A 72,089-nucleotide genomic window follows, 5' to 3' on the forward strand; every position below is an offset into this window, starting at 1 on the left:
ATCTGATGAGCAGTATATCCGACTGACAGTGGGTCTGGAATTCTAAAAGCCAGCTTCAGAACAAGCTAAAGTAGCGCAGGAATTGTAGTGAATGGGGGAAACAGCGGGTTTCAACAATCTCTCCTGTGAGCGCTAATCGTGGTCAAGCCATTTCCTTTATCATTAGCTGATCAGAAACAGTGATGGTAAAAAATAAGGCAGAATGCAGACTGTTATAAAACCAGCACATGTCAGAAGTCAAGCCACCTTGATCTTGGTGTTTCACCCTTCACAGGATGAAGAGGGCATCTTTTTAATGGGTGCTGCCATGGACTGACTGAGAAATTTGTAACATCCATTTTGCAGATTATTATTTGGAGGTTTTCCACAAGGCCCTCTTTGTGGAAGGATCACAATTAGTGATCAAGAAAGACTGTGATTCACTTCACCCTCGGTCCCATAGCCACCTGATTCAACTCAGAGGAGGAAGGTAAGGGTTCATTGGATGGAATCTTTGCAATTGTCTTGAAACTTCCAACTTCTGATCTATTCCCTCTACTGTCCAAGCATGATTGACAGCACCTTCCCCGCCCCACTTACATCAAATGAAGATCCTCATCTCTTCTCCCTTTCCTCTCTCCCTCACTCTGACCTTTCCCCTCTCTTATTGTTTAAGCTGGCATGTTCTACATATCTGTTTCTGCACCACACATCCCTTCGTGGCTGTTGTTTCCCTGGGTATATTTTATACTCTTTGGCATCTGACTATTTGTTGTTATGATGCTGGAAAGGGGGAGGAATTCTCAGGGAAACAATGAACTGGGGATGTCATACTCACTAGTCTTCCCCAATCTCTGTCTCCTCTCAACTGACAGGTGTGTTTGAGAGAAGTGGAAGAAGAGTAATTGGCATTCCACACAGGATCCATCATGTCTGAGTCCAATACACAGACCAGCCTTTATCCAACAACAGATTATGTGGAGGATTTCCAGATAGATTATTTCACTTCACTAATCATTGACAGTATCACTGTGTTCATTGGCGATGTGTAGGGGGTGCAAACTCACTGCCTGAGTTTGGTGGTGCATCCCCTGCAAAAAGGCGCTGCCAACACTGCGGGCAGTTGCCACTCACCACCCCCCCCCCCCCAACAACACCACCAGCAGCATCTGCGAGTGGTCCCCAGTTGCCACTGGCCTGTGAGTGGTCCCCAATCACAACCCCCAGGGCACTGCAGGGGAGGGGAGAGTCATGCACTCTTGGAGAGGCTTGGGTCCTGTGATGCACCCACCTTTGGGTTGTAACGGCCACATATAACAATGTATGGTGCGGGCTGGGCTAAACTGTTATATGTGGCCATTGCACCAGTCCTGGGGTGTATCTCTGCCCTCCCCATGCACAGTTATATGTGGCCGATACACCCCACAGATAGGGTCCCGCAGCAGGAGTGAGGTGGTAAGAGGCACCAGCAGGGCTGGAGGGCAGTGGCTTGGCTGTAAAGCATGATCATGTTTTCTGTGTGATTGTTGTATATTGTGCCTCCTGTAGGACTGGAGAGGACCATTTCCCATCCCTCCTCACACCATTACCTTAAGATTCCTCAACAGAACCTGTAAAATCAGTTGACTGACTCTGGCCTAATCCTGGAGTGCCAACCCTATTTACATTTTCATTGACATCCTGCCAATTCTTTAATTTCTTGGAGTCTCAGAATAGCAGAGACTCCCCATGCCTGAAGAAGGGTTACTGCACCTGAAAGCTGGCCAAGAACTTTTTTTCCTGTTTACTCAGTTGGTTTAATAAAAGATACCACATCTATTCAAAGAACCTTGCCTACTTATGTCCTTAGACCAACACGGCTACAACCAAAAACCCAGACCCCCTTTGAATTGCTTTGTCTGCATTAACAGTGCTTCAATGAAGCTGCTTTTTGGCTGGGGCCCTGGATGAGGGCATCAGCAGGGCTGGAGGGCAGAGGCTGACGGTTGGGAGTGAGAGGCATCCCAAAGCATGACAAGTCAATGACCATGCTCTTTTTGATCAATCAATTTTATTTTAGTTTACTTTTTTATCTTCTACAACCTCATCACTGACTTGTCCCTAAAGAGAAGTGGTTATGGTGAGGGAATCTCCCTAACCTCTTCCACTGTATAAACAGATATGAAGAACACATTTTGTTTCTCAGCAATCTCCCAGTCATCCTGTAGTGCCCTTTTACACTCTGATCATCCAAAGGTCCAACTGACTTCACAGGAGGTCTTTGCCTTCTAGTATACTTCAAAAAAATCTTGTTAGCTCTTGTGTCTTTCTAAATCACTCCTCAAATTCATTCTTTACTTGCCTTACCACAGTGTTACATTTGATTTGTTTATAGTTTATACTCCAGCAAATGTAATGCCAGAAGACATAACTGTTCCTATGCTCCACAACTTTCCAAAATCATGGATTTACTTATGGCCAGATACTATTCTACTTCATGGTAAGGAGAGGTAGGGCCCATCCAATACTTGCATACACTATTTTCCAGGCACTCCATCCTGGTGGCATAGGCTTTATTAATGCTTTTATCTTTTTCTTCTACCCCATACTTTCTACCCAATTTTGGATTCACCCATTTTAATTTAATATTTTAAAGTGATTTTTTCAAGTGTTCATAAAAGTGTTTCACAAAAATTCAAAACATCACCAAAGCTTGTTTTTGTTAAGAAATATGTCATTTCTGACATAATTTGGTTAATTTTTTGACAGATAACATTTCCATATGAGAAATGGGCATAAGCTTAACCAAAAATCATAATAATAGCACAGAGAGGTTCATAACAATGCCCCACAAGCTTTTATATAATTTTAAAAAGTTACATTCAGGGTTCAGAGCACACACAGAAGGTTCTCTGCCAGCTTCCAACAGTTTTTGCAAAATTGAGGTTTGAACAATCTTAAACCCGGGATTATAAAAAACCCTTTGGGCAGCCTTAGAATCTGCATAGTCTTCATAGTGGCAGAAAGCTCTAGATACCATAGAATGGCCCCTGTGATGTTCTTCATTTGCTACCAAATACAATTTGTTCTCCATTGTCATTGCATTGTGGTTTTGTAAGAGGTTTGATAGTTTTACCACCAGTAGGCTTTGAAGCAGGAAACTCTGAAATGGAATGAGGCACTTCATGCCTACTGGAGGCCATGTCCCAGCTTGCTGGCAGGCACAAGCAGATGCCTCTGCATCAGTTTCCTTCAAATCATGGTTTCAAATCCTCTTTCACAACACAAAGACAAGATAATTATTATTTTTAAATGTTGACTGACAAAGGTGTAAGAGCATGACTGAGAATTGGGACCCCTTTGGGACTTTTCTGTCCATAACTCAGTGATGACTAGAAGTGATTTGAAAGGAGGCAGTTCAGGTGCATGTCTCCTATCACAATGCTCTAAAACACTCCAGTTTCACTGGCAAGAAAACACACATGCAATAATTTCAAACCATTTAGAATACAAGTCTTTCTTCATACCTTCGAGAACATTCCAGGAATATTAATCATGGCAACTTCTGCAGTGGCATACAGTGCTCCCTTCCCTACACTATTGCTCCACTATAATACCCCACCTAATCAAGAGAACAGTAGGGACACAATGTATAAGTCAAACCTCTTGTACACCCTCATAGGTGTTCAAGTGTAGAAGGATTTCTTTTCACTTCTCTAAGAAAAAGAAAGCCAAAAAGAAAGAGAGAGGAAAGTCCTTTGTAAACAGTATAAATTCTTCTCTATTTCTTCTCTATAACTTCTTTACAAAAGTTAAAATGGAATTTAAAGACAAGCAATGGTACAAACTGGCAAACAGTAGAAAGTACATCACATCCAGCATGCTGTCAGTTGGTGAGGGCTAAATGCTAGTGTGACCTGGTCTTATTTAAAAAAAAAAAAAAACGTTTTCCTCTCGATCATTTTCCTGAAGGCATATTTCACATCTGTGTTCCTCACACTGTAGATCACAGGGTTCAGCATGGGAATGATGGATGTATAGAAGACAGAGGACACTTTATCAGTATCTAAGGAGTAGCTGGAAGGAGGCCTGAAATACATGAATATAATTGTGCCATGTAATATGGCAATTGAGGTTAGATGGGATGCACAGGTGTTGAAGGCTTTGTACCTGCCTTCAGTGGATGGGATCCTCAGCACAGCTATGATGATGAAAACATAGTTGATGATGAGGATGAGCAGGATGGAGATTTCAAACACAGTCCCAAAAGTGAAAAGTAGCAGCTCATTGATGAGGGTGTCAGTACAGGACAGCAGGAGAAGGGCAGGGAGGTCACAGAAGTAATGGTTGATGACATTCGGACCACAGAAGGACAGTTTGAGCAAGCCACTGGTGTGAACCAAGGAATTCACAAAGCCCCAAATATATACTCCCACCATCAGTGAAGAGCACAGCTTCTTGGTCATGACAACTGTGTAAAGCAAAGGGTTACTAATTGCCATGTAACGATCATAGGCCATCACACCCAGCAGAAAGTACTCTCCGGACACAAACATAGTGAAGAAAAAAAACTGAGCAATGCAGGCCCCATATGAAATGGATATCTTCTCCATCAAGTCTCCCAGGATCTTTGGAGAAGTCACTGAAGAATAGCAGAAGTCTATGAAAGCCAAGTGGCTGAGGAAGAAGTACATGGGGGTGTGGAGGCAGGATTCAGTCTTGATTAACATGATCAGTCCAAGGTTCCCGAACACAGTGACAGCATAAATCACCAGGAACAACACAAAGAGGGCACACTGAAGGTCTGGAACATCCGTAAATCCCACAAAAAAGAATTCAGTCACTGTGCTTTGATTTTTGCCAAGCATATTATATGCTGCAATAATATTGATAAACTGGTTATCCATGGAATTAGCTCTGATGCAGTACGTTTATCCAGAGCTCTACAAAATATTTAGGTCAACAGAAATACAAAGTATACATAGTTTCCTTCATGCATTAAATCTCTCTGAAGGCCATGTTTGATGGACCCCAGATAAACCTATGAATTAGAAGACTGAAATCATAGAAGGTACAGGGAAAAGTCTTTCAGGAAAAATTGCAATGGCCTGGAAAATTAAATTCAAAATTGAGGACTGAACCTGGTATAGCTCAGCTTAAGTTATAGTGAAATAATACTAAAGGAATCTGTAGCCTAAAACAAAGAAAGTTTAATTAGAAGATTAAAACAAAACAGGGAGGAGGAAGTGAGCAGTACTGAACTGCCAGCTTGCTTTGCCTGAGCTGAAGGGTTGGGTGTGGAACAGAGCCCCCTCAGCTTGCAGGACTGGCCCAGATCCCCCCCCCTGTACTCCAACTAGGGCAACCTTGAGGTGGGAGGTGGTCTTGTATCACCCCTGCTGCCCCAAATCCAGCCAGGCAGCAAACCCCAGCCAGCACCTCAGTGCAGCTCCCTCTCTCCACCTCTCCCTTCCTCCACTGACATACCCATAGCTGGGGGTGGGTAATGGATATAGAGAGAGAGGCCATTTGAAGCTGATGGAGTGTCCTGCCTCCTGGCCAGGAGGTCTTGTGCAGGCAGGATCGATTCCGTTGAACCTCTATTGGGCTGGGGTGGGGGGCACACTAACTCATGGCACTTTATGTAAAGTACCATGATTCAGAGTGCAAAGCTAAATGTCTGTCTGCACCCTGTGTGTCTGCTACCCTTGTCAGTTTCTCTCACCAGCACCCACCTGCTGTTTTTCACTATGCTGTTCCTGACCTCCTGTGAACCAACACCTGAGGAAAAGTCTCTTGCATTCAGAATATTGTTGAATTTTATCCAAACTACATAGGCGATCCAATAAAAGTTATCACCCTAAAAAATCCTAGTATGTAGGCAACTGAATTTATTAGAGCAAGTGGAGAAAACACAAAGAGCAAGAAAGACTGACTCTGAACTGTCAAAGGTCCCAGACAGTATGGGGCTTTTGAGATCAAAATCCACAGTGTCACTTGCACCAAAAGGAAACTGGAACCTTCTCAGACTTACATTTGCATTGTAGACATCTGTCCTTCTTCAGTCCAAAGAATCATGCTTTGATCAATTGGGTTTATAGTCACCTTGGAAACTCCTCAGGAGCCCTGTGTCTTTAAGATAACCCGGAGGAGATCATTAATTTTTTCTTCAGGTCTCCTGGGTACTTGGGATGATAACACAAACCCAGGTGTTTATTTTAAAGCTAAGAAAATGAGGGTGGAGGGAGTGTGGGGATGATTCCTTAAGTGGTACATCCCCTTCAAGTTGCAATTTGAAAGAGGAAAGATGTTCTTTCTAAGGAAAACTTTTTTTTTTTTCTTTTGTGCATTTGGAGGCAAGTCAATGCCTTTATGCTAAATAAGCATAAAATCTAGTTAAACAATGCATGTTTGTTTTAAATGTGGAGAGAATAACCCTTAGTGTAACTCAGTCATTCAAGCCATGTGTCCCCTGTTCATCTGTATGTTGCAATGCTATTGGTTGAAATTAGTTGGTGGAATAATGAAGGAAACTGGGCACATATGCAAGATCTCCACCAAGACCCTCCAGCTGTCACTGGTCTTTTTAGCAACTATTTCCATGTCCTGAAAGAAAAAAGTCCTCCAGTGGACTCACTGGCCTAAGCATCCCTGCCAAATAAGCCAGTGTCCTATAACAGCTCTTGGGATGGCATTAGTAGGAGGTATCACTGGTGTGATATCTAAGTCCCTCATTGCCAACCAAGCTATACATGTAGAAATTATCCCCACTCCTCCCAGACCCACACCACTTCCCACTGCCCTACCATGTTATTTGGAGTGAAGAAAAGGTCTCAGGATCTACAGTGTTCATATCACCTTTTCAAATGATGCAGTGTTTAAAATCCAGAATCCTTAGCCTGCTTAGCTGAGCACATATCAAAATTTGAAAGTTTTGTGATTAGAATAGATAGCAGAGGTAGCCAAAACAAAGATAAAACTAATTTGAAACTAAAACTAAATGGTACTCCCAGCAATGTTAAAAATGCTCAAAGCTCTCACTTTACCCAGAAAAGTCTTAGAGTCTCTTAGTGTACTTAACCAATTTTCATAGGAGGGAATGAAAGAGTTACATCTAGCCTGAGATTTTTAACTGAATTAGGAATTTGGAGGGCATATCTAGTCTTGATAAAAACAGACAAACACACCATGACAGAAAAAAAGGCTGATAAAGGAGGGGAAACAAAAGTTTACAAGTCTGGCAGTGACTGTTTAGGCACAATAGTATGCTCTATCATCTGGCAGGTTGTAGCAAGAACTATTACAAAGGCTTCCTTCCCTGCTCCTGGAAATCATGTGTTTGCTGTCCACAGATCCTTCTCTTTTCTTGGTCTTTCCCAGGCTAGGCACAGCTGGACAGACCAAGTGCCCTCCTTGATCCAGCACTTTGCAATATAGTTGGCTCCATGTTTACCTAGGAAATAGAAATACAGGCAGTCCTTGACTTAAAAAAAAATTGAGTTACAACCAACAGCTCTTACAACGTTTACAAATTGGCACCCTGTTTCAACTTTCTGATGTCAGTTTCAACTTCACGGTGCTTGATCTAACACCACACCACACTAGAGATCAAGTTTGCTGCATCGCTAATTTCCCTGGAGAATGCCTGTCCAAACTTCCTAGGACACTTTCTTTAAGAAAGCGGACAAGACTCCAGAAAATCCTGCAGCCAAGACTCCTGAGAAGACTCCAGCCAAGAACCCTTCAAAAAGTCCAGCAAAGTCACCTCAAATAAGTCGATCCAAATCAACGTGATTGCTATTTACAATATAAATATATTAATGGAGCTATATTACTCATCTATAATTGATTGAATACAAAATTCTGTGTTATTTTTGGTGAAAACAGGGTATCAGACCTTGGTCAGGAACTAATCCCCCATTTATAACATTGTTCCTATAGAAAAATTGGTTCTGAGTTACAACATTTCAATTTAAGACATGGTTTTCAGGAACCAATTGTGTCGTAAGTCCAAGGACTGCCTGTACGCGCATATGGAATAGAGCTAAATTAGCAGAGGATTGGAGGGAAGAAACCACAGGACAGTATTTCAGAGTAATGAGTCTTGGAATCTTCTTGACTAAACAATCATGGTCATTTTTCCTTTGTAGACTTAGTTTCAAGGGACTCCAGGTTCCTTCAATGCCAAGGTCCCTCAGGCAGCTCCAGCTGATAGACCTTCTTAAAAGACCTGGCAGCGTGCCCAGTACTTGCCTCTCCATTATTACTGGGAAAGAAGGGTTAAACAATCTTTGACTCCTCATTTTATGATTTTGGCATTTGGCCAGAAGGTTGAGGAAATCTAGCCACTCTGATATAAAATTAAAATGTATTTAAATTATTTTTTTTATTTTAAATAAATACATCAATGGGACATCAGGAAAACCAAAATGAGACTATCTGAGAAGAAACAGACACCAGAAGAATGATCTTCTAAAGTGTCAACCTCTTTTAAATGCTCAAAGGCAATATTTTGCCCTATTATCTGTACATATCCAGAACAGAAATTAAATATTATAAAGTGTATGCACATTATCAGTATGCATATGTGCTGTGCATAATAAAAAGTATGCACACTTGTTCTTATCTTTCAAAGATAAGAAGAAAATATAGAAACAGTTTGACAGAAGTCTGAATTCCTAGATTGTGGAGTGGTGTTCAAAGAGGTCTGATGGGCAGAGACGAAGTTTAGAGATAAAGTCTGTTAAATAAAGCTGAGAAAGAGCATCTTCACATATATCTTTGCTAACATAGAGAGAATGGCTTTAAATTGGTTCTGTGAAGGACAGCAACAAAAACTAATTGCAAAGTAAAGATAAGTGACTCAGTGAAAGACCAAGAAAGAAGAGGTCACATGGAGAATCTTAATAATGTGAGAAAGGATTAATAGCATTAATCCCTAGATTGCCATGCAGAGAAGAGGGTGTCTGGTTTTCCCTATGCTTCTGAGCATGCTGATTGACATATGGGGCTATAAAGGATTTTTCCCTTCTTGTTGCTACGGGTGTCAGAAGCACTGGGTGTGCAGTGATCTTACTGGGACTAAAAAACCCCAGGATTTCTAGTTTGAGGGTCTTACTTCTCTGCTCAGGGTGAAAATAATTGCTATATCTGAGATCAGGAAGGAATTTTACTTCATGGTACAATTGGCATGGATGGTGGGAGCTTCTGACTTTCTCTACAGCAGGGAGCGTGGTCCTCTTCCTTCAATCACTTTAGTGTGTTTTAAAAAACTAGTTCCCATCATTACAGCAGCAGGAAATTGAAATTGCCATTGTCTCCCTGCTTTACTTGTGGCAGCCTAGGATGTATTTTATATTATCAGACATTGTGTTCTGTGGCTGTGCAAGAGGGCTGTTTATTCAGTTTTAAAACAAGATTAGATAAAACTGTGTATAGGATGGCTTAGAAAGAGATGATCCTGTCTGGAGAAGGGGGTTGGACTCAACAACCTCCTAAGGTCCCTTTCTGCCCTACCTTTTCTGTTTCTAGAATGCATTCTAGAGCTTAAATGCAGAAGGGTTTATGTGATAGAGGGACCAGGGGGGAGGGGGGAAACCCTAGTAATACACAGTTTAATCTCTCTTTCAGCATCCACTCTTTGCCGCTGTGTGACACAGCTATTTATTATGTTCCTGGGGAAATGTGGGCCTAGGTCCACCAAGTGAACCTGTAAGGCTCCCTTAAAAAGGGAAGCCACCGAGGATGTAATAACAGATTTCTTAGGACAAATAAAAAGAAAAGTAGAAGGTGGTTGAGGACATAGCCCAATGACAAGCAACCCAGAAAGAGACACAGCAGAGCACACAAGCTAGCACCCATTACCCCTGAATTAGTTGAGTGAGTCTTGGATGCTAGTCACCAAAACTCCACTGGAGACATGAGCAGAGTGGGGAGAGGAGAACAGCCCCACATTCAACTGGGTTCCTCTTGCCCAGAGCTTCCTTCCTGGTCAGATAGATTGCTAGTTTGGCAAGGGCCAGGAGGAGGTTGACCGGGAGGTCCTGGGACTTGGTGGGGCCACACATGGGGAATACATAAACAAAAAGTTGCAGGTAATAGTGAAGCCAGAACCTAAGTAAGAGTTTCAGGAGGAGGCAGTTAAAGGGGTGCAGTCTGGCGCAGTCCAGGTAGGCATACGCAAAGGCTTCTCTCTGCTCACATAAGAGGCAAGTGTCAGGGATATCTGTGAAGTACAGTAGGTAAATGCCCATGATGATAACTCTATGGAGAAGCTACCAGCTGAGATCCCCAGTAACCCATGGGATCCAGGTGGAATTCATTCACTGGGGACCCTCTTCCTCGCTGATAATGTGCCACCACTTGGTGTCCAGGTGGGCCATGTGAAAGGTATGGTGGAGGGTGCAGACCACAAGCATGTAGAGATGGCTAAAATGGGTGGTCTGAAACTGTTGTGGTGGAGAGCACCATGGGGAATGCCAAGGGAAGGGCCCCATGTGAGCAGAGAGAATGGTGAAGGAACCCGCTCTTCCACTGTCACTGTCCCAGATTATGGCCAGCCCCAGTGCAGTCTGGTTGGACAGGGCAGGAGTAGCTCTGAAGTTTACCCTGTCCTCATGGAAGCATCAAGTGTAAAAGGGGAAAGGGGAGGATAAACATGGGTTTGGGCACAGAGGGGAAGTATGGGGTGATTCTCTCTTGCTTTGATAACTTTTAAAGGACCCTGGAGACTTCTACAGAACAATCAGCCCAAACATAGGCAACACATAGGAGTGGGCCGGGGGGCACGTGCCTCCCCTGAGATTGGCCCTCGCCAGCCAGGGAGTGGGGCGCGCCAGTCAGTGCCCTCCTCCCCCCACCCCACCCCCCCAAAAAGCCAGCGGCGCCTCTGGTTTTGCTGGTGGCACTTCCAGGGTCAACAATTGGCTGATGGGGGACAACCCCCCCCCACCCAGTTGGCGATCAACCGCTGGTGCCCCCCCAGAGTCAGGAGGCACCAGTCACCCATGAGCCCATATCAGGGAGGGGGGAAGCAAGGGTGGGGGCTAGAGTGCAACCACCCCTAAAGCGAGGGTTGCTTCTCCTGTACTCCCTTTACCAAATCCTGATGGGATTGCTCACTTACATGTCTAAGGGAGATTAAGTTGAGAAGAAGCAGATAACAGCTACATCTACATGTCTATCTAATTAAGTGTCATCTATACACTCCTTAAGTGGCTATTGGAAATTGATTCCACTCTTTGGATGGAATTCTAAGTATTACACCTTCACAAACAATTCAGGTGCTGGCCATTGAACATACATGCTATTTCTTGGATTGACCTGCCTGTTTTCCACAGGCTCAGCAGAAGGCAGGGAATACAGTAGATTCTCTCCTGTCCCAATGTGGGTCACTCTTCCCCACCTTTGATAAGCCCTGAGAATAGCAGAGTGTGTCCCATTATCATTGAGATATTGGTAATACACACAATCAAAATGCCTTTCACATAACATTCTGGCATAAATGGGGTTAATCATACAGTGCTTCTTGCCATTTTGTGCCATTGTGTGCCTTCCCTATGTCTGGGAAGCCTTTAGTGTGGTTGATATAATTTTTTTTTTTCCATTTCCTCCCCACTCCCTCCCACAGGCTCCCTCCCTGGGGCACCAGTTCTCATACCCTCTGGTGGCAACTTCTGCATAGCTGTCTCTAAGGTATAACCTCTTTGCTCTCACCTGCTCTGGCCTGGTCTTATTAACAAACTTGGAAAGGGAGGTTGCCCAAGGGACTTAGAGTGAGCCTTAGAGTGAGCCTAGATTGTCTTCTTACCCATGGATCACTCTCAGACCTTACTGCTTTCAATCAATTCTCCTGGCTAGGTGGGCGCTCTTGCCTCGCCCATGTCCCAGAGGGCACCCATTGCCTTATGGGCTAAGCACAGCTTCAAACCACCCCTGTAGCTGTGCCCGTGACTCACAGGTGTAACAGTTAAACAGTCCAGTTGGTCCTAGGCCCCAATATAACATTCAAATTTCTCTGACATTTAAGACTTTTGTTAATCTCCCCTTCTGGGGCCAGGCTTTCTCTAGCCCTGTATCTGCCCTCCTTTGGCGGGGGGATTCTCACTGGCTTTGTCTTTGCCCTTTCTGGGCTGTGTTACCCTCGCCCTCGTCTCTCCCCCTCTGTGCTATGGGCCCCTGGTCCACATCTCTGCCCTCACTGGGCTTTGGGCCTTGTCCCTCATTGCTGCCCCCTCTGGGCTGCTGTACTACTGCTTGCCCTGCCCCCAGCAGACTCAAGCATTACATGCCTTGCTGGCACTACTAGGACCCCCTGACCTTGCCTATAGTCCCAAACCCCATCCACTGGTTAAAAGTCAAAGCCATACATAAATGCACTTAATTCCATAAGTCTACCGGCTGTCTAGTGAAATTACCATCCATACTGGGTCTAATCTCCATCTACTACATCTAATTAGTAATCAGGGGAGTGGGGGTAATTATCAACCCATGACTCTCAACAAAATTAAAGTAACTTAAAAAAAAAAAAGCCCAATTCTGATTATTATAAGCAGAGTTGGCAACACTGCTGACTCCTCAGGCTCTGGTCCTGCCTTGTATTCCATCAAAACCCTTCCTCCTTCAGGTCAGGTGACTTCCTGGGCCGTCTGCAGGTGTCTTCTGGTGATCTTTGCTTACTGGCTTTAGGTTAGCCTTTAGCAACAGACCTAGCAATGGTAGCTTTTCCTCCTCTCCCACACAAGCCTCTGTCTTATACTACTGCCAGGAATCTGTGAGTACTGTAGTAGGCTTCTTATTGCTTCCCCAGGTTACTCTAATATTTTAATGTTGCTCTGCAACTAGCACAGCAATAGACAATACCCATTTACCAGCTATGACTTCCTATTTCTTTACAGATGACCCCACTCTTGACTTCCTGATAAAAGTTTGCCCTTCTTTCCCATAAGTAACAGAAGCCATAGGCTGTCTGTTTCAGAGAGAAACAATACCCTGCTACTCCCTACAGGGACTTGTTCCAGTACCAAAATTGCCTGGTGCACCTGGTTAAGAACTGCCTGCTTAGACTCTAATTAAGTCTTGTTGCTTTGGATCCCTAGGTTGACTGCCTGCTCTGACCACAATGCTGTCTTGACCCTTCACCTGACATTCTGGAACTAGCACTGATACCTAGTTTTGACCCTGCCTTCCACTCTGGTAAACCTATGACTTAGCATGAATCACTAAGGAGGACCACTGAAGTCCAGGCCCACCCTTACAAAAGGTTATCAAAAAGCCAGTTTGGTCTCTATGCCATGAGCACCTTGTTTTTCCTCTCTGCCTTCAATTTGACCTAGGTTACCCCTTCCAGCTTTGTTCTGAAGCCTTTTAGGTCACTTGCTGGTTCTACCACCAGATACAGCATTTTCAGTCTTGGACACAATCAGCTTATTCCCCTGCCCACTTACCCCCCCCCCCCCCCCGGCACTCAAACACCACTTTATTATTTCCTCAGTCTTGACCAAGGACAGGCAGGAGGGGGGAAGGGGGGACCCAGTCACTGAATACATCCTCCAGGCTTGAAGTTCAGTGTTCACCAGAAAGGTTTTATGAGGTAGGGGAAATCTTCCAATTTTGCTCTAGAACCCTGTCTGGACAGGAGACTCAAAAGGTTTTTCTCTTCTCCCAGCTCAGAACTTTGCCAGGATGAAAGGGAAATTCCCAGCATATAAAACCCTAAAGGCCTTGAAGCAATATTCAGATCTACAAAATACACAGTAAAAAAAGGATGGTAAACAGGAGTGCACTGAGCTGGGCACACACCATGGTAGACAAGTGTTTTGGGTGATGAAGTTTGTGCTATGTGGGGCAGAGGTTGGATAGACACTTCTTGGAAATGGCCATCAGGAGATTCAGGCTGGTGCTGTATTTCAATAGAATCAGTAGGCAAAATGAATTCAGAGCATTATTAACTTTTGACATAAAACAAAAACTAATTAAGAGACTAACCATTAGGGGAAAAGAGAAGGCAGAGCTGGGAACCAAAGTGGTGGCCAAGATCAAGATTTAGACTGAGAATAGGTTTCCCCGATGTGAAAGCTGAGGGAACAAAGGATGATCTCATTCCACAGCAGTCTAACATAGCTTATGAGCCATTATGCTGCTAATGGCAACTTCAAATACATCCTCTATTTAATATTCAAAATTGTTATAGCCATCTCAATAAATGAGTTGGTCTCTCTTAGAGGCAAGGAGACAGGGGTTAGCTCTTTCATTATAAAATATCCCGCAGGATAGGCTACTAATCTCTCCCTCTCCTACTCTCTCATGACTACCTGTTGGCAGAGAGAAGACAGGCAGAGACAGACACTAATGACACTAGTATCCCCAGAACTTCAATCCCTAGTAATTCCTCACCTGCCAAGCTTCTTGGCCTGGAATAGCCAATTGCTAGTGAGTGTGAGCCAGGAATATACAGACCTCATGGAAAAACATACATTTGAAGCAATGGGCACATCTAGGAAATACTAAAGAAGGGAGCAGAGCCCCACCTCTCTCACCCTGTGGGGATGGGGGTAAAGTGTGGCCGGATCCTGAGGCAGGCAGGGAACATAGGGGGAGCTAGGCAGGGAACAGGTTCCAGGAGGATGGGATCCATTCATTGCCAGTGGTCCCTGCCTGAACTGGGCATGGAGGAGACTGCCAGGTGACTCCAGCTGCACCAGGTGCCAGCCTTGGCTAAGGGCAGAGGCTGTGGCACCCAGGCTACTCTTTCTAGTGCCTGCTCCCTGCCTGGAATGAAAAATCTGTGCACCACATCTGCTGTGCCTGGCTGATCCAGCACCCCATGCAGCTGCTCCTTGCAGCCCTTGTTTAATACAGTGCATGGGTGGCTCTGGGGTGCCCCTGACCCATGCCTACATCAGGTGGGGATGGTGGTGGCAGAGGGGATCCTGCCCAAGATTGCTGATGTCCCCAGCTGAGCTTGGTACCCTGTGAAACCATTTCCAGCACCCCATAGCTAGAGTGTCAAAGCAGCAGCTCTGGCTGGGGCTGTCCCCCCAAACCCATTTCAGTCAGTGATAGGTGCAATTGCACCAACCCCCACCCCGCTCAGATCCACGGCTTTTTGGAGCCATTTCAAAAGGGAAAAGGGGTGTTCCATGGGAACCTTGCAGCAGCTGTTACATCTTGACAGTTCTATATGGACAATAATACAAATACAGCAAAAGAGGTCCAGTTTTAACACCAATTCATGCAGGGTTCAATGAAGGAATGTGGCTATTTTTGTATCCTTGCATGCTTGCCCACATGGAACTGTTAGAATGTCACAGCCACTGCTTGATCCCAAACAGCAACTCCCCTTTTGAAATATTCCCTTTTTGAAATGGCTTCAAAAATTATTGTTGCTCATACACAGAGGGATAATGGCACTGGAGAATACTTGGAATGGGAAAAAAAATGGAGGGGGATGCAGAAAGCTAGTGGAAGCAGTCTGCTGCGAGGAAAAGGATAAAAAAAAAAAGAAGGAAAGAAATACTAGGAGAGAGCAGAATGAACAGGTGAAAGAAAATAGCGTAGGCTACCTGCCATATATGCACAGGGTGTGGCAAGGAAAAGAGATTACCACTGGGGAGGGAAGGGATGGAAGAGGGAGGGAGAGGAAAACGATATTCTTTGTGAAAGCAAGGAATCACAATCCATTCCCCTTCCCCTTCCTTCCCTCACACCCCAGCAGCTGTGAAGTTTTGGTCCAAGTAATTAGGAAAATCATGCCAGAAGAGATTTTCACTACAATCTCAATGTCTCCTATTCATAAGGTTCAATTTTCACCTTAGGTGTTTCATGTAAAAAGTATTCCACACATTCATCTCTCAGCCCCCCACTGAGTGAATCCTTCTGATCCCTGAGTACTGTCAGACCTCTGTGGCCCTGCTAGTCTCAACAAATTTAGCCAAAGATCACACATCATCTTTCATATATGGCATAGATATCAGGAGTAGGTGCACTTCTCTGAAAACATTCCTGTTGTACTTAGACGATAAACTCAGCAGGGTCAGCTGCATGAATATGATCACTCCTTTTAATGCTCAGTATTTCCCCTTTGTTTCCAATTTGTACATATATCACATGTTTACTTTTGAGATGGTGACATTCTTAAACCTGGACTGAAAAGCAAAGATATATGGATTTCTGACATGTATTTCCCAAATCCCAACATGTACCTTTCCTTCTCAGATATTTTTTATACTAAAATCATAATAAAAATGTCATCCTTACATGTTACAAGCCCATGTCCTTAAGAAGGTAACATTTATGTAACCATTACAATTGTATTGGAACTTTTTTACCCGGTGATAAGGCGGGGGGAGCATAAGTGTGTGCGTGCATGTGTCTGCGGCAGTTGTGTTTGTTTAATTTAAAAAAAAAAACTCCTTCCCCCAAAAACCACAATGACAAGAACATATTCACTGTGCAGTGTGACCACTGAAGAATTTTAGAAATCACACAGTGACAACTCAATAGGTATGGACAACTGTACACATGAAACACTAGAAATCCAACTCTCATTACAAGTGCTTCTGAATTGGAGAACATCGATATCATGTGAACATAGAAGCAGCTCCTAGTTAATGTGCTTCACAATGAGCTGGAGCCAATGTAGGGGTGGTGCACTACAGTTAGGGCTCTACCTAGCTCAGTTATGATACTCTGTTGGTGAGCCTTGTCAAAGGCTTTTTGGAAATCCAAATGTACTATAAGAAATGGATAGCCCCAATCCACTTGTTGATTGATACCCTCAAAGAACTCTAGTAGGTTGGTGAGGCATGATTTCCCTTTGAAAAAACCATGTTTACTCCTTCCCAGCAAGTCATGCTCATCCATAAAAACAATAATAAATAAAAATAACTGTTCACAACAATTTTCCTGGGACAGATGCTAGGCTCACCAGACTATATTTCCCTGCATCCCCCCTAGACCCTTTTTAAAATATGGGAGTCCCATTGGCAACCTTCCAGCCTTCTGGTACCGAGGATGTTTTTAATGATAAATTACATATTGCAGTTAGGGGGATTTCAGAGCTGGGGCCAGAAGCTACCTGCTTCTTGGGCAACAGGACATTGTTCCAGCCTGGACTCCATGATCGGAGTCCACCCTAGCAGCAGGCAACTATCAGGAGCAATCTCCCAGCACTCTCTCCAATCACGGTGCCAAGGCTAGGAGCTGCCCACACTCAGAGTGGGGGTCGGGCAGCAGGCAGTTGCCCAAGGCAGGGATGTGGGATAGAAGGCAGTTGCCCTGGAGACCCCCTCCATCTCCACTCTCTGGGGCTTCACACCAGCAGACTTCAGTAGAGTCCATCAGGCTGAAGGCTGGTCAGGATTCACAGAAGCATGTGCACATTCCAGTTCCCCAATTTAGCTCTCCTCCCACACTCCCTCCCCAGTATCTAGAAAGAGTCAGAGTCCTCAGGAAAGGGATACTTCCAGCTCCATTCATAGGGCAGAGTGACATTAACCAGGCCTTCACCCAATCCCTCTGCAATTCAGCCAATAAGCCTTTCCTTGCCATAACAAAACCCATCCAAAGAAAAAGAAGACACTTTCAACATCAAACAGTACAACAACATAGTAGTCACACCCTACTATTTAGTCCCTTACTCTACTTTTATTTACACCCCTTCCCTGCCCACCCCACATGCAAAACTGCAGTGTTGCTCAAGTCTTGCTCTTGGGTCTTAAGCAATAAAGCCCAATGCAACAGCCTGTAGAACCTATGCAACAACTTCTCAAACAATTGCAGAAGTTAATACGTTGTTTTGAAACGGAAGGTTTTACATGCTATTCCTGCTATTTATCCATGGCATCTTTGAAGTCTTAGCATACTTGAAGAAAAACAGAAAGAGAGAAATGAGGCTGAAGTTGGTTGCTTATTCCCAGTTCCTTATTCCTTTTTCCCGGTTGCCGATTCCTGGCAGCTTCCCATGCCTAGTGTACTAAGTATAAGGCTTGAATAAGGAACTGGCTTTTGGGTTTGAAATTATGATTGGAAATGCTTTTTGGGCCAGCCCACACCACACCTCTGTGCCACTGGGGGACTCTCCCAGACATCTCTGGCCAGAGACTTGCTCAGCCAAAAGCAGGGTTAGCTGTGCCACACTGCCAACTGACAGCAGCCCAGCCACTGTGCTGAGTATATGGACCCGAATAAGAAACTGGATTTGGGGCTGGGATTATAGCTAGAAATCCTTCTTGGGCCATGCCATGGCATACCTCTGTGCCACCTTGGGACTCTCCTGAACATCTCTGATCAGAGACTTGCCCAGCCCAAAGCACGGCTTGGCCATGCCAGACTGCCAGCTGACAGCCCCCATGCCCATTGTGCTAAATATATGGAACCAAATAAGGAACTGGATTTTGAGCTGGGATTACAGCTAGAAATCCTTCTTGGGTCACCCCACACCATGCCTCTGTGCCACCGATGGACCAGAGACTGATCAGAGACTTGCCCAGCCCAAAACGCGGTTTGACTGGGCCAGGCCACCAACTGTCAGCACCCCAGCCACTGAGAGATCACCTCACCAGGGTCACTTGCATGGAAATAATCCCTCCCTCTTAAATGCTTAGTATTTCTCAATTAGTTCATATGTCACTAATGTTTGCTTTATAAATGTTGGCTTTGGGCTGAAATATATGGCCATCTGACATGTATTTCCCAAATTCTCACAGACACATTACCTTCTCAGATTTTTTTTACCCTAAGATCATGATAAAAATATCACCCCTACATACTACAAACCCATGTCCTTAAAAGATTGGTATGCATGTAACCATTACCATTGCATGGGAATTTTTGTACCCAGGGATAAGGCAAAAATAAGCAGAAATGTTTGGATTCATGTGTCTGCATTTATTTTGTTTATTTAATTTAAAAACAACAAACCCTCCACCACAAAACCACAACAACAAGAACATATACATTTTTGAGTGATCACACTGCAAAATGCATAAGTATGGACAAATGTACATGTGAAACACTAGAAATCCAGCCCTTATAGAAGTGCTTCTGATCTGGAGCATATCAATATCACATAAACATAGAGGCTGCTCCTTGCTAATGTCCTTCACAATGTGCTGGACCTCATGTAATGATGGTGCACTACATTGAGGGGGGGTTAGCAGGTATTCCAATATGCATCTTCAGTTATCACTTATGATCCCCTGGAGGTGTCTTAGCAACACAACCTTATGAATAGTTGACCTCTCATGTTTCTACTAAGGCTTCCTGCCACTGCAAAGCTGTTCACTTTCATGTGGGCTGCATTTCCAGGTACAGAAGGGAAAAGACATCTACTATTTATTTTTCTGTTTCTATCTCCTTCCACTCTGTTATCCATTTTCCATCTCATGGCAGAGAGGCTGTCTTACTTGCTGTGCTTTCTTTTCTCTTCTTGAATTTCTTCCAGCTGGGCTCCATGACCCTGCACTCAAATGAGGCATGCTCAAGTTGTGCTATGTGCTCTGCACAACAGAAAGCAATATCACAGAGGGGGAAGCTAGCCTTTTCTGGGACCATTTGTAATCCATGAACTGTCACTTCTGTGCATCAACTGTTAAGTGTGAAGGGTCCTGGAGACACACAAAGATTCATCTGGTAATAGGGCTTCATTCTTAGCCAGGACACATTCATGGGAAATGCTACTGAGCTGGCCCTAACTCTTCAGAAGCAGGCCATGCACATGAGTGTATCAATGTGCTTGAGGAAGTGGGTTACAGTTGACTTTCATAAGCTTACCATCTCTGATAGCCTCTGATTCATCACCAATCCTTGTGTGTTGGGCATGGCCACAGCTTTATCAGCCATTCATAAGTTGTGTCACAACAGCCAACACATTCTGAACCTGTACTTCCTCTGCCTCTCCAACTCACAGGAAGTCACAGACATATTTCATACTATACCAAGGTTACTGATGGCACCAATATTCCCATTCTGAGCCCAGCACACCACAACTTTGGAATACATCAGCCAAAAGGTTACTTTTCCATTATGCTTCAGAGCAATGTAGACCACTGAGTGCCAGTCATGCCTGTCATCTTTTGGTGGTCATTGAAGGTCCACAACACCAACAGGCATCCTCAGGAAATCCAGCCTGGTTCCCAAGATGATGTAGGGAGCAGGGGGCAATCTGTGACTCATAAATCCCTACATCGAAACAGAAAACCAAGGAGAAGTCATTCAGCTACTAGCTGAGCAGCTGCTGAATGACTGTGCAATGTTTGCCTGGGCACCTCTTGGAACAATGGGTAGTACTGGGACTGTTTCTAGATGCTCCTGAACATTACCTGCTCTGAAAGGTCATTGTGGTCTGTATGCTCCATATCTATCAGTCCAAGGACAAGACCTTCCCGGAGGTCCGATTAGTAGAGGTTCAGTGTCTCTCCAGATAAAACCAGAAATTGAGCCTCTTGAGAATTACCCATCAGGGTGTTCTTGTGAGGAACTCCCTGGAAACTGCTTCTACTGGTGGTTTCTTGAGAGACATGAGGAAGGCACTACTAGGTGGAGCCCAACAAATGAACATTTTGTTAATTTATCTTTAAACCCAAATAGTTCTCTGTTAAACACTTTAAACAGGCAAATGTTGTGCTCTCTTCTCTTGAAACAAAACAGGATATCTTACCAAATAGGATTGAATTTCATCTGCAATTTTTTTGCCCATTCACTCAGAAGTGACAGATCCTTGTGTAGTTCATTACACTCTGTCTTGCTCTTTACCACTTTGAATATTTTTGTATGTTCCAAAAATCTGACCACCTTACTATGTATCCCCCTGTACAGATCATTTATGAATCTTTTAAAAATCACTTTTAGATTTGCCCATTTTCATTTCATATTTTACAGTGATTTCTCCAGGTGTCTTATTTGAGAAATGTAATGAGGAAGTCACAAAAATGTTTCACAAAAATTCAAAACATCACCATAGCTTGTTTTTTCTTTTAAAAAGCTTCATTTCTGACATTTTAGTTTGGTTGCTTATTGACAGATAACCTTTTCATCTGAAAAATGGGTCTAAACATTAACACAAACCATAAAAACAGCACAGAGAGGTTCAGAGAAATGCCCCCAAGGCATTTTATTTTAATGTTTTGAAATGTTTGGTTAAGATACAGAGCATACTAAGAAGATTCTGTGCCAGCTTCAAACAGTTTTGGCAATATCAAGGTTTTAACATACTTAATAGATAATTAAAAAAAAAAACCACCCTCTAGGCAACCTCAGCATCTCCAGTCTTCATACTGGCAGGAAGCTCTACATGCCATAGAATGCCTACTGTGCTGTTCTCTGTTTGATAAAAAAATACAATTTATTTTCAGCTGTCCTTACATTGTGCTTTATGGAAGGGGCTTGACAGGCTTTGAAGCAGGAAACCCTAGAATGAATTGAGGCCCTTCATGCTTACTGGAAGTAATGTCTCAGTTCTGGCAAGCCCAAGCAGGTGCCTCTGCATAAGTTACCTTCAAATCACGTTTTCAAATCATCCTTCACAAAACAATGGCTAGATGATTATGATTTTTACATGTAGTCTGAAATAAGTATATGACCATATAACTGAGACTCAGAATCTGTGAAAGAGTAAATGCAGACGCAGCAAAACGAGACGGAGAATGCTGCTTCCGGAGCCATTACCATATTAGGATGGAAGGTCCGAGAGCGGAACAAGGAGAGGAGATGGGAGCTTCAGCAAAAAGGAGAGAGGGCTAGAAAAAGAGGGAGAGTGAAGATCCCCAGGGGATAAGAAGCTTACCTCAAGACTTCTCACAACACTGGAGAGAGGGGATCTCCAAGGAAGAGGGGGGGATCTCCGAGGAGACAAACCACGAGACACATCTGCTGACCTGGAAAGTAAATAAAGAAAAGAAGAGAGTGAATTTTGACCCAACCTCTCAAGCTTGGAGACGACATCTGGTTGTCCATCAAGAGGATTCAAGACTTCAGTCACACTCAGGATAAAAGGTAGACATATATAGCAACAAAATAAAGAGAAAGTATGCAGCGGAGTTTGAAGATAAAAGCCTGCCCAAAAAGAAAAACAGAACAAGATAGAAAGAGGCTCTGTTTTCTAATACTAAATTCAGTTCAACCAAATTGATAGCGGTTACATAAGAACATTATATAGGGAGAGTTACAAAGTTGATATTGGCTAAAGAGAAAAAAAAGGAAAAGGATACAAAAGGACAGCATCTGCCTAAAAGTAAAGAAAGTTTGTACACAGTGATAAAAGATAAAAATAAAGACAAGTGTGAATCTGAATCAGACTGTGAATATATATATATCAGCCAGTGCGTGTGGATAGTCGAGAAGGTGAGCAAGGTATGAAGGTATTTCTCCATAATACCGGGACCCCTAATAGAGGCACACCAAAAAAAAAAGCCTAAAAACAAAAACCAAACAAAAAAACCCGAACTATATATAACAACCCTCCCAACTAGTGACATCATAAATTAGAACATATAATAATAACATCCAAGACGTGGCAGGTGGGAAAGTCGGGGTACCTATAGTTCGTTGGGAGATTATAAGAGGGTACAAAGAGGTATCCTAAGCGCCACCATCACAGACTCCTTCTGGACTTATTCTGTCCATACCTCAGTGGTGATTAGAGGTGATTAGGAGACAGTCCAGGTGCATGTCTCCTACCACAGCTCTAAAACTCTACAATTTCATTTCAAGAATCCTTATATGCAACAATTTGTAACCCTTTAAAATGGCTGCCAGGTCTTTTTTTCCAACTTCCAGAACATTCCAGGTAGACATAGCATGGTAACTCCTGCAGTGATATTTAGTGTTCCCTGAGGTATGCCAAGTTAGCAGTTCATATATTAAAAGTACCTTCCCTACACTATTGTTCCATTGTAATACTCCACCTAATCAAGGGTGCTATAGGGGCAGATGGCATAGGTAACCTAAGTGAAACTACTTGAGACATACACCGAGGTAATACACATGCAGAGGGGTTTCTCTTCCCTTCTCTGTGGAAAAGATAGCCAAGGAGAGAGAGACAGAGAGTGAGGAATGTTCTTTGTAAACAGTATAGATTCTTCTCCCTCCTTTTGATTTACAGAATATTTGTCCAGAGCTTTACAAGTGTTTAGGTCAACAGAAATACAAAGCATATATAGCTAACTCCATGCATTACTTCCCCCTGAAGTCCATTTTACTTTGACCCCAGTTAATCCTATAAATTGCAAGACTGATAGAAGGTAGAGGGAATACTTTTAATGGATTAATTGCAATGGCCTGGATATACTTTTTTTTTCAAAATTGGTGACTGAAACTGATACATCTCAGCCTAAATTGCAATTAAAAAATCCTGAAGGATTCTCTAGTCTTAAAAAAGAAAGGTTTACTCATAAGAAGCCTTAAAAGTCAAAGAAAAATTAAACACAATTTTTTAATGAAGTGGATTAATCATTGGAATAGATGACCAAGAGAATTAGTAGGCTTGCTATTTTGGTAGCTTATTTCCATTATATAAAATACTTGATTAAGTACAAATTACTATTTATTATTCCCAAAACCACTTGAAGGAGTCCCAACTAAGCAAGTGTTGGAATGGGAATAAATCCCTGTGTCTCCTGGTTTAAATTTAGCCAAAAACTTTGGGGCTCAGGGAAAAAGTTACACAAAAACTGGTTTAAGTGATCAGAAACTTATTTAAACCGGTAGCAGAACAGAAGCTTAGGGCACATAAACCAGTTTCAAAATGGCTGGAACTGGTTCAAGATAAACGTGGTTGAATATAGTATCAGACTTAACTGATTTGGGTTAAACTGGTTTATGAAACTTCTGCCCCAGACTCCTTCCTGGTTCAAGTTAAATCACAGTCCCCCAGCATACTTTGCAGCCTTAGGCTGGATTATGCCATCTGCTCCAGAGAGCAGGGCTGGTCCTGCCTCTCTGCTCCCTAGCTGGAGTAGTGAGGGTTGGCTGACAATGGGGTGTGAGAGGAAGAAGCCTGGCTGGGGATGCAGCCCATGTGAGGGGAGGGACTTCCCCCCTCCCCCAGAAAACCCCAGTCAGGGTCTGGAGCCAGGAAGGAGGGTTAAATACCCCTTCCCTGCTCAAAATTACTGCTGGCTGTGCCTATGGACTAGAAATCCCAGAGGTACCTGACAGAAGGAAGAGGAAGTGATAAACTACTCTGCAGAGTCCTGCTGCTGTGATTTTGGACTGCACATCCCAGAAAATTTAGGGGCAGTAGGAAGAGGAAGCTGACACACAGCCCATGCTGGCTACATGCTAGAGAGCTGTGCTCTGGTACCCCCAGGCTTCTGACTTGAGCCAGTGCAGGCATGTGGCTGCATTTGCTGAATCAAAGTCTGTTCATTTCTGTTTCAGTTTAATCTGTGCAGCTTAAACTAACCTGGAAAGACAGAATCAATTCAGCCTGGTGCTTTTTGACTGTCTGTACTTAGCCTTAAGGTTTAGAATGAACTGTAATATTGGGATGGGGGAAGTTCCCACATCTGCCTGCTGAAGGACCCTCACCCCTTCCTCTAATGCATGTTTTCCTGGCCAGTGCCAAACAGGAGACTGACTTCCATCAATGACTGGCCTGAAGCACTGTGGCAGTTCCTATGTTCCTGCACATCATGGTGCTATGTGAAACACCTTATCATTGTTTTATGACTTTTTTATTGAACCACAATTGGGATGACAGGAGTTCTCTTTCCACTTAGAGAACACTGCTGAACCAGATTTAAAAGGAATCTGTACAAAATGTACATACCTTTTAATCACAATGGAGTCACTCACTTCCTTCAAATTGTTTTCTTCATGAGAACAGTGAAATTGTTGTAACTGGAAATTCACTTCTATTTAAAGAAAAGACGTCTAAAGGAGAGAAAGAGAGAGAAGTCCATTTACATCTTTCTTTGCCTTAGAACCTCATTTGCCATCTGGACCTCAGAGCAAGTGATTATATGAACAGCAGCATTTAATTACTGGGTTGCGTAACTGGCATTTTGTTATTTGTTGGTGGCAGCATTCTGTAATGCACTGCTTTTTTAAAAGCTTTATTTTCTGTTTTCCTTAATTGGTGCCTTATATTGAACATGGTCTGGTAACTTGATAATACATTGTAGGTGCAGCTACATGTGTGCTGGATTGCACAGTTGTTACTGTGCAGTCATTTAGCACTTGCTTAAAAAAGTACTAAATGATTGTGCAGTAACTGACGTCACTGCATACTCTGGATGTCACATGAGTCTTTTCCCATGCTACAGGGACATAGCTCATTGCTACAGAGACATAGTGTCTTGTAGACATGCCCAGTGTGGTCTTTTTAGCTTCTTTTAATAAAGAACAATAACTTTAATCTTAAATTTGATACAATAACTTGTAACAGTTAATATTGTGTGACATACTTTTTCCCTTTAAGCTTTGCTCTGTTAAATGCCATATAGTCTGGTATGGTTTTACATTATGCATCATGTATTGGCATACATAATTCCTTACATGAGGCTGCTATTTTAATTATTCAAGTGATAGATATCTGACTGGCTTTGTACATAAGATGATACTGCGCAGTCATTACTCTCATTTATTTAGTACTTGTATTACCAAATATGAAAAAAAGTGCAATAAGCAGAGTTACTAAGCAGTAGCACCAGTGAAATAGTAGCACCAGCAAACATCTTTTAGGTGATGCTACTGTGCAGTAGCCTAATAATACTGCACAGTAGCATATCAGCACTGTCCATGGTATGACACACTATTGCACAGTATTTTTTTACTAGAGTACTGTCAGCATCTAGAGTAGATGCACCCAGGGAGAGCTTTCCAAAGGAATTGGGATAACTAAGGAAACACTGATTTCTTATTGGCTCCTAAATGTGTGTAAGATGAGTAAGAATTCTCAATATGAATGCATTCTACTGCTGCAGCTAAGAGAGAGCCATTCTGAGCTGTCCCCACTGCCAAATTTATCAGCATTACAGTAACAGTGCAATCCTGCATAGACCCCAGTCACACTGGGGCAACTCCCTTTGCAGGCATCCCAAATCAATGTCTAGTCCCTGCTGGAGATCTGGTTTTTGGCTGTGCAAGAGGGTTTTCCATGAACACAGTGAAGAGTCTGCAGCTTGGTGCACTCTGAGTAGGCATGCCCCGGGGCCTCCTTCTGTTCTCAAAAGGAACAGGTGTCAGGGTCATCCATAAACTGCACTAGATACATGCCCATGGTGACAGCTCTGTGGAGGAGAAATCAGCTGAGGTCCCCAGTGGCCCACAGGATCAGGTGAAATATATGTTTGTCCACCAGGAACTCTCATCCTAACCAAGCATATTCTAACACCTGGTGTCCAGGTGACATGCAAGAACAGGATGGTGGAGCTGCAGACCACAATCACATATATCTGGCAGTGGTAGGTGATCTGGAAGTGGACCAGCTTAGTGTCCCCAAGCTGGTGTGGTGGGAAATGCCATAGACCTGCTGAGGCAAGGACCCCACAGTGAGTTCAGAGGGCTGGAGGATACTGGAGAGGTCAGGGACTGCCCTCACACAAGACCTGGTCAATATAGGCCAGGACAGTGTCTAGAAGTGTGGCCTTGACCTCCTGGAGAAGGTGACAGGGCACACACAATGTGGACAGCTCTATGCGCTGGGCCAGCAAAGTGGGATCTGCTCAACCCTGCCTGGCATACTCCAGGAGGTCTCTTATGTGTGTGATTTTGGCCAGGGCCATCCTCCAGCACAACCAGGGCATCTCCATTTCCAGCACCACCAGCTGTTCATTTTTAAGCAGGAGGGAGGAGGGAGGAGGTTGGTACCCTGCAAGACCATGTTGGAGATGGAGACCACCCTCCAGGCCCTGAGGAGGTCCTGGTAGAAATTCTGGCAGCTCTTCCAGGTCCTGACTGGGGATACCTCACAGGTAGAACTGCTGCCAGTCATACTAGAACCCTCAGAGCTGGCAGAAGAAGGTCTGTCCTTAGTAACTCTATGCCACATCACTACCAGCAGCATACAGGAGTCTCTGCAGGACCTGAAGGCAGAAGGTGTGGACCGGGCTGCAGAGGCAGACCAGGCACTACCATTCCCCCACAAGGGGATTCTCAGGACCCCTGCATAAATCTAGTGCTGTCTTAGCCAAAAGAAACCCAATGCCCATTTCTGGAACTTAGCCAGGAGCTCTGGGGGCCAGGAGCTGGCCGGGAACAATGCGGTGTTGAAGCAATGCCAGAGCTTAGATACGATTAGCTGGCCGATGACCAATGCCCTCCTGGAGAGGCACTGCAGCAAACTTGCCCATGCCTGCTGCTGTTCCAAAACCCTGACCTTTAGCTGGTGCCAGTTTCCTGGAAGGGATGGGTGTCTTGAGGATAGGTGAACTCCCAAGTATAGTGAGCCCATGCCCCAGTGGATGCCCTGAAGCACAGGTAGGAGAGAGCCCATCTGCCACCCATCCCCCATCATCAGGTGACAGATCTTGACCTAGCTGACTGAGGCAAAGGAGGCGACTGAGTAGATGGACTGGCAGACCTCCACCTGTATCAGGTTGCCTGGGTCCTGGATAGTGAGGAGTACCTCATCAGCCAATGCTGACAGGACCACCCTCATGGCTGCCTCTCAGAGCACCAGTCCCACCATCTGCTTGTGCAGGAGGAACAGAAAGGGCTCAAGGATAATGGCATAGAGCTTGCCTGACAATGGTCAACCTTGATGCACTCCCTGCCCAAACAGGATGGGCTATGTCAGCACCCAGTTGAGTTTGACCACACACTCTGCAGTGATGTATAGCACCCATAGAAACTGCACAAAGTGGGGACTGAAGCCTGTGAGGTACCCAGAGTTCCGTGAAGTACCCATGTTCCACCCTGTCAAACTTCTTCAGGTCGAGGGACAGGAAAGTGAATGACAGGCCCACCTGGTGAGTGAGCTCGAGGAGGTCACACACACGATAGAGGTTGTTGAAGATGATTCTCCCTGGCACTACGTATGTCAGGTTGGGATGGACAACATTCTCCAGCATGGACTTCAGGTGCAATGAGATGACTTTCACTACCACCTTGTAGACCATGTAGTGGAGGCAGATGGGGCATGAGTTCCTCGTGTCCTGGAAGTCCCCCTTCTTGGGAATGAGGGTCAGAATTACCCTCCTACTTGAAAGGGGGAGCCCCCTGTCCACTTCAGAGTGGAACCAGACTATGGTAACCTGTGGCTGTCCCTTCCAAATGACCTGACAGGCATTGGGGTTGGTTGGACTGGGTGAAAAGAGCTCTGCATAGAAAGCCCTTTCTCACAGCTTGCCAGGATCATTGAGGGGAATGCCACTGTCTTCCAGGAGGCAGGAAATTTACTTCTTGGCACCCATCCTCTTCTTCTGGATGTAGAAGAAGTGCAAGTTGTGGTCCATCTTCTGGAGGAGCTGGATCCACAAGCAGACAAATGCACTACCTCTGCAGCAGTCAGTCAGAGCTCCTCCCACATCTCCCAATAATCTCCACAGAGGGATGGGTTGTACAGGACTGTGGCAGCACCTCTGCAGCTCCAGCACCTCCATCTTGAGCTGCTTCCTGACTGCTTCCCTCTTGTTACCTCTCAGCTCTGTGTTCTTGGGGAACCCTGGCACAGGACACAGCCTGTCTGACTCACAAAGGACTCACCCCCTCCCCACCTCTTTCTGAACAAGAACTAATTAGACAAAGGACTTACAAAAGACAATGGATATGCAGTGGGAGACACACATAAAGCCCTCCAGGAAAAGGTGATAGGAGTGAAGCAACTCCCCTGGTCTCATTTACATGGGTGTTGGGACAGGAAAGCAACCTCATTAGCATTCAGGATGGAGAACAGAAATTCCAAGGCTAGGACTGCACTGAACTCTGGGACCAGAGAAGCAGGGGAGCACTGCATGATGAGAGATGTCTGCTCCAAATTCTAATCAGCCCACATCTATACACACCCAGCTCAGCATTTCTCAGACCAGTTCTAGTAATGACTCCTTTATTGGTACCCAAAACACTGAATCTGCCTGCCTGTATTGTGAGCTCCCTCAGAGTAATGCCACCCATAGCCAGGAGCAATCAGTTCCTATTATCCAGCATATGAGCCATCATTTACCCATAAACAAACCTAATGTTTTCCTAGTTCTCTACAAAAAACCCTGCCCAAGGTCAAGTTTCTGTCCTGGTGCTTGGATCCAAAAACTTCACCAGTTTCACTTTTCTGCCTGGAATATCTTCACTGACCATGCTGAGGGCTCTGCCTGTCTGCAAGCTCCAACAAACACCTGGGAATCTCAACTGGTTCAAGTTTTGCTGGGTGGTGAGATCCCAACTCTTTCTCTTCCTCTCTCTCTCTGACTCCCGGAACCTGACTTTTGCTTCCTTACTCCAGGCACAGCTTTCTAAACCAGACTTTTGCTGATGATCTCTCTCTCTCTCTCTGACTCGAGGTACAGCTTTCTAAACCTGACTCTTGCTGATCAAACTTGAGCTAGACTTCCCCAAATACCTAATTGAAACTATGTAATATTGTAACTGTTTTATTTGTCTCTCTTGCATGGCTATTACTTCTGATATCATGATAAATTCATATACCTGGCAATAAATAACTTTTATGGTCAAGCTGGTTGCTATACTGTCTCTCTGAACCTCACTTACTCTTCCTTCCCCTTGATATCCCCATTTGCTCCACAACAGCTCTTCTTTTACCTAAACCAAAGATCCCTGTAATGCCCAAAACTACAGTGAGGTCCACTAATCAAGGGAGTTACTACTAGGACCATTGTGACAAGAGATTGAGACGTGCTGAGTTTTGAGGCGCATGAGGGTATCAGCTGAAAGTGCTGATCGGGCCCAGCCTGCTCAGATGTACTCTGTTAGCATGTATGTATGTGTGTCTAACTGCATTTATTATTGTCCTGCTGAAATAAGGGATGAACAGAGTTCAACGCACATGAGGGTGTCAGCCTGTCAATGCTGAATAACCCAGCCTGACTCAGATGCACTCTGTTAACCCATGTGCTTGTGTCTGACTGCATTTTATTGTTACCCTGATAAACTGAGTTCAAGGCATATGAGGATGTTAGCTTATCAATGCTGAATAACCTTGACTGGCTCAGGCATGCCCTGTTAATCTGTGTGTGTATGTGTCTATATGTGTTTGACTGATTCAGTGGTTGGAGGAACCCACCCCATTGAAACTGAGTCCTGCAAGATAGCTCCGCTGGGGGTGAGGACTTGCTGAAGGGAGAGATACAGCTCCATATAGAAACATAAGTGACATAAGCAGCACATTGATAGAATTACAGAGACCCCAGAAACATACCCCTAATAAATGAGCACGCTCCAAAGTGATGGACAAATCTGGTAACACTCTGCTTAGTGTGACCCAGTGTAACTGTAGCAAAATAACTGGAAACACACCTTCCCCATGTCCCGACATCTCTGAGCTGAAGAGATGGCTGGCTGTTGCTTGTGCTAGGCCAGCCAAAACTCCTGGAAGGTTGCCATGAAGTTCACATCTTCCATCAGACTGTTGTTGAAGTGCCAGTACGTTGGCCCCGGATGATCAGGCAACAGCATGACCCAAGCATAGATGAGATGGTGGTCACTGAAAGGGCTGACCTAATGCTGGAGGCATGGACTTGAGAAGTACTCAGCCCATAGATGTCAACGTGGTCCCCCTGGGAGTGATGTAGCTGATCCTTCTCCACCCTGATGAAGGTGAAGATGGTGATGTCGCCATGGTGGCAGGCACACCAGACAGCCATCAGGGAGTGGTTCCAGAGGACCCCGAAGAATGTTGGTGGTGGCTTGGCTCCACTCCTTGCTCATACAGTCCCACATCTCAAGGGTGACATTAAAGTACTACTGAGGACCAGGTATTTGTGAGGCTGGGGAGTGCCAAGATAGATGGCTGCTGGCTGGTAGAACTGGGCCATCTCCAAGTCATGCACAAGGGTGTAAATGTTAAGGAGGTTCAGGACAAGCCCCTGTGCCTGGACCCAGAGATTTTTCAGTTGGCCTACCACCTAAACAGCCTGGAGGATTTCTCACTGCAGGCATGGGGAGAATGGGGTGACCACCTCACAAAATTCCTCTGTGAGGTGGCTGAAGTACACCTTGTCACCCCACTCCAACCACCAGCTGGCTTCAGTGGCCAGTCATGTGGTTCTCCTGTAGGACGAGCACAAAGTACCATACCTCCATAAGGAAGGAGAGTACCTGGCACCAGAGAAGACCTGTCTTGCAGCTGCAGATGTTGAGGGTCAGGATGGCAAGTGACCTCAGTGTTAGGGGTGTTGGCTGGATTAGCAGGAGCCTTGTGGGTGGCAACATCAGATGCAGGGCCCTGTAGCAATCCCATCAACCTACTGTACACATAGAGGGTATTGTGGAAGCTGTGGGCCCATGTGTAGTTCCTGGCTTTGTGCTGCTTTGAACCCTTGTCTTCCCCGACCAGCACCCTCACAACATTTAGGACAAAGTGGAAGTCCCCCAAGTGGTGTGAGGTGAGCTCCACCTTGTTCTTGAAGTACTACATGCTCTCCAGGAACTGGAGCAGCTACTACCTGGATACCACCAAGGCTGAGAAATACATGGGTTCCACAGAGTGCACGGACTCCCAATCATCCTCCTCTTGGTCTTGTGTTTCAGGAGGGGTTCTCTTTGCTGCCTGGTGGTGGGGGTGGTTGTTTTCCCCTCTTCCACCCTCATGGGGGTGGAGGCCAGTGAAGCATCATCTGAAGAATCCAGTCTGCTACTTCCCCCAGATCTACCCAAGGGAGCAGTGCAGGCCCTTGGGGCAGGAGTGGGCATGACTTAGGGGATAGCAGCGTAGAATACAGTGGGATCTGTGTAGCATCCACTCCATGGTTCTTTTGGTTGTTGGGGTACACTTCTTCAACTCCATCTTTGTTGGGACCACAGAATAGGTCTCAGTTTATTTCAAGGGTGGTTTTCAGGGACACTGGATGAGATCCATCAGGTGCAGTGATGGCTTTAGTGCTATCCCTGCAGATTCAGGGAAGGGGCTCTTCCCCATTGGGGATCATTGAAGTGAGCTGCAGGGCTCCCTCCTCCCCCAGATGGCTGGAGTGGGGGGCCTATGCTGCCAAGCCCATCCACAGGATGGCCCAGGTGTGTGCCTTTTTTGTGATGCTATGGTGCAGAAGAATAAAACTATTGCACAGTATTGTCACATCATGGTTGGTGCCATGTGATGCTGTTGCTCAGTAGTGCTGGGCTACTGCACAGTCAGCATCTCATGTAGATGCAGCCAGTGTGATTTAAACATTTTGTTTTCTGTCTCCTAACACTTTTCACCACCACCCATGGCTACAACTCGCTTAACAGTCCACAGCTGGTTCCAGTGTCAGGCAGGATTTCTCACTGTCTGCAGTGAACTCCTCCTTGCCTCCAGAGGTCTCAGATTCTCTGCTAGCCCTCAGTACATTGCTTCTGCTACATTGCCCCACTCTTTTCAGCTGCTGTCTCCATGGAGCAGAATCCCTGTGTCTCCACTCTCTGGGGCTTCACACTAGCAGGCTTCAGTGGACTTCAGCAGGCTGAAGACTGGCCAGCATTCACAGAGGCATGTGCATACTCCAGTTCCCCAGCTTGGATCTCTTCAGCAGAGGAACCTCACCAGGCACTGGTAAAGCATTGGGAGTGCATGTGGGTGCACATGCACCCCCTTGGCTTGGCAGTGAACCCCCTGGAAAAAGTGCTGCCAATGCTACCAGAGGCGCCTGTGGGCAGTCAGCACCCCCCCACCCCCCCACCCCCGCCTCACTGCCAACACAGCCAGGGGAATCTGAGAGTGGTCCCTGATCACCACTAGCCACCACCAATGCTGCTAGCAGCATCTGTGGGTGGTTGACAACTACCGGTTGGCACTCACCACTCCCCTCCCAGTGCTGACAGTGCCACCTGCGGTAGCTCACGGTTCCCCCCCCATCCTCTAAGGGCATATGGTGTTCATGTCACCAGAGCAGTACAGAGCTCCCAGAAACAAGGAGCTTCCCCCACATGGCCTTACTCTGCCCTGCAGTGCTGAGTTGCACCTACTGCCCTGCAGAGACCCTGGGGGATGGTAGGAGGGTGGGGACCCCAAACCCACAGCAGGCAGGCAGCAGCAGGGGGGACCCAGGCTCCACACTCTGCTACACTGCAGCAGCTGCCATCTCCTGCAAGTAGCAGTTGGGCTCAGGCACTACTGTGGGGGGCAGGAGGCTGCAGACCTGGGAACCTAGCCTGTAGCCACGGCAGTGGGGGGGGCCCTCTGGCAGGGCTGGGGTGGGGGACAAAAGGCTGTGGGAGGGGGTCAAAGGGCACCAGCAGGGCTGGGGGAAATGGGTAGGGAGTGAGGGGTACCAGCAGGGCCACAGAGCTGTGGGTGGGGAGTGAGGGCACCAGCAGGGCTGCAGGGCTGTGGTTTGGGAGTGAGGGGGGCAGGGGAAGCTCTGATTTTCCATGATAAAAACCCCAAAATCAAATACCAAAATGTGTAGTTATTTAGAGTTTACTTTATTATCGTGATTGAGGCACTGGTAGGCTTCAAAATAGCTTTAAAATCATACCAAGAAAACATTGAGTTGAACTGATACCTATATATATAGTGACTTTTCATTTTAATCATGGATTTTGGGTTTTTAATCACATAATTGGGGAAGGGGGGGTATCAGAAAATTGGCAATTTTTTTATCAGGGAAAATCAGGATCCGTACTCATCACCTAACTTGGGATCTCACCAGGAAGCAGCGGTCTCATCTTGGTCTCCTCCATATGCCAGTACTTACTAAGCTCTCAGCTGCTTATTATCTGGGGCTCTGCAGCTTGCTAACTCTACTGGCCAGCCCTACTGTCAGTAACTGGACATAGCCCTTCTTACACAAAGCAAAGGGAAAGGAATCATATCTTCAAAGGAAAGGAAGGTCTCTTCAAAGACCCTCTGGAGTGCAAGCTTGACAGAGCCCCTGAGACACTGCTTCCTGTAGTTCCCAACTAGGAAGTAAATCATGAGATTAATACTGCTGTTAACAAAGGCCATCATGGGGCATACATGACATCAGCAGATGCATGACAAATAGAACCAAGGACATGATACTTCCCCTCTATGCGGCATTGGTCAGACCACAGTTGGAGGACTGCATCCAGTTTTGGGCGCCATACTTCAAGAAGGATGTTGATAGACTCAGGAGGGTCCAGAGGGCCACTCGTATGGTTAGGGGCTTACAGAACAAACCCTATGAGGAGAGACTGGGAGACCTGGACCTCTTCAGCCTCCACAGCAGAAGGCTGAGAGGTGATCTTGTGGCTGCCTACAAATTCATTAGGAGGCTGCAGCAAGGGATTGGAGATGCTCTGATCACCAAGGCGCCTCTTGGGGTAACAAGGAACAATGGTCACAAACTGACAGAGAGCAGATTTCGGCTAGATATCAGGAAAAACTTCTTTGCAGTAAGGGTGGCCAAAATTTGGAACAGGCTTCTAAGGGAGGTGCTCTCCCCTACCTTGGGGGTCTTTAAGAGAAGGCAGGACAGACATCTGGCTGGTGTCATCTATCCCCAGAACTCCTTCCTGCCTAGGCAGGGGGTCAGACTTGATGATCTGTTGAGGTCCCTTCCAACCCTAGCATCCATGAATAGACAGAGGCCTTAAATGTATCATGGGAAGATGTGATTTATTTATGTTAGTAATTCTGTTATGTTTCATCTGAAACACAGGGGAAGGTTACAAACTCAAGTTTGCATGAATGACAGTCCAGAGATAAATGCAATAAGGTGATAGTAATTTATGTATGAGGCAAGAATGCTAACTGGCTCAACCAGGGGAGAAGCATGTAGGCAAAACTAAACTTACTTTTGAATTATTTATATATAAAAACAAAATTAAAAGTCAGGCCTTTCTGCCTTCCATCTCTAATTTCCTATGATCCTATAACTCGGATCAAGGGGCTCTGTGATCAAGGGAAACCTGTGTCTCCAGGGCAGCCTTTCCCAGAATGAGTCGTGCTGAGACTGAAGCAGTTGTCTCCACTGCCTCAGGCCTGGGGCACTCATTTCCCTCAAGAGGATCTGTCTTCTCTTCAAAGACCCTCTGGAGTGCAAGCTGGACAGAGCCCCTGAGCCACTGCTTCCTGTAGTTCCCAACTAGGAAGTAAATCACGAGACTAATACTGCTATTGACAGAGGCCAGCATGAGACATACACACCATTCAAAAAACCCTGCAAAAGAAGTAAAGTTTAAAAAACTGAACATGTACTGGGCACTTATAGGAATAACCAAGTCAAAGAAGAAAAGGATACTAAGCAAGATAGCAATGTAGAACCTTTGTGGCTGACGTCTCTGTGATCTGTAATGGACCTTGATGAGCAAGGTCAGATTGGAAATAATGATAGTGGGAAAATACCAAAATTCACAATGCAGAAATTTATGACCATGTAATAACACATACCACTATATGTAGAAGGAAAGCAGTAAGAAAAAGTTAGTCCTGTCAGGAGGACAGACAGCCCAGAGCAGGGCATACATCAAGGCAGACAAATATGTTGGCCGGTGAAGTTGATACCAGATGGGCCAGAGGACAGACAAACACCTTTCATCACTGACAGCTGTCAGAAGATACAGGCTGGTGCTGTATGTCAATATAACAAGTGCCTCAAATATATGCAGATGCATTGGAAAATCTGTAATAAAACAGTTGTACATTTCCAGAATTAACAGAATGAGCAAAACAGGCAGAGAAGGAACACACAGTCAGCAATGGCCAGGTTCAGGATATAGATGGTGAAAGTGCTCTTCTTGATATGAAAGCCAAGGACCCATGTAACAATTCCATTCTCCACAAGTCCAAACAAGCTGATTAGGAGAGTGATACAGATAATCATAAGTTCATTAAGACACTCCATAAGACATCCAGAGCTGGGCTCTGTGATTCTGAATCCTTCAATGGGACATAATGCCATATCCTTCTTTCACTTTCTCATTCAGACCTGTCAAAAGAGAGGAGACAAGGGGAATTAATGGCACCTGACTGCAAACTTATTATTATTATCCCAAACTTTTCCCTCCCCAGTTATTTCAGCTTCATGGTTTGGAGCAGGCAGATCCTAGTGAGTAAGAATGAAGAATGAGTCTGGCAGTTACTTGGGACAGAGAAAGCTATAGAAAAAGGCAGAAAGGTTGTGGGACCAGCCTGATGCAAAAAAAAAAAAAAAAGTATTCTGAGCAAGCCAAAGAAGGGATAAAACAAATTAGGATGTACTATCCATCATGTATGGACAGGGAGTGGGAAGAGGAAAAGATTATTTATTGAAGCTGGAAGGGAAAGGGAAAGGGAAGGGAGGGGAGAGGGAGAAAAACATAAATGATGGCTCCGTGCATAGCGATAAGGAAGAACTACATTCCATCCAGCAAATTACAGAAAAGTAGGGCTGGAAGAGACCTTCAGAAGGTCAATTAGTCCAACCCAGTTCCAGACACAGGATCATCATTGTACATACCATCCTATGCAAAACCACTGTCTAATCACTTAGCAAAACTACACAATCAACCTTGACAGAACACAAAACATAACACCCTAACCTGCCCCAGTTAAATCCCAGAGACTACAGTGGCTAATGTCCTGCTGCTGTGAGGTAGATAAAATATGCTAAAGAGATCCAAGGAAGAGAACCATGCCCCTGCCTACAAAAGAAGGGAAGAATCCCTACAGTCCATAGCATTCTGAACATGATATAAAATTCCTTCCTGACCCTAACTATTGCAATCAGTCTGACCTAAGTGGAGCAGAAAGAGCTTCTAGCCAGAAACTTCTTGGTTTAAACACTGGCACACCATAGTCAATATCCCCAGCCTTGGCTGCAGCCAAACCCAAAGCTTCAGAGAAAGGTGACTCGCTGTCCCCAATCTCCTTCCCCTGGCATGTATAACAACAGAAAGGAAGAAACTTTCTTCCTGTCCCCATGTGGCATCCAATGAAACCCAGTAACATAGGAAATGGTAATCATAGAGCCTAAGGCAGGGGTGGGCAAAATATGTCCCATGGGCCAGATTTGGCCCACCAGGCCATCTATATGGCCTGTGCAGCCCCTAAAAATTTTAGAAAATTATTATTTATCTTCCCCTGGCTCCTGTCATAGATGACAGGAGTCAGGGGCAGTAGGACCCAGGGGGAGCCACAGCAAGCTTCTGCAACATCAGGGCTCACCCACCCCTGCCTCTTGCCATCCAGAAGTTCCTGCCTAGCAGAGTCTTCTGGCACAGGACCATGGGGCTGCTCGGGCCTGCGCTGATGTGGAAAATTCAGGTAAGGAGGGGGAGGGGAGGACCGTGGCAATCGCCCCAGACCTGCCAAGTTCCATGGTCCAACCATGCAGCTGGGAGCCACATGGTGCAGGGCGACAGGCAAGTGGGCAGCAAAGTGGGAAAAGTGGTGGCAGGGGGCAAGGGGAGTGGAAGCGAGTGGCTTTCGAGAGTGTGGGGCCAGTCTGTGGGGCTCTGTGTCCCAGGGCCCAGAGTCAGGAGGGGGCTGGAAGAGGCCCATGGAGCTGGGCTGGGCTGCCAGCAGAGAGAGAGGGGAGATGGTCAGTGGCTTTGAGCCAGCTGCTATATGCCTTGGCCTCTCATGCAAGATAAAGTGGCCCTTGTGGCACCCCTCAGGGCTACCACTGTGGTTGTAGCAGCTGCAGAGCTTGGTGGCAGCAGCAGAGGAAGAGGAGGATGAGGCAGGCTCGGCTGCTGCTGCCTTCTCCTTGTTGCCACGCTCACAGCACTGCTCCCAGCTCCTCTCACAGAAACATCCACTTCCACCACAGTGTTCCAACTGCATCCAGCAGCCATGCTCCATCTCCCCATGCAGCTGCTGCTGCCAGCCCCTCTTCTGCAGCCACTGCAGCCACCTTTGATGTTATTCTGACTGCCACAGACACCTTGGCCTGCTGCAGGGATGACACCGAGCACAAGTGGTGCTCAGCCGGGACAGCAGGGCCTTGGCAGCAAAGGCAAGCCAGAGGCATTGAGGCCCTTTTAGCACCCCTCAGGGCCACTAGCATGGTTGTGGAAGTTGCAGTGGAGGTGGAGGACAAGGTGGAATCGGCCACTGCTGCCTTTTCCTTGTCACTGTGCTTGTGGTGCTGCACTCTGGAACCCTGTGCAGCTGCTACTATCAGAGCAGGCAGCTGCCACTAGGCAACAATTCTGGACTGCTGCTGCACCCCTGCCTCCATGGCCAAGCACCCCTTGCACTCAGTGCCATATCGGCATCAGGCCAAGGTGGCCACAACAGTATGTACGGCAACAGTGGCGGCAGCTGCAGAAGTGGGTGCAGGGCCAGCAGTGGCAGCTGCACAGGGAGGCAGAGCACAGCAGCTGAGTGTGGTGGGAGCACCGTGGTGGCAGCAATTGCTCCCAGAAGCAGCCCAGCAAGCTTCATCACAAGCACAGTGACAAGGAAGGTGGCAGTGGCCAAGCCCTCCTCGTCCTCCTTCTCCACCATGGCCAATGCCGCTAAGCCCCACAGCCACCACAACCTGGAATTCTTGAGGCAGCTCTCAGAGGCTGTACAGTTTAGAGACATGGCTGTCATGGGGAACCTAAACTATCCTTGCATCTGCTGGGAGAAGCAGTCAGCCAAATCCAACCATTCACATAGGTTCATAACCTGCGTGCAGGACCTTCACCTAACACAGGAGGTATACGGTCCTACTAGGGGGAATGCTTTATTGGGCTTGGTGATGTCTACAGGGAATGACCTGGTAAGGGAGCTACAGATTCATGGTCACCTTGGGGACAGTGACCACCAATCAACTGAATTCACCATATGGCATAGGGTGAGTAAGATAACTAGTAGGTTGGAAGTGCTTGACTTTAGGAAGACTGGCTTCAGTGTGCTTAGGAGTCTAGTCAATGAGGCACTGCAGGATAAGAGTATTGGTGAGATAGGAGTCCAGGAAGGGTGGTCGTTTCTAAAGGAAGCGATCCTTCGGGTGCAGAGGGAGATGATCCCAGTACGAGGAAAAGGGGGAAGGGAGACAAAAATCTTCCTTGGCTAAACAGGGAAATCTAGGGGAGCCTAAGGGCAAAAAAGAAGGCATCTGGGGGATGGAAGCAGGGGGAAGCTACCAAGGAGGAGTATACCTACTTGGCCCGCACTTAGGTTCATAGGTTCACAGACGCAGGGTCGGAAGGGACCTGAGCAGATCATCAAGTCTGACCCCCTGCCCTGGACAGGAATGAATACTGGGCTTATATGACCCCTGGTAAGTTTAAACTCATATGACCCCAGCTAGGTAATTATCAAGCCTCCTTTTAAAGACCCTTAAGGTAGGAGCCAGCACCACTTCCCTTGGAAGTTGGTTCCAGATCCTGACTACCCTAACTGTGAAGTAGTGCCTCCTGATGTCTAGCCTGAACCTACTCTAAATCAACTTGTGGCCATTATTCCTTGTTATTCCGGAGATGTCCCAGTCCCTGCTCAGGAAACTGGAGGCAAAGAATTTGTTAAAATGGTCTGCTTTTTCATCTGGTAATACCACCAGATTGCCAAGCGTATCCTGCAGGGGCCCCACACTGCCTGGTGCCTTCTTTTTACTTCCTTTCTAACTTGCAGGGAGGCAACCTGAAGGATCATATTTGTGGAAATCCAGCAGGAAAAAAAATGCAGCAGGGCAACCTGCATGAATTCATAGCAGGTAAATCATACCTGACCAAGCTGGTTTCATTTTATGACAGGGTCACAAAATGCTTAGACGCAGGAATAGAGGTGGATGTCATTTTCTTGGATTTTAGCAAGGCCTTCAATACAGTATCTCATCCCATTCTCATAAATAAATTAAGAAGCTGTGACAGATGTTTACATGGTCCGGTGGGTGGCAAAGTGGCTTAGCGGTCACACCCAGAGAGTGGTAGTGGATGGGTCGGTATCGACCTGGAAGGATGTAGGGAGTGGGGTACCACAGGGTTCAGTCCTTGGGCCTGTACTCTTTAATATCTTCATTAGTGACTTGGATGTGGGTGTCAAGTGTACTCTGTCCAAGTTTGTGGATGATACTAAGTTGTAGGGTGAAGTGCACACTCTGGAGGGTAAGGAATAATTGCAGGCAGACCTGGACAGGTTAGAAAAGTGGTCAGTACACAATATGATGCAGTACAACAAGGACAAATGCAGAGTGCTGCACCTAGGGTGCAAAAATATCCAGCACACCTACTGGCTGGGAAGTGACCCTCTCAGCAGTATAGAAGCAGAAAGGGATCTTGGAGTCATAGTGGATTCTAAGACGAACATGAGTCATCAGTGTAATGAAATCATCAGCAAAGCTAACCAGACGTCATTATGCATCAGCAGATGCATGACAGATACACCCAAGGAGGTGATACGTCCCCTCTATGCAGCATTGGTCAGACTGCAGTTGGAGTACTGTGTCTAGTTTTGGGCACCGTACAACAGCAGCAGCAGTGATTGGCCATGCCCCTTCCTGTCGCAGGTTGCTGCTGCTGTGGCTGGTTGCTGCAGGCTCGATCTGAAGAGCTTCTGGGGAGAAAATGGCCAAGCCCTTTCCTGCCTCTGGCTACTATTAACTGCCGGCTTGGTCTCAGAGCTTTTGGAGTAAGTTGGTCACACCCCTTTCTGCCTTGGGCTGCTGCTGCACCACCTGACACCACACCTGAATTGGATCACTTCCTAATTGACTGAATGTTCCTACCCTCCCCCACAGCTACCTCACTGCATCTGATCCTGATTTGTCTTCCTGCCTGCTGCTCTACTGCTGAGTGACTGCCTGGAGGCCTGAGAGGCTTCTGGACAGATCTTCCACGCATAAAGCCCCTCCAATGCTCCAGCCATCTTTTACACCTGCCTCAGCAGCCTTCCCTGTGTGTTGTTGGTTTTGGGGTTTTTTTGGTTTTTTCCCTTGTGTGGTAAGTCCTGTGGTCCACTCTCCCTGATCTGGTTGGGTGGCTGAGTAAGCCAGCTTGAGTTTTCCCCAGCCCTTGTGTGTGTATTCCACCTCCACACCAAACATTCTCAAAGCATAGGCCTCCTGGCTTTTTTCCTGTGGGGCTGTGGCTCAGTGAGCTTCAGCCCCCTTCCTCCCTATGACCCTTCTGCCCCACAAGCCCAGCCTGCCCCTACTAGATTCACCATCCCCATGGGATATTTTGTTTTTCTGTATTGTCTTCCCTGCCCTCATGTGAAACAATGGCAAGAAAGGAAACTTCTGGTGGGACAGATGCTCCCACAGAGCTTCCTGCAGCCCCCACTGTGGGGGTGGATCCCAGCCAAGTCCCCAAGGAGATGCATGCCCTTGCAGCTTCTACCCCAGAGGCAGAGCCAACCAACTTCCTCTGAGGGTGCAGAAGCCAGCAACCTCCACTGCAGAGGCAGATGGGACTCTGGTTGGGAGCCAACAGGGCCAACTCCCCTCCCCCCGGAGGGGTTCCCAAGCCCCCTCTCCCATCATCAGGGACAAAGGGCAAGGGCAGTGAGAAGGGCCTCTCTTCAGCCTCCTCCACAGCTGGGGGTGGGAAGGGCAAGGGCCCTGCCCCCAAGCCAAGACCACCAGCGCCTGAGGGGACCAGGTGCACTACACCAGCAGCACACCCACTCAGCCTGATCCTGGCCCTAGCTCTAGCCCCACCAATGTGGCCCACTGCAGGGGGAACTGCAGCTATGCACAGACCGCTGTGGGGAGACACAAACCTGGGGGGCCTGGAACCTCCACCACCAGCACTTCCATTTTGGGCAGCAGAGCCCCCTTTCCGGCACTCACCCTCAGGCATGGGGTGAAGTGCCAACTGCCCAAGTGGGAGAAGCTGCACTTTGAGACCTGGGTACGTGCCCTGGCTTGGGTATTGAGGGCCCCCAAGATTGTGGTGGCCTCCTGCTTTCATGGTAAGAAGGTCTTTTTCCTAGCCTCAGAGGCCACTGCACAAAAAGCAATGGAGAGGGGGCTCATGGTAGTGGGCAAGTATGTCCCCCTTGAGCCTCTAGAAGAGCTGGGGACCAGGGTGGTCCTCAGCTCCATCTATCCCTATATCCCTTATTGGGTTCTGCTCCCCCAGCTCCAAACCCTGAGAAGTGTTATCTCCCAGGTGGTGGCCATCTTGGTGGGGTGCTGAGACCCTGGCCTCTGCCGCATGCACTCTTTCTGTCACCAGGTCATGATTCAGCTGGCGGTGGAAGCATGTCTGGAGACTGAGGGGTACCTGGTAATTCCTTATCAGGGGGCCCTGGTGAGGATTTTCTATACACTGGGGGACCTGTGGTGGTTCCAGTGCCATGCCCCAGGTCACTTGCATCATGGGAAGAAGCGGCCCAGCCTCAAGGGGCCTCCCCAGCTCTGTCTGACACCCCACCCCGGGGAAAGATCAAATGGGTGATCCCCATGGAGGAGGTTTAGGGGCTGCTGGATAGTCCCAGGCAGGAGCCAATGGGGGAAGCCCTTCATTATGCTGACCAAGGTCTACCCCCTGAAACCACAGGCACCTAGGCTGAGACCTGCCCAAAGGAAGGCCTGGTGGCAGAGCCTCTTCCCTCTGATCTAGAGGATACAGAGGCCCTGGGGTTCATCCCAATGAGTCCTGAGGGAGGAGGTTCCCTTTCCCAGGACCCTGAGGCAGATGCCAATGCCACCCTGATGCCTGGTGGGTCTCTTACCTCCCCCTCCAAGGAAAACCTCACCTCCAGCCTGCCCCATAGTCCTGCACCAGAGGGCGTCACGGTGGGGTCCCCTAATCAATGGGCCGATCTCGTCGGGGACCCTGCACAGACTCCCCCAGGGCTTCAGCTCTGTCCCACCATTTTGTGAAGGAGCACCACCCGACCCTTACCCCCACCTCTCTCCTAGGGGTCTGCAGAGCTCTCCCAATCCCAACCAAAGTTTGGGGTCTTAGCAGACCAGGGGGTTCAGATGGTGTCAAAGGAGCCCTCTAAGCTCCAGGACCATGAGGAGGATGCCTGAGAACCAGCAGGCTCCATAGAGCCTGCAGACCTCTCAGTCCCAGCAGTCCCCAGGGATGAGCTACTTGCATTTCTTGACCGTAACTACACACACCACTCTACCAATAAGGTACAGCTAGCCTTGGACCACTAGGGAGATTTTGTCAGCATCCTCGCCACTGTGGATTTTGTCAGCATCCTCACCACTGTGAGGGCACTGGCAGAAGAAGGCAAGGGGCCCAAAAGCTGCAATGCCCAGATCTATAGGTGGGCTTGCAGTTTCATAGATGCCCTCTATACATATGGGAAGGTGCTAAACAAACTGGTGGGCCACACACAAGGTGTTGAGATGCACGAGACCCCCACTGAACCGTCTACTACCCCCCCCCCAAACCATGTGATCACAACCCTCAATGTCCATGGCTGCAGGAAGGGTCTCCAGAGGTGCCGGGTGCTTTCCTTTCTTCAGAAGGGAGGGTACCCCATGGTATTCTTGCAGGAGACCTTGACACCTCCAGCCAATGAACCAAATTGGTTGCTGGAGTGAGGAGGCAGTGTCTTTTTTAGTCACCTTTCAGCCACCTCATGTGGGGTGGCCACCCTGTTCTCCCCAGGCCTTCAGCCGGAGGTTGAGGTGGTGCCAGGCCGCCTGCTGCACCTTTGGGTCCAGGTGTGGGGGCTAGTCCTGAACCTTCTGAATGTGTATTCCAACTCCAGGTCCTTCACAGGGGCAGATTTCTTCTGCCAGGCGGCCGCATACATCAGCACCCTCAACCCTCGCAAGTGCCTGGTCCTTGGTGGACTTTAACATCACCCTAGTTGTGCAAGACTTGTCAGGCAATGAGTGGAACCAGGCTGCCGCTGGTGTCCTTGGGGAGATCCTGATGGACTACTCCCTGGTGGATGTCTGGCATACCTGTCACCCCACTGAACCCCGTGCCTTCATGTATCTATCTGAGGGTGGGAGAGGTGCAGGTATGCCACTCCCAGTTTGACCAGGTTTATATCTTTTCACTGCACTTTGCCCTGGCCCACTCCTCTGCCATCTGGCTGACCCCTTTCAGCGATCACCACCTTGTCTGGGCCTAGGCCATGCTGGGGCCTGGGTGTCTGGGGTCATCCTACTGTCATTTCAATGCCAGCCTTCTGGAGGATGTGGGCTTCAGGGAGGCTTTCTGGGAGTTCTGGCCTGGCAGGAGCAATGGGCAGCTTTCCCCTCAGCTCGGACTTGGTAGGGGATGGTGTGCATCCGGCTTTTTTGCCACAGCTACACTCGGGCACACCCAGCAGAGGGAGGCGGTCCAGGAGCAGCTCAAGCGGGAAGTGCTAGAGCTGGAGAGGCATCTGGCCAATGACCCAACCAACATGTCCCTCTGTGGAAAGTGTTGGAAGAGGCACGAAGAGCTTCATGTTCTGGATGACCACCAAGCCCACGGTGCGTTTGTCCGCTCACATGTCCAGCTCCTTCGGGAGTTGGACCATGACTCCTGTTTCTTCTATGCCCTGGAGAAGAGGCAGGGGGCCAAGAAGTGCATCACCTGCCTTCTGGCGGGTGACGGCACCCACCTCACATATCCAGGTGAGATGCACCAGCACGCCTTCTATGAAGAACTCTTCTCCTTGGATCTGACCAATGGAGAGGCCTGTCAGACCCTATGGGAGGGACTCCCTCAGGTCAGCATGGGTAACTAGGACCAGCTGGATGCTCCTCTCACTCTGGCTGATTTTTCATCCGCCCTCCAACTGATGCCCAGCACCTTCTTGCCAGGCATTGATGGGCTGACCTCGGAGTTCTACGGGACTTTCTGGGACATCCTCAGCCCGGATCTTGCTGCAGTCCAAGCCAAATCCAAGGAAAGTGGGGAGCTCCCCCTGTTGTGCCATGCTGACCCTCCTGCCAAAGGCAGGAGATCCCTGTGACCTAAGGAATTGGCATCCCGTGTCCCTCCTCTGCATGGACTACAGGGTTGTAGCAAGGGCCATCTCGCTGCACCTGCAGTCCGTGCATATGGACATGATCCACCCCTACTAGACATACATGGTTCCTGGATGTTTCATTTTCAACAACCCGTACCTAGTTCAGGACCTCCTAGAGCTAGTGCACCAGGAAGGCCTGTCTTTCACCCTCCTATCCTTGGACCAGGAGAAGGCGTTTGACAGTGTGGATCATGGGTACCTCACAGGCATGCTTTGGGCCTTTGGCTTTGGGCCTCACTTTGTACGGGCTCTCCAGGTGCTGTAAGTCTCTGCAGAATAGTTGGTCAAGCTCAACTGGACCCTGACAGGAGAGGGGTGCATCGAGGCTGCCGTCTGTAGGGCTATCTGTATGCCTTGGCCCTGGAGCCCTTACTTGTTCTCCTGTGGAAGCGAGTGTCAGGGTTGATGTTCCAGGAGCCGATGGTGCAGCTGGTCCTGTCAGCATATCCTGATGATGTATTCCTCATGGTCCAGGACTTAGGTGACCTGGCACAGGTGGAGACCTGCCAGGCATTGTACTCAGCGGTATCTTCTGCCTGAGTTGACTAGGTCAAGAGCTTTGGCTTGATGGTGGGTGATAGGTGGCAGGTGGGACCACAGGATCCACTGGAGTGTGGGCTCACTGCTGTACTTGGGGGTGTACCTGTCCCCCACAGACCCCTCCCCACCAGAGAACTGGTGCCAGCTGGAGGCAAGAGTGATGGAGTGGCTCCAGGCATGGGCAGGGCTCCTGAGATGGATCTCCCTGCATGGGAGAGTGCTGATGCTGAACCAGTTGGTCCTGTCCATACTCTGGTGCTGCTCACACCCTTCCTGTGCCACCTCAGGTCCTGGCAGGACTCCAGAGAGTGGCGCTGGAGTTTTTCTGGCTGGGACAGCACTGGGTAGCTGCAGAGGTCCTGAGGCTCCCCTTGTGGGAGGGCAGCCAGGGCCTGGTTTGCCTGCACAGTCAGGGCCTGGTTTGCCTACGCAGCCAGGTCTTGGCATTCCACCTTCAGGCCCTGCAGCAACTGCTGTATGGTGTCAGTGGCCAAGCAGCATGGGGCCACCTGTGGCGCGCTTTCCTCCACCACTTCCAGGGGCTCCACTATGACTGGCAGCTAATCAGCCTGCAGGGCTTCTCCCTGCAGGACCTGCAAGGGCTGCCAGATGTCTACCAGGACTTCTTATAGGCCTGGAGGCTGGTCTCTGCCTCCTCCTCTGGAATGCCCAGCTGGAGGTACTGATGGCAGAGGCACCCTGGTTGCAACAGAGGTTGATCCTGGCAGGTGTCACCCATATGGAAGACCTTCTGGATTATGATAGGCAGGAGTGGGCAGACCCTGCAGTGCTGGCCTGGCATATGGGTCTACTCACAACACGTGCAGCTTGCCTTCTAGTCCAGGAGGTGAAATCTGCCCTACCTCCTAATGCCCTTGCCTTTCTTGTCTAGGTCCTGCATGGCAGCAGCAGTCCCCGCCCCCCCACCCATGTCCTCCAGCCCACCAGAGTTTGTCATGGGGCCAGCACCTCACCCAGCTTCACAGCACTCCCCATTCCACCACCTGAGCTGGCTGGAGGACACCAGACCAGTCTGCTTTTCCACCATCTATTGCCACCGCCTCTAGATGCTTGAGCGCCGCACTGTCCATTATGCTGCCTTTGCATCCCATCCAGACACCAAGATGTGGAACCTACTCAGCAAGGGCATGGCTGGGGCACCCCAGTGGCTGAGTCTGTACTCCACCTTTATCGCACGAGCCACTAGGGACCTCAGCTGGTGGCCCTCCATGGAGTCGTCGCCATGGGCATGTATCCAGGTACTGAATAATTCTTTTATTTTATTGTTTCTGACAGTTCTCCTGGAATAGATACTAGGCTCAACAGCCTGTTTTTCTGTGCATCCCCTCTAGAACTTCTTTAAAATATGGGAGTCACATCAGCAACCACCAGACTTGTGGTACTGGGGCTGTTTTTAGTGGGATGTTGCACGCTACAGTTCAGAATTCAGCAATTTCTGTTCTCAGCTCCATCAAGACCTGCTGGTGAACGCCATTAGGTCCTATTGATGTGCTACTGTTTAATTTACCAATTTCCTCTATGGCATCATCTACTGAAACCTCAGTTTGGGTCAGATGCACTGACTTGTTCCTAGAGAGAAGTGAATCTGGTGAGGGAATCTCCCTAAAATCTTCCACAGTCAGAACAGATGTAAAGAATTAATTTAGTTCCATGGCAATGTTCCAGTCAACCTGTAGCATACCTTTTACACCCTGGTCATTCAGAAGCCCAGCTGACTCCCTGGCAGGTCTTTCATTTCTAATATACTTTAAAAAAAAGATTTCTTGTTACCTCTTGTGTCTCTCAGTTTCTCCTCAAATTCCTTCTTAACTTGTCTTACTATGTATGGTTTTACTTTCGTTTTGCCAGAGCTTATGTTCTGGCAAATCAAATGCCAGAAGGCAGGTTATGGTCAGCACTATAGCACTGATCACTTCCCACACTCCAGTTATCAAAATCATGGACCAAGTTGTGGTCAGATCCTATTCCACTGCATAGTGAGGAGGAGGACCCATCCTACACTTGCATGTGCTGTTTTTGAGGCACTCCATCTGGTGGCATAAGATTTATTAGTGCTTTTATCTTTTTCTTCCGTCCTATACATCTTACCCAATTTTGAATTCATCCATTTTATTTTAATATTTTTATAGTGATTTCTCCAAGTGTCTCATTTGGGCAAATGTAACAAGGAAGTCACAAAAATGTTTCACAAAAAATCAAAACATACACACAGCTTATTTTCCTTAAAAAGCTATCATTTCTGGCATTTTAGTTTGGTTATTTTTTGACAGATAACCTTTCCATCTGAGAAATGGGTATAAGCTGTAACATAAACCATAAAATACAACACAGGTTTAGAGAAAGTCTATAATGAGATAACTGGATCTGTGGATGCAGGGAAATCAGTGGACATAATATACCCTGATTTTAGCAAGGCTTTTGATAACATCTCGCACAGAATTCTTGCAAGCAACCTGAGGGAGTAGGGGTTGGATGAATGGACTGTAAGGTGGATAGAAAGCTGGCTGGATTGTCAGGCTCAATGGGTAGTAATCTATGACTCAGTGTCCAGGTCGCAGCCCGTATGAAGTGGAGTGCCCCGGGGGTCGGTCCTGGACTCAGTTTTGTTCAATATCTTCGTTAACAATCTGGAAGATGGGATGAAGTGCACCCTCAGCAAGTTCACAGATGACAAAAGATTGGGGGTATAGTAGATACACTGGAAGGTAGGGATACAATTCAGAGTGACCTAGACAAATTGGAGGATTGGGTCAAAAGAAATCTCATGAGGTTCAACAAGGACAAGGTCAAAATCCTGCACTTAGTACAGAACAATCCCACACACCCCTACAGCCTGGGGTCTGACGGGCTGGGAAATAGCTCTGCAGAAAAGGACTTTGGGGTTACAGTGGACAATAAGCTGAATATGAGCCAGTAGTGTGCCCTTGTGGCCAAGGAGGCTAACAACATACTGGGTTGCATTGGTAGGAGTGTTGCCAGTGATCAAGGGAAGTAATTATTCAGCTCTATTCTAAACTGGTGAGACCACATCTGGAGTACTGTGTCCAGTTTTGGGCCCCCCACTATAGAAAGGATGTGGACAAGTTGGAAAGAATGCAGTGGAGGGAAATGGAAATGGTTCAAGGGCTGGGGCACATGAGTTATATGGAGAGGCTGAAGGAACTGGCCTTATTTAGTCTGCTGAAGAGAAAACAGAGAGAGGATTTCATAACAGCCTTTAACTACCTGAAGGGTGGTTCCAAAGAGCATAAAGCTAGATTGTTCTTAATGGTGACAAATGACAGAACAAGGAGCAATGGTCTCAAGTTGCAGCAAGGGAGGTTTTGTTTCGATATTAGGAAAAATTTTCTGATTAGGAGGGTGGTGAAGCACTGGAGCAAGTTACCTAGAGAGGTGATGGAATCCCCATCATTGAAGGTTTTTAAGACCTGGCTAGACAAAGCTTTGGCTGAAATGATCCAGTTGGGGCTGGTCCTGCTTTGAGCAGGGAGTTAGACTAAATGACTTCTTGATGTCCCTTCCAACCCTAATTTTCTATGATTCTAAAAAATCTCTAGGCAACCTCAGGATCACTGGCAGGAAGCTAAGTACTGCAAAATGGCTCCTGTGCTGTTCTGCATATGATATTAAATACAATTTATTTTCCATTCTCCTTACATTCTGGTTTATATAAGGGCCTTGATAGTCTCACCCCGGTAGGCTTTGAAGCAGGAATGTATTGAGGTACTATATGACCACTGGAAGCAATGTTTCAGTTTGCTGGCAAGCCCAAGCAGATGCCTCTGCATGAGTTACCTTCAAATAATGTTTTCAAATCCTCCTTCACAACACAAGGGCAAGATAATAATTATTTTTATATGTAGGCTGACAAAGGTATAAGATCACATGGCTGAAAGTTGGGACACCTTCTGGACTTCTTTGTCCATACCTCAGTGGTGACTAGAGGTGATTTGAATGTAGACAGTCCAGGTGCATGTCTCCCAACACAGTGCTCTAAAACTCTCCAGTTTGGTTGGCATGAAGCCTCATATGTGATCATTTGGAACCCTTAGAATCACTGTCAAGGCTTTCTTCCAACCCTCTGGAGCATACCAGGCATGTTCAGCATGGCAGCTCCTGCAACAGTATCCAGTGCTCCTTGAATCATGCCAAATTAGCAGTCTTTGTGTCAGGGCACCTTTCCTACATTATTGCTCTACAATAATACCCAACCTAATCAAGAGAGCTGTAGGGGCACAATGCAAAAGGTAACTTGCAGGTGAAACCACTTGAAACATACACAGAGATATTCTCATGCAGAGGATTTTTTCTTCACTTCCCTATGGTAAAGATAGCCCAGAAGAGAGAGTGAAGAAAGTCCTTCATAAAAATGTAGTCTTCTCTGTCCCTTTGATTCACATCTTCATCAGTCACTCTAAATGCTCCTTCTTTCATTGTAGGAATGTCAGAAATCCAGCTCCACATTTCAGCTGAGGATTTCTGCAGGACAAGAGACCATAATTTCCTTACAAACGTTAAAAAGGGACTTTAGGACAGGCAATGGTTCAAACTGGCAAACAGAGTAGAAAGCACACATCACATTCAGCATGCTGTCACTTGTTGAAGAATAACTGCTAGTGTGACCTGGTCTTAGTAAAAAAGAAATTTCTTCTCCATCACTTTAGAAATGGCGTATTTCACATCCTTGTTCCTCAGACTGTAGATCACAGGGTTCAGCATGGGGATGATGGATGTATAGAAGACAGAAGAAATTTTATCTGTATCTAAGGAATAACTGGAAGTAGGTCTGAAATACATGAATATAATTGTGCCATGTAATAGGGCAATGGAGGTTAGATGGGAAGCACAGGTGCTGAAGGCTTTGCGTCTGCCCTCAGTGGATGGGATCCTCAGCACGGCTACAAGGATGAAAACATAGTTGATGATGAGGATGAGCAGGATGGAGATTTCAAACACGGTCCCCACAGTGAAAAGTAGCATCTCACTGATAAAGGTGTCAGTACAGGACAGAAGGAGAAGTGCAGGGAGGTCACAGAAGTAATGGTTGATAAGATTTGGACCACAGAAGGACAATCTGAGCAAGCCGCCTGTCTGAACCAAGGAATTCACAATGCCCCAAATATATACTCCCACCATCAGTGAAGAGGACAGCCTTTTGGTCATGACAACCGTATAAAGCAAAGGGTTACTAATTGCAATGTAACGATCATAGGCCATCACAACCAGAAGAAGGAACTCTCCTGCTAAAAACATGGTGAAGAAAAAATACTGAGCAATGCAGGCCCCATATGGAATGGATGTCTTCTCCACCAAGTCTCCCAGGATCTTTGGAGCAGTCACTGAAGAATAGCAGAAGTCCATGAAAGCCAAGTGGCTGAGGAAGAAGTACATGGGAGTGTGGAGGCAAGATTCAGTCCTGATCAATATGATCAGCCCGAGGTTCCCCATTGCAGTGACCACATAAATCACCAGGAACACCAGGAAGAGGACATACTGAAGGTCTGGAACATCAGTGAATCCAACAAAAAAAAATTCAGTCACTGTGCTTTGATTTTTGCCAGGCATTTAATCAGTAGACATGTATTACATGCTGCAATAATATTGATAAACCAGTTATCCACTTAATTAGGTCAACAGAAATACAAAGTCTACATAGTTTTCTTCATACATTAGCTCTTTCTGACGTCCATTTTAGTTGGAACCCAGCTAAACCTATGAATTGCAAGACTGAAGCCATAGGCTGTTTACAGATGTGGGGAAAAAAACAGTGCTTTACTTTCAGCTTGGTGTACCCCCACCCAGAGTGCAGCACATGTCCAGAAAAGGCATCACAGTAGTTTGACCTGGCTTGCCCAAAATCTGCATAGATTGCCTGCTTCAGTGGGGGTTTTTGGTGCTTTATTCTAATAGCAGATTGAATCAGCTTTGGATACAAGTACCAAAATACCCTGCTGAAGTGCCTGATCTATAGAGATGCTGGGGATCTGGGTCAAATTGATGTGCTCTTCTTGTAAAGCGCTCTTTCTTTTTCACATCTGTCAGCAGCCGTAGAGTGTAGAGAGAAGAATCTTTGGGCAAATATTTCAGTGGCCTGGAAAAATTAATTCCAAATTGAGGACTGAACCTAATATATGTCAGCTTAAGTTATGATGAAATAATACTGAAGGACTCTCTAGTATTAAAAAAAGAAAGGTTTAATCAGAAGAATGAAGCCTTGCAATTCAAGCAAAAATTAGGCATAAACTCTTTACTGTAGTGGACTAAACATGGGAATTAATGGCAGCCAAGAGAACTGGTAGGCTTGCTGTCCTTGGATGGAAACAAAATAGTTCCCTGAAATAAATTATTTGATTAAGGGTAAATTATTAAACACTATACCCAAAAGCAACTGACAAAAAAGTAGTCAATTTATGAGAATGAATTCCAATCAAGCAAATATTAGAATGAGGATCAATCCTCATGTTTCCAGGCTTAAAATTAGCCAAAGTCTCTTAAGGAGTCTTTACACATGCTCTGGGGTGGGGTAAGGGATAGGAAGGGGAGGCTTTAATTAGAGAGTGTCTCATGTATTCAGCATCCCACCCTTCAGAATGGTGGGGGGGTGGAGCTTTAACTAAGCTCATTTGCTGAGCATTGATTAAATCATGCCCACTGCTACTTTGAAGCTCCAGGATGCTAAACAACCATGATGTCGAGGCTACAGACTTGATTAATCGAACCTGCTCCAATGCGTGCTATTTAGCATGCATTGGATCAGGCGTCTGGCACACGTATAGGTGACCTTAGGGATTAGAATGAACTGTTGCACAGGGATGGGGTCTGTTCCCACATCTGATTACTTAAGGGCCTTTACCCTTTCCTCTAATGCATGTGTTCCTGGCCAGTGTCAAACAGGAGCCTGGCCTCCATTGATGACTGGCCTGAACCACTGCGGCAACTCCTATGTTCCTGCACACCATGGTGTTACATGAAACAGCTTATCTTTGTTTTCTGACTCTCTTATTCAAGCAAATTGGGAAGATAGGGGGCCTCTTTCCCTTTCAGAGAATATTGTTGAACCAGATTTAAAAGAAATATTTACAAAATGTACACACTTTTTATTCACAAGCAATGAAGTCACAGACTTCCTTCAAATTGTTTTCTTGGTGAGAACACTTAAATTGTTGTAAATGGAGGTTCACTTCCATCTAGAGAAAAGATGCTTAAATATCAACAAAAAAACAAATTTACTGTCATGTTTTTTGGTTGTAACTGTGTTGGTCTAAGGACATAGGCAGGCAAGGTTTTTTGAGTAGATTTGATATCTTTTATTAGACCAACTGAATAGTTGGAAAAAAAGTTCTTAGCAAGTTTTCAGGAGCAATCGCCCTTCTTCAGGCATAGAGAGTCTTTACTGTTCTGAGACTCCAAGAAATGAGAGAAGCTAAAACTGTGGCAGGATGTCAGTGAGGATTGATATATTTACAATTTTTAAGCAATTTGGAAGCCTACCAGTGCCTTAATCCCTATAATAAATTACTAAAATAAATTCTAAATACCTATACATTTTGGTGTTTGATTTTTGGTTTTTTATCATGGAAAATCAGGTCTCCCTCTGACTCCTTTGCTCACCAGCACACAGGTCTAGCTGTGGCTGTCCCTGCCCCACTCCCACCTCCTACAGCTGTGTGGTGCCAAGCAGCCCAGATATGCCAGGGCCCCGCCCATGCCATTCACTCCCCACCCACAGCCCCACAGTCCTGCTGGTGGCCCTCACTCCCCATCTACAGCCCCCCGCACCCTCCAGCCCTGCTGGAGGGGCCCACAGCTGCCAGGGCTAGGAGGCCAGGAACCCAGGTCTGCAAACCCCTGTCCCACCAACAGCACCCAAGCCCCACTTGCCACCAGTGGGAGGTGGTGGCTGCTGCAACACAGTGGAGCGTGGAATCTGGCTCCACCTCCCCCACAGGCAGCACACCTAGAGTGAAGCTGAGATGGGGGCAGATGTGGGCTGTCTGCTGTGAGTTTGGAGCTCCCTGCCCTACTGCCCTCCCCCCAGGAGCCTCTGTGGCCCAGCAGGCAAGACCCAGTGTGGTAGGGCAGACTGGGGCATGGCAGGAAGGCAAGATGCTCCCTGCCCACCAGGCAGTAGCAGGGTGGTGGTGCAGGGTTGTGCCTTCTGTAGCTGCCAGGCAGGCAGGGGGCACTTTGCCATGGTAGCACGGGCTCCTGGCAGTGGCACTGTCCGTCCCCGCCCCACTCTACCCTGCCATGCTGGGTGCCTCCTGCTGGGCCAGGAAGACCCTCGGAGGGGGGAAGTAAGGGGGGAGCCCTGAGCTTGCAGCCACCAGCCTACCTCCAATCCTGCCCCTCACACAAATCTGGGGGGCACGTGACCCTCATGCCCCACCCCAGGATTGTATGCAGTGACTGGCATCCAGCCCTCACTACCTTCCCCTGGAAACCTCAGCTCTGTCCCACTCTCCACCTGGGTCCTGCAGGGTGCATTCCAGCCTCAAGCCCCAAGCCCCACCCCAGCTGGGCAGCAGCTTCAGCCCTGCCCAAATCCCTCTCTCCCTCCTTTCCTATGGGGTCCTCAATCTTGCCTCCCTACAGGATGTGCATGCAGAGAGCTGCTCTCTATATGCATGTCTACACATGCACATGCATATGGTGCCCCCTGCCCGATCGCACTCCTCCTGCTCCACCCAGCCCCTTGCAGGCTGGAATTCTGCCAGCCTGCAAGGAGAAACCCACCGTTTCCCACATTTTTCTCCTTAAAATGATAAAATCTGAGTTTTACTTTGTTTTTCCATGGCAAATGGGAAACCTGGATCTCTGCTTATCAGCTCCTTGATGTGTGCAAGATGACTGAGAATTCTCACTATGGAGGAAGGTTTAATTTGAAACCAAGACAAGGCAGTTATAGTTGCCTCCACTGCCAAATTTATCAGCGTTACAATTACAGTGCAGCCAGACTGGGGCAACTCCTTTTGCAGACACCCAATATCAATGTCTAGTCCCTGGTGGATATGTGCTGACAGGTTAAACATTCTGGAACACAAGTTTCCTGCCTTGACAAGAAATGCTAAACCTGTCAGCCTATCCACTACCACTATGATCAACACCCTGTGAAAAAAATATCCACATCCATGGTTCCTGGACATGCCTTTCCCAAAACATGATATACCTGATCCAGTTCACCAAGTGCCCTCACCTAGACACTATGTAGCTAAAACTAAACTGTAACTATGTGCTAGAATGAACTCTCAGAGAAAAATCAGGACGAAGACAGAAGCACACACTTTGGATCACACTTCTCACAGGACAACCACTCCCTCTCTGACCTCACTGTCCTCATGCTCAGAAGAAATCCACCTACCCCTTTACAAGCTGTCAAGACACTAAAAATCAGAATTACAGCTTGATTTTTTTATTTGTGGTACATTATACTTTGCCCAAATCCTGAATTCTTTCTACAGAAGGATGGTGAGAATGACCCTCCTCGCTTTTGATAGGCCTCAATCTCCCAGTAATAAATTTGGTTTTTTGTGATAATTGTGTGCCTGCTATGGCAGAATACCATCTCTGTCTCTCCCCACACTCTGCTTTCTGACAATTTGGTTGCCATGGTCACTGCAGAGGGCAGACACCTCTGACCCCATCGGCTTCAGGTAACCCTGAGTTGTAACCTGAGCTGCTGGGAGAGGAAAACCTACTCCCTCTGCCTACATGACTGGCCTCACACACCTGGGTGGGGGGCTTAAGCTCCCTATTGTTCTAGGCAATGCCAGCATGACTGGGAGGGGGCTAAAGACACTACCAGTATACCCAGCATTTCAAATTGGTGATTCATTTCAAATTGGTTGGCTGGCAGCCAACAGATGCTGGCCTTCATTGGATCAGGTAAATGAGGTCATAAGTAGCGCTGTGCAAGGCTTCTGACAGAGCTTCGGATCTGGAGAAGCTTTGAATTCTTCAGGGTCTGAAGCAGCACATCCAGGTTGAAGCTCTGGCCTCGTTCGGCTTTCCGAAGCGGTTCGGAGCCGCCTCGGAGCCACCTCCGAGATCCGGCCATAGGGTATAATGGGGGAACAATAAAATACCTATAATTTTGTTGTTTTTTGTCTGATTTGGATAACATTTTCAGATATTGTAGACTCTATATAGAGGGTGGTGTCTACCAAGTTTCAAGGAGATTAGTTTAGAGGTTTGGGGGAAATGGCACCCCAAATTCTTGAAAGCAAAATTCATGTCACATCTAGGCGTTACAACATAGTAGGGTAAAAACTGCAGGGCTGGTAGCTCTTGCTGAGGCCACAAAGCCTGCCAAGTTTCAAGGAGATCAGTGTAGGGGTTTGGGGGAAACTGCCAGATGGGATGGCTGCCAACTCACACAGGCCTAGTCATAAGGGCTATATAAGTAAAGGGCTGGCCAGGAGGAGGAACAGTAGCCATGATGAAAACTCACAAGAGAAGCTAGACCATCTAAAACTCGCTCTCTCTCTTGGAACTCATGAACAATGAACTGCCTGCCTCCAGAAGAAATCTCTACCTGCCTCTGGATGATACTTACGAGTAAACTACCTTAGATCTAACTAAATTTGTAGCTTGCACTAACTCAGATGTGTGATCAAAGGCTACGTGCCTCTGTTTGCTCTAAGGTATTTCTCTGATATTACTCTACACTGTACCCTATTCCAAACATACTCCTTGTAACCAATAAAGTTTTCCTTTTTACCTAGCCTGAGAGATTTATTGGGAGAGGGACCTAGATTATGCCTTGAGGTCTCCTTGGTTTGCCTGACTTAGGGAGACCACTATTTGTGCTTCAGGCTAAGGGAAGCACCCCAAGATCTTGCAGTGGGTCAAGTACCCTTGAGGACTACTATGCCTGTGTTTCCCAGAGAGCATATGTCCAAGATCAGTCTAGACTCTGGGTGGTGGCAGCATTACCCCCAGGCTTGCAGGTGTGCTCCAGGAAGGGGGGGCGGCCAGACATGAGGCACCCCCAAGGAAGCACTCAGAGCCTGGAAGGTGGTCAGGCGCAGTGAAGTGGGTGGCTAAATGTGAGAGCACCTTCTACTGGCCCGCCACACCTGCTACCCTTAAGAATTTCTCCATCTTCCATTTTTCACTGTGTGTGTGCCTGCCTGCCTATGATCCAAGACCTAAAGAAGAGTCTCTTGCCTTCAAAAGCTTGTTTAACTTTACCCAGCTACATAGACAGTCCAATAAAAGATATCCCTCATAATAAATCCTAGCCTATAGGTAACTAAATTTCCTAGATCAAGTAGAGAAATGATAGACAGCAAGAAAGACTTACTCTGCACTTTCAAAGGTCCCAGATGCTTGGGGATTTCAGGATCAAAATTCACATTATGACTTTCACCAAAAGGAAGCTGCCTTCTCAGACTTATATTTGCATCGGAGACATCTTTTCTTCCTCAGTCCAGAGAATCACACATGGATTATCTAGGTTTATAGACATCTTGGAAGGTCATTAGAAGCCCTGATTCTTGAAGTTATCCCAAAGGAGATCATTAAAATGTTGTTCAGGTCTCCTGGGTGCTAGGAATTATGACACAAACACAGGTATTTATTTCAAAGCTAGGAAAAGGGGTGGGAGGAGGGGAGGCTCCATCTAGGGCCCTTATTTTCCTTCAGGTTAAATGTCTCATTTTGTTTGTCTGTTCATTGACTCACTCTGACAGACTCTGCAAGTATGAACATCCCCTGCAAGGTAAAATTGGGGGGGACAGAGGAGGTTCTTTCTGAGGGAGACCTTTTTGTGCATGTGGAAGCAAGTCAATGATTTTTATGTTAAGTTATCACAAAATCTAGGTCAACAATGCATGTCAGACAACATGGAGAGTGTAACTCAATAATTCAAGACACTTGTCCCTTGTTCATCTATGGGCGGTCTACACAAGACACTACTGTGCAATAGCAAGAAGCTACTGCACAGTGGCTCATTGCTACCACACAGCAGCATTGCTAGGTACTAACTGTGATGAAATGCTACTGTGCAGTAGGAACAAGCCACTGCACAGTAGCTCATTGCTACTACACAGCAGCACAGGAAAAATAATGTGCGGGGATGGTACTGTGCAGTAATGCTAGTTACTGCACAGTCATTTAGTACTTGCTTATGCAAGTACTAAATAACTGCACAGTAACAATTGCACAGTCTCCCACTTGTGCACATGTGGCCGGTATGTTGCAATCCTATTGTTCGATATGAGTTAGTGGAATGAAAGGAGGGACTTGACACGTATGTCAAGATCTTCAGTAGGAGGTTCCAACTGTCAGTGCTCTTTTAGGCTGACATCTCCATGTTCTGACAGAAAAGTCCTCCTCCAGTGGAACAGATCAGACTCACTGACCTAAGCATCTCAGCCAAATAAGGCAATGCCCTACTACAGATCTTGGGATGGCACTAGTAGGAGATATCACTGGTGTGATATCTAGGTCCCTCATTGACAACCAATCTATGCACATGGAAAGTACCCCCTTTCCTCAACTCTCAAAACACTGCCTACTATCCTACCGTGTTATTTGCACTGAAAAGCTAAGATCGGGGATCTACCAAATGTTCCATAGATCCTTTCCAAGACGCAGAGTTTAAAATCCAAAGACCACAGCCTGCTTTGCTCAGCTCATGTCAAAAGGACTCCAAGCAATGTTATAGCTTCTCAAAACCCCCATTTTACCCCAAAGGCACTGCTTAGAGGATGTGTCTACACATGCATTACATCCAAGAGCAGTTTACTTACAAGTAAACTACTCATGAGTAAACATTCCCAAGTAGGCATCTACACATCTAGGAATTAGGAGCAGATGTGCTGCCAATGGCAGCAAACTGCTCTTACTTCCTGAAGCCCTGCAATGGGCCTCTGTTGCCATCAGGGGGAGCTCTAGGCTCCCCCAGGGCAGTAGCCCAGGGGCTGGCAGGGAGCACCATGCCAGGAGACAGCTGTCTTCTGGCCAAGGCTGGGACAGTAGGGGTGGGGACAGTAGGGGAGGTGCTGAATTGGCAACTGATGTGGTGGCTGCAATGGACTGAAGATTAGACCTGGTACCACAGAGTAAGGATGTGATTGGGATACTCACTCAAGGCAAGCACCCCATCAATGGGGGGACTTTTTACCTGTAAGCTCTGTATTCCTGGGGAAGCCTGGAGTAGTAAGTACCCAGCCTGTATGACTTACAAAGGACTCCCCCTCCACCACCACCCCCAACTTCTGCCTGAACCAGAACTGATCAGAAGAAGGACTTACAAAAGGCAATGAAAATGTTGTGGGAGACACACGTAAGCCCCTCTGGACAAGGGTGACAGGATTAAGGCAACTCCCCTAGTCTCATTTACATTGAAGATGGGACAGGGTGGCAACTCCCTAGTCTCATTTACATCGAAGATGGGACAGGGAGGCACCTCCACTAGCAATCAGAGCAGAAGACAGAAATTCCAAGGCAAGGACCACACTGAACCCTGGGACCAGAGAAGCAGGGGAGCACTGCATGATGGGGGATCTTTGCTCCAGATGTTTATCAGCCTACACCTCCACACACCCAGTTCAGCATTTATCAGACCAATTCTAGTGATTAATCCTTTACTGGTATCCAAAATACTGAATGTGCCTAATTGCATTGTGAGGTCCTTCGGAGTAACACTGCTCCTAGCCAGGAATAATCAGTTCCTCTTGTCCAGCATAAACAGAACAACTCTGGTATGCTCCCTTGAGGCATCATTTACCCATATACAAATATAGTGTTTGCCCTTGAACCATTGTCATTTCCCTACAAAAACCAAGCTCAAGTGATGGTTCTGGTGCTTGGATCCAAAAACTTCACCAGTTCCACTGGGACTTCACCATCTCTTTTTTCTTCCTGGAATACCTTCACTGATCGTGCTTGGGGCTCTTGCCTGTCTCAAGCACCCTGGACCCTAAACTGAATAGCTTGTCTATGAGCTCTAACAAACACCTGGGAACCTCAACTGGTTCAAGCTTTACTGAGTGGTGAGACCCTAACTCTCTCTCTCTCTCTCTTTCTCTCTCTCTCTCTTTGTTTAAGCCCACTTTCTAAACCTCAGACCTGATTTAAGCTCTCTCCCCATTTCTCTCTTATTCCTGGCACAGAGTTCTAAACTTGACTTTCATTGATGAAACTTCAGCTAGATTTCCCAAATACCCAATTGAAACCATGTAATATTGTAAATGTTTGCTTTGGTTCTCTCTCCTTGTATAGCTATTGCTACTAGTATCATTGTAAGTTTCATATACCTGGCAATAAAGTAACTTTTATGGTCACACTGGTTGCCATACTCTCTCCGAACCTTGTTTACTCTTTCTTTTCCTCGACTTCCCCATTTGCTCTGCAGCAGTGCTCCTTTTACCGAAGCCAAAGATCCCTGTAACATGCAACAATCCAGTGGGGTCTGCTCATCAAGGGAGTTACTCCCAGGACAATTGTGACAAGAGATTTGGGGGGGGGCTGAGTCCGTGACATATGAGGGTGTCAGCTTGGAAGTGCTGATTGACGCTGCCTGCTCAGACATACTCTGTTAACCTGTGTGCATGTATCCAATTGCATTTTATTGTTGCCCCGCTGAACTAAGTTTGGTGCTGAGTCAGTGGCATATGAGAGTGTCAACTTGGTTTCCCTAAACCCCTGCTATGGCACAGATAGACCGTGAGTCACAACTACAGCACTGGAAGATCAATCCCCACAGATGCCAGAGCATTTCCTTGGGATCAAATACTGCCAGACTCAGTGAGTAGGGGCTGGGGGATCCTGAGGCTGGAGACCAGGGGAGTTAGTACCAGGCAGACATGAAGATGCAGAGGGGGAGGCAGGGGCTGGGGAAGAGCTGACAGCAGGGGAGAAAAGTTGCCTGGGCTCTCCCTGTGAATGAAGTCAGTTAAGGCAGCTTGGGCTCATCAATTACACAGCCTCTTCCCTTAGCTCAGCTCCACATTTCCCCTTGATAAATGTCCCCAGCACTGTCCTTAAGTCAAGCAATACCAAGTTGTACACTGTTGGGGCAGAGAAGAGTCCCTGTCACTGTGTCTTGGCGATGGAGCGATTTCTCTCTCCGTCTCAATCTCTGGAGCAGCAGCCAGCTGCAGATCAGGCCCATTTTGCCCCTGCCCATCAGCAGCTCCCACAGCCCTGGAAGGGATGGCCACTGACCAAAATGGCACTGGGCTCACACAGGCAGGGTCTGTCTGGCCCAGGACAGTGAGGGTATTTGGTCATAAACAGGCTTTGATCCCAGGTTGATCCTGACTGGCCTGAGGTACTGGTTGGAAGCTCTGCCTATGCAGGGCCCAAGCACATGGATGGATGGGCTGCCCCAGACACAGGGCAGAGAAACAGAAAGGGACTGGTTCCAGGAGGGGACAGCCCAGCCCTGTCCTGCCCCTAGGACAGGCTTCTGCCCCACCACTGAGGCACTAGAGGCATGTGCTGGGAGAATGAACTGTCTGTCTCCATTGTGTTCTTTTCAGGGGTCCTCCACTTTCTCTCAGGGATCTTCCTTCTCTTAAAAAGACCCTGTAGATTGCAGCATGCATGGGACTCCTGAGACACAGATATCTCTAGTTCCCAAAAAATGGACAAAAAATATGGTTAGTGCTGCTGTTCCCTGAGACCAGCATCAGGAATACTATACAATAAAAATTAGTATTAAAAATGGAAAAAAGTAAGATTACTTTGTACCTGCAATGACAAAACATTTGTTTTAGTGAACTCTGATAAATTTGCACATCTCATGTTGTCTATTAAGCTAATTGGGACTGGTGGTATGTTTTAACTAGCAACATACCATTTACTTAATATAGAAGACCTAAACACAAGATACAAGAAAGGGATTTGGGAGGCAAGGGAACAAGGTACTACCATCTCTGAAAAGCCAACAAATGGCATTTGAGAAGGCATGGTATGGTAATTTGTAGGGGTGTGTGAAGTGGGCCCTATTCAATTCAAATTCAAATTCAGCCTGAATCAGGGACAGCAATTCAATTAGTTGATTTGGATCACTGTCCCGGATTCGATTCAGCCAAATCCAAATCTGAAGATTTGATCCTGATTTGGAGAATCTGTGATTCTGACATAGACACAGCTTTAAAAGTTTTTTTCTATGTACCTTGAGGTAGCAGGCATGGCTCGTGATCACTACAATGCTGGGACACATGAAGCATCCCACAGGAGTGCATGGGGACCCTCCATGTGCTCAGAGGCAAACCTGGAAGTTAACTGGAAATACTTTCAGTACACTTCTGGGTCTGCCGGGAAGTACGCAGCCCCACCACCCCCGCCCCACTCCCCTAGCTCAGCAATCGGCCACAGGGGGACCCTGGGGAGACCCCTACACCCAGGAGGAACCAGTTGCCAAGCTGCTGAGGGGGCGGGGGGGGCGGGGCCTTGCTCCCTGGCAGACCCGGAAGTGGACCAGAAGTGCTTCTGATCCACTTCTGAGTCTGCAGCTGAGCGTTCTGGGGAACCACACCGTGCTTCTGTGGGATATTCCATGCGCCCCAGCATTGCAGCGTTCATGAGCCCCTGCTACCTAAAGGTAAAAAGAACATTTAAATCTGTCTCTAATTCTGGATCTCCAAATCTTTCCAAATCTCTCTGAATCGATTTGGAGGATCTGATTTGATTTGGAGAGACTGAAGGGTTCCCTGATTCGATTCGAATTCAGAGATTCAGCCACCAAGTTGGGCTGAATCACCACTGAATCAAATCAGGGGCTGAAGCTTTGCACAGCCCTACTAACTTTGATATATGGTTATGCATATAACTTTATTTCAATTAACTTTATGTCACATTTAGAAATCTCTGGTGGAAAGAGCTGAGGATCAAATTTTTCAATTCTTCTGAGAGCCAGATTCACTGAAAGTGTTCTGAGTAAGATGAGTGGTTTTTCATTAATGAACTTATGTTTACTTAATTTCAATCTTCCACTGCTTTTGTTTACAGCATAGGAACTTCCTGGGCGATATTGCTGAGAGAGCTATGTTGGATCTTGGTGAGCAGGTTGGAAGCAGTCAAAACCAGAGGGAAACTCAGGAAATTCATAATGCACAAATCCTGGAACAGTTTTCAGATTGACAAAAACAAGAAAAGACGTGTTACTGTAGTCAGAAGATGGGAGATAGCCCAAAGGGAGCACATGACAATGCAGAGAAATGCTTTGAGCACTGAAGTTGGTGCCAGTTTGGGAAGAGGGCAGACAGAAACCTCTCGTTAATGGCCTTCAGGGGGCACAGGTGGATGTATAAGAACGGTAACACAAGGAGAAGCATATGAATTACACCCCAAAATAATATAAAGCAAAAGTATCTCAGGCCATGTTCAGAAAGCAAGCATTGTAGCACAAGTGGAAAGAGAATCTAAATCAGATGCCAAAAATGGTTCTTGGGCAATTATTTAAGTGGCATTTAGGTGTATAAGTTTGGAATAGGATTTGGCCCTTGGTAAAGAAAAAGCCTGACCTGCTCTATATTTAGACATGGGTTCTTGGTGGTGTTGGAGGCAGGCACAGGAGTGATTTACCGCTGGATCTACTGAACAGTCCCCTGACATTTTATGCCAGGTCTAGAAGTCCAATGAGCCAGGGGATGACCTATTCTGCACTGGTAAGGCCACACCTGGAATATCGTGTCCAGTTTTGGGCACCCCTCTACAGAAAAGATGTGGACAAATTGGAGAGAGTCCAGCAGAGGGCAACAAAAATGGTTAGGGGGTTGGTTCATGACTTACGAAGAGAAGCTGAGGGAACTGGGCTTATTTAGTCTGCAGAAGAGAAGACTAAGCTGGGATTTCATAGCAGCCTTTAACTACCTTAGGAGTAGTTACAAAGAGGATGAAGCTAGACTGTTCTCAGTGGTGGTATGTGACAGAACAAGGAGCAATGGTCTCAAGTTGAAGCAAAGAAAGTTTAGGTTAGATATTAGGAAGAAACTTTTTCAGTAGGAGGGTGGTGAAGCACTGGAATGGGCTACCGAGAGATGTTGTGGAATCTCCATCCTTGGAGGTTTTTAAAGCCAAGGGCAGGCAAAGTCCAGTATATGGGCCGTATCAGGCCCATAGTGGACTTCATTTCCCAGAAACCCCTGCCCACATTTCTGTGGCCAATTTCTATGGAGACCCTAGCAGCAGCTGTGCTGTGACACTGCAGGGCCAGGGTTTCCATGGGGACAGGCCCCACCAGTATTGGCAGGGTGCACAGCTGGGCAGGGAACTGCTCCAGGACTGGGATCTTGTTACAGTGCCAACATGGTCCAGAGCCAGGGCAGAACTGCGATCTGCTGCCCATATGCCCCAGGCAGGGGCATGCAGGCAGCAGATCATGGCTCTGCCCTGGCTCCAGACCATGCTGTAACTGCCGCAAAATCCCAGCCCCAGGTCTGGAGCAGCTCCCCACCCAGCTGCATGCCCTACCAGCACTCTTGGGGCCGGTCTCCATGAAAACCCTGGCCCCACACTGTCACTACCCTGCTGCTTCTGTGGTCTCAATGGAAACCAGCCACAGTGATGCAGGCAGGAGCTGCAGGGAAATGGAGTCCGGCTGCTGTCCAGATCCACAATTTTACCCACCCCTGTTTAAGGATCAGCTCAAAGCCCTGGCTGGAATTTATTTGGGGATGGCCCTGCTTTGATCAGGGGGTTGAACTATATGACCTCCTGAGTTCCTTTCCAACCCTTTTTATGATTCTGTAATTCTATGATACTCTAGAAAATACACCTCAGCTGGCTTCAGGGAGTAAAAAAGAGTGTACAAGGCTAGGTTTCCAAGAAAATGCCCTCCTAGGAAACCTGGGAAACAGTCAAAGCATGGCCAGTATCCACATGATCAGGTCTTGGCCCTATTAAGGCCTTACATTCTGAATGTATTCTGAGACTGAGAAGGAGAAAGTAATGCTGGGAAAGGAATGAAGCTTATAATTCAGCAAGGCCAGGGTGTGTTCCTGCCTGGAGGAAATTATGATAAAAGCCCAAGAGCCATAGAACTAGATATGTGTAAGAAAACTAGGCATCTGGAGCCAGCCCAGCACCGGTTCCCTCTGGAGAAGGAGCTGGAATGGAGTCCAGGAGGGTCTAGGAAGAGGCCAAGAGAGAGAGGCTGAAGTGGGGAATGTATTTATTTACTTACTTATGTATCTGATTTACTTACTGCTCTTTCCAAGAAAGGCTCAGAGCAACTTACAATAAGAGAATAAAATAACATAAAACTGGAGATTGAATAAAGCAACTTAAATAGGCATGGGATGTTTTGAAGCAGGCCATTTTAGAATTGAAGATGGATGGATACTGCTAAATACAGGTCCCAGGACTGGGGTCCAGAATAGAAGGAGGGTCATGGTGTGTCCACACCTTGAATTTTGTACCAAGTTCTGGTCCCCACACCTCAAAAAGGACATAGAAGAACTAGAAAAGGTAAAAAGAAGAGCAACAAGGATGGTTATTGATATGCGGGGGGGGCTTTCATATGAAGAGAGACTAAAGAGGGTAGGTCTGTTCAGTTTAGAAATGCTTGAAGGTGGATGTGATACGAGTTTACAAATAGTAAGCGATTAAGAGAAAGCAAACAGGGATTCGTTATTTGCTATGTATCACAATACAAGAACTAGGGGTTGCAAAATGAAATGAGTAGGCTGTAAATTTAAAACTAACAAAAGGAAGCTTTCTCACACAGCTTGTAATTAAAGTATGGAACTCATTGCCACCAGAAGCTGTAGAAGCTGACAATTTAGCCAGATGCAAAAAGGGACTGGACAAATTCCTGGAGAAAAGAGGCATCAGTAGCTACTGATCGTGGGATTTAGGGTTACAGCCTCTGAATCAGAACTTCCTAAGCCTTAAATGCTGGAGGCTGCAAGTAGGAGTGGAACAGGGGGAAAAACCCTGGTCATACCAAATTTACTCTCCCTTTCAGCATCCATTCTCTGCCACTGTGTGACACAGGATACTGGGCAATGGACCTGTGGCAGAGGTGGATGTGGCCTGCCATGTGATTCTACCTGGCCCATGGCACTGTCCGCCCTCCTTCCTCTCCCATGCAGGAGGCTCCTGCTGCAGGCAATGCCCTGTGCTGGGCTCCACCTTCCCATGGGGCAAGTTTGCATGTGGTGGTGGAGGAGAGGCAGAAAGGGAAGAAGGAGTCCCCCCACAGTTGTGGGGGGCAGTGCCACGGCAATGCTGGCTAAACAGGGGTCCCTGCAGACACAAGCAGCAGCAGCTATGGCAGCTGCACTCAGGCACCCCTGCCCCTGCACTGCACTGCCCTGCCCTGGTGGCCCATGCCCTACCCATGCCCTGCTTCCTGTTGCCATCACCCACCAGCCCCCAACAAGCCCCCCAGTCCCACCCATGCCTCACTGTACTGTCACCCTGTGCTCATCCCATTGCAACCACAGAGGCAGGAGAAGTAGGAGGATAAATGTTGCTGCTCCATGTGGTAGCAGGAGGAAGGAAAGGGGAGGGAAGACTTCCAGCGGCAAAAGTGAGGGGTTAGGAGTGGGACTTCCGTCCCAAGATGGCAGCCAGGGGCAAGGCACTGTCAGGGGTGGGGCTTAACAGTTAGACAAGAGGTGCACCTTTGCAACCCTCAGCAGCTCACCAAAATGTGTTAAGCAGCCCTTCAGATAAAATAATTGCCCAGCCCTGACCTATGGTCTGGCACAGTAAATGGCAGTTCTTACATTCTTATGAGGATCTGGGCTCCCCCAGGGATTATCTACACTGCAGCAGCGATGTGTTCCAGCCAGGATGGGCCATCCACACTCCATCCACTCATATCAATAGGCTTCCTCCAAACCTGATGAGGCTGCTCTGGCTTTATCCACAGTTAAGGCCTGACCTGAACAGAAGCCAAGGGCTGGGGCTTCTTCTGGGCATTGAGAATGGCTCTACAGTGGCTCTACAAGGGTATGCATGTTGAGATTTTCAGACACCTCACACCCACATCTCCCTCAAGAATTACACCCTGTCCCCTATCTTGGTGCTCATCCACCCACAGTTGCTACTGGATTCCTTCCAGCCTTTTTTGTCTAGTTGCACAGTGTTCCCAGAGGACTGATTACCTATCTTGACTGTCCTTATTCTGTACCAATGTTGCTCAAATTTACAGATGCTGCTTTGGGTTCTGGGGTTACCACAAAGCATTATTATAATCTTCCTGGAAAGAAGATACATTATATGAACTGTCACAATTATTCAGAGAATTAATTTCAGGGAGCATTATTCCCCCATGCATAGATGTTCTTCCAAGTTGATTTAACCACCTTCTTGTTTGGTGTTTTTCAAAAGCTCATGATAAGTTAAGTTCATTTTTATCACTTTTGTGGGGGTGTGGATCATTTTATTCTGATGTACAGTAAAAGCTGTTTTAGCCGGCATCCATGGGGAATGGGGAGTGCCAGTTAATCAAATATGCCAGTTACCTGAGAGGCATCTATGCCTGTTCAGGCTGCCGCCCCTCCTGTTGCCTCCAGTGCACCAGGACTTCCATTCCCTGGTATCAGTGTGCCGGGGGACAGGGCGGGGGGCCCTGCACAGGCTGCTTTGCCCCAGGCCATGATGAAGTGGGACTCAGCAAAACCGAAAATGCCACAGTGGGACTTCCGGTTTCACTTTTGTCTCATCGATTGACATGCCAGTTAATAGAACATGATAATTAATAAAGTCCTGGATAGCACAGCTTTTGCTGTACATATCTTTGCAATTTCGTGACATGACTTAATCAAGGAGTTGGTAATAAGATTATAGAATCATAGCGATGTAGAAAATTAGGATTGGAAGGGACCACAGGAGGTCATCTAATCCATCCCACTGCTCAAAGTAGGACCATCCACAGCTAGATCATCCCAGCCAAAGCTTTGTCTATGCAGGACTTAAAAACCTCCAAAGATGGAGATTCAGCAATGTCTCTGGGTAAGCTGTTCCAGTGTTTTACTACCCTCCTCATGAGAAAGTTCTTCCTAATATCTAACTGGAACTTCCCTTACTGCAACTTGAAAAAAAGCCCCACTCACCGGGTGCTGTTGGGTGGGGGGATGGTGATCCCTGCTGCCCCCCACTGCCCCACACCACATGGGGGGCTCTTCCATGAGCCCCCTGGCCCCCCCTCACTCGCCTAAGCCCCCCACCACTGCCCCAGCTGCCCTAGCTCTGTCTCTTTATGAAAAAAAAAACCTGAGAAAACCTCAGGATTCGTGGCTCCTACAGTGTCCTCAGGGATTCAGGGGGCTCGTGCAGAGCCCCCCACATAGCACGGGGTAGTGGGGTGCAGCAGGGATCCCCCACCCAGCAGTAACGGTGAGTTGGGGGGGTTTCTCGGGTTTTTTCTTAAAGGGCCAAAGCTGCGGCAGGCAGGACAGCTGTGGAGGGGTTGGGGGAGCAGGAAGAGAGTCGGGGGACTCGTGCAAAGCCCCTCATGCAGCATGGGGCAGTGGGGGGCAATGAAGATTGCCCCCCCTGCCCAGCAGCACCTGGTGAGCTAGGGCTTTTTTTTTCCAAGTGCCAAGAGCTGGGGCAGGCAGGGCAGCCATTCCTGGCCTGGGGGAGTGAACAGGGGATGGGCTTGCCTGATTCAGAATCAATTTGGAACAGTAATTTGAATCACCAAATCGATTCACTGTCCCCCAAATTGGCCTAATCTGAAGCGAATACTAGCCGATTCGCACAGGGCTAATATATATATTTTCTATAGTTAAACTGAAACACCACATATATAGATAGATGTGTGTGTGTATGTGGTGTTTCAGTTTAACTATGGAAAATGTAGATTCTGGGTTACTTTTTTAATCCAAAAATTGGGTTTTTTGGGGGGGATTTAACAGAGAAAATCAGGATGCCTGGTAATTTGTGAATGCTGCTATAGATCACCTCCATGGCATGAGAATTATTGCAGAGGCTTCATTGTCCAAAATTGCTTTTTGTCTCTATACGTCTCAGGAAAAGGAAATAAGGTGCATCATATATCATGTTGATATATCCTTTTGCCTTATTAATGCTGGTCTTCTTTCCATTTCTGTGTCTTTAACAAAAATGTCTAGGAGGTTTCTAATGGTGTTTCTGCCACCCCTAATAAACTAATGGAAAACCTTGAACCTCCTTGAAATCTTTATAAGTGCAACTGTGGACATTAAATTCAATATGTTTTAACCCCATCTCCAGCCCCCTCCTTCTTAAGACCACAAAATCATTGAATGACCCCAGCTTTTCATTTTTGATAATTCAAGAAAAGAGATTAGGGGAGCTAAAAGAGGAGTTCTCTGGGGTTCCTTCAAATTAGCTTTACTGAGTCAAGAGTGAATCACCCAATGAGTAGTGACAGGGAACAGATTTAACCCACAAACATATTTGGATACACAGTGAAAGCAGAGATGGAGCAAAAATGAAACAGACACTGTAGCCACTGATGTTGCTAGTCAGATACTTGTTTTTAATTAAAAATGGGACTTTGGGTATCTATGGCGATGTCCCAGCATAATCTAGAGCTTTCCCTTTGAGTGTTAGGTGTATGTGCAGCCTGGGCTCAGGTTGGTGGGCAATGTCCTGGAAGTAAAGGAGCCTTGGCCTCTGCCCCTGCTTCTGCCCACAATGGTGCTCTTCATTTTGCATTTAATAGTCCTTGGACTAAATAGACAGCGGTAGAAATAGGCGTAGGTGTAGGAATTCAGCCCCAATAGGTGAAAAACCTAGGGGACCTTTTTTCTAGGGCAGTGTCTCACTCACTGAGCCACCCTTGATTTGTTGTGTGCCACTTCTTCTGCCTCCACATATCCTTTTGGCTATCCAGTAGGATATCTTCAATAGGTGGAAGATGCTCTTAGCCTTGTTTGTCCCAAAGCCCTACACAGACATTACTCACCTAAGGAGTAGAGGGAATTGGGTCATGATGTCTGTTGAACTAGTTATGCTTCATGCCTGTAAAGTACAACAGCTATTTGGAAGAGTGCCATCACAGGTGGGGTTTCTATATAAAGACGCTATGCATTTAGCTGCTAAACAATTCTGCCCTTCAATATTGTAAGTTACCTGCACTGAAGGAGAAAAGTACTTGATGAGATTCACAGAACACATTGGGTGCAGATAGAAGTGGAGCGCCTTACTGTAACTAAGAACGCTTTGCAGGAAGGATTCTGAGTTACAACAGTCCCTTGGAACAAACAGTTCACCACTGACTCCAGGGGAGAAGAGAATCTAGCTTCTGGCTGCCACCTGCATTTGGTTTCCCCTCCTCCCTGTGAGTCTGTCAAGATTTCAGAATGGGAGTGGGGAAAGAGTGCAAAGGGAGCACATTCTAGGGCCCCCCATCCAGCGATAGAAGGTAGGGGTGGGTGAATTGGGGCCCCTCACCACCACCACCACCTTGGGGTAGGGCTCCAGTACACCCACATCACCCTCCAACTGGAGCTGAAAACCCCTCAAACCAAACTCCCTCTACCCCCTTTCCCCGCTCCCATTATAAAAGCAGTGTCAGGCTGGGAGGCAGCACAGACCAAAGTTACAGAAGATGCTCTATTCTGAAACATCTTCACCTGACCCCTCATGCAATAAGGGTTCCGATTTTAACCTGATAAGCCATTTTTTTAACCTGTCTGCAGCCATGCATTTGTGTTTGGTCAGGTTTGTAGACTACTTTCTGTGGCCAGATCAGGTGAAAATTGTCACTTCTGTTCTGGGCTATTCACGGTGGTGGTCCTGGTCACACCTCTCCCTCCCTCTGTTATGCTACTACCAACTACACAGGCAAATGGGAATAAAATACATATGCTTTTGAAAAATCAGCTACCGGTCCTTTGGCCTTCCTCATATATTGGCCTCTGAGTAGCTCATCTCCTATCTCCACCCTGGGCATTCTGCATGTCTTGAACTAATGACAACAATGTTCTTGAAATGTCATGGGGACCCAAAGGAGTGGAAAACCCATTTTGTCTTGTCCTCCTGGAACTTGGGGCATTCATGGCTCCTGTTTAGGGTAAGGGCACACAAAGACACAAGAGAGCAATTGTGATACTTTTTATTCATGGTAACGTTTAAGAAAACACAAAGGAAAGTGTGTAAAAAGAATCACTGTGGTGATTATCTTCCATAAAAGAGTCCAAACACAACCATTTCTTAATAATTGTGTTGTGTTGTATTGCTAGGTTTAGAGTGTGGTGGGGGGAGGGGAGGATGACTCAAACACAGACTTGCATGAATCAAAGTCATACAAAGAATAGCCTGTTGCATCCATAAGAATAAATGGCTTGCGCAGAAATAGTTTTCCATCATTATGTTTCCTGACTACAAACCTTTTACTCAACATATTTTTACGGGAAATCCTGGTAACTAAGCTGACACAAAGATAAAATTACCAAACAAAAGTTTCAATTGGCTATGGATTTTATAAAAATGAAATCCTTTAGGTCACTATGGCTCTACTCTTCTTTCATTGAAGTCACTAGGACTTTGCTTACTGATTCCTAATGGAACAAGTTCAGGACTGATGTGACCCATACATGTTCTTTGAGAACACCCAGTTCCAGGGGGGATAGGTTCTAAAAAACAATCCTGCTGGGTAGGGTGAGAAAACAGAGGACTGACCTCATAGGGACTCATCTCCAGTCAGCCCTTTACATTTCTGATTTCTTTGACTCTATCTTCTAAGAAAAACTCTTCCCACAGAACAGCCTATAGGGATTTCAGCGGCTATCTCCATTGTCTCAACCCTGGGGGCTTCTCCTTCCTCTCTACAATCTTCCTTCTCTTCAAAAACCTTCTGGAATGCAACCTTGACTGATTGTCTAAACTGCCATTTCCTGTATCTCCCAACTAGGAAGTAAACAAGAATTCGTGCTACTGTTCACAGTGGCCAGCATGAGAGACATTTGAAGAGAAAAATCAAGACGGAGAAAAAGAAGGGAGGTACTGGACAACAAAAGGAGCAGCAAAGAGGAGGAAGAAGAGGATACTGAATAGTATGACAATGAAGAGTCTTCCTGGCTTACATCATTGTGAACCACATCGAAACTTGATAAACAGGATCAGATTGGAAACTAACACAATTAAAGGGAAAATCAGGAAATTTAGAGCAACAGCGGCCATGAGTATCACCATACAATTGACAAGTACTACAAATACACCGGAAAAGCATTTTAGTCTCATCATCAGGCAGGAGAGACCCCAAAGCAGGGCGCACACAACAACAGGTAAGTGCTTTTGGTGATGGAGTCAGTGCCAAATCAGCCAGAATACAGTACAGACAGACACCTCTCAATGCTCGCAGCTGTCAGGAGATACAGGCAGGTCCTAAATGTGAACTTGGCATTAACAGTAAAGTTTGAATTCTGTTGCAACAAAGGTGATAAAAAATAAAATACATTTGGACCGTGTATACTGTAGTGCAAGCAAACAGGCAGAACTAGAATCCAGCATCAGCCACAGCCAAGTTCAGGATGTAGAGGGTGAAGTCCCCATGCAAAGGGGCTGTTTTAAAAAAGGAGTGGAGGGCTGTAGCTAGGATGATCCAGGAAATATGCAAGAAGCATATTTCCTCCTCAGGGAGGAGAAACATGTAAACCTGAAACAAAAGTATATTAGGAGATTAAATACTGAGAGGAAACAGCTGTGAGGAGCAGGAAATGAAAATCAATGATGGCCACATCCAGGATAGTGAAAAAGTGCCTCT

The 72,089-nt window shown here is 46.8% G+C and overlaps 1 protein-coding gene and 1 long non-coding RNA gene across 2 annotated transcripts in view; one reads left to right on the top strand and one right to left on the bottom strand.

The window, feature by feature from the left end:
• Nucleotides 1-3,881: 3,881 nt before the first annotated feature.
• Nucleotides 3,882-50,989, bottom strand: LOC102564857 (olfactory receptor 1052-like). The gene is made up of 2 exons (XM_006275771.2): nt 50,410-50,989; nt 3,882-4,834 (listed from the first exon to the last, which is right to left on the bottom strand). The coding sequence occupies exons 1-2, from the start codon at nt 50,987-50,989 to the stop codon at nt 3,882-3,884; spliced, it is 1,533 nt and encodes a 510-aa protein (XP_006275833.2).
• Nucleotides 50,990-71,014: 20,025 nt separating this feature from the next.
• LOC109285509 (uncharacterized) overlaps nt 71,015-72,089 on the top strand; it is a 7,223-nt gene continuing 6,148 nt past the window's right edge. Inside the window, exon 1 of the long non-coding RNA XR_002093262.2 lies at nt 71,015-71,610. This is a non-coding gene — a long non-coding RNA (uncharacterized LOC109285509). The remainder of the gene's footprint in view (nt 71,611-72,089) is intronic.

This window comes from Alligator mississippiensis, chromosome 2, assembly GCF_030867095.1.
Source record: "Alligator mississippiensis isolate rAllMis1 chromosome 2, rAllMis1, whole genome shotgun sequence".
Taxonomy (NCBI): Eukaryota; Metazoa; Chordata; order Crocodylia; family Alligatoridae; genus Alligator; species Alligator mississippiensis.

What these genes read in the sequence shown, in the direction of transcription:
- LOC102564857 (XM_006275771.2), bottom strand. Translation starts at nt 50,989, where the DNA reads ATGCCTGGCAAAAATCAAAGCACAGTGACTGAATTTTTTTTTGTTGGA. An exon ending in CTGTACTGACACCTTTATCA is followed by an intron (nt 4,835 to 50,409) that starts GTGAGATGCTAC and finishes ATATTATTGCAG; the next exon opens with CATATAATATGCTTGGCAAA.